This window comes from Lathyrus oleraceus, chromosome 7 (genome assembly GCF_024323335.1).
Source record: "Lathyrus oleraceus cultivar Zhongwan6 chromosome 7, CAAS_Psat_ZW6_1.0, whole genome shotgun sequence".
Taxonomy (NCBI): Eukaryota; Viridiplantae; Streptophyta; class Magnoliopsida; order Fabales; family Fabaceae; genus Lathyrus; species Lathyrus oleraceus.
The window spans coordinates 206,196,133-206,268,221 of NC_066585.1; the positions used below are offsets into that span (position 1 = coordinate 206,196,133).

At 36.4% G+C, this 72,089-nt stretch overlaps 1 protein-coding gene and 1 non-coding gene across 2 annotated transcripts; one reads left to right on the top strand and one right to left on the bottom strand.

Annotated features, from left to right (window-relative positions):
- Nucleotides 1–26,069: 26,069 nt before the first annotated feature.
- Nucleotides 26,070–26,176, top strand: LOC127109837 (small nucleolar RNA R71). The gene has a single exon (XR_007797087.1). It is a non-coding gene; the product is annotated as a small nucleolar RNA R71 (small nucleolar RNA).
- An 11,002-nt stretch (nucleotides 26,177–37,178) lies between these two features.
- Nucleotides 37,179–40,051, bottom strand: LOC127107102 (stearoyl-[acyl-carrier-protein] 9-desaturase, chloroplastic). Its single transcript, XM_051044378.1, has 3 exons — nucleotides 39,767–40,051; nucleotides 38,312–38,816; nucleotides 37,179–38,014 (listed from the first exon to the last, which is right to left on the bottom strand). The coding sequence occupies exons 1-3, from the start codon at nucleotides 39,883–39,885 to the stop codon at nucleotides 37,454–37,456; spliced, it is 1,185 nt and encodes a 394-aa protein (XP_050900335.1). The 5' UTR covers nucleotides 39,886–40,051; the 3' UTR covers nucleotides 37,179–37,453.
- Between the last annotated feature and the right edge of the window lie 32,038 nt (nucleotides 40,052–72,089).

Sequence of the window (72,089 nt, forward strand, 5' to 3'; positions counted from 1 at the left end):
ACATAAGTTAGGCTGAGATACAACATGCAATCAGAGATTTCTCAGGAAAAAACTTCACCCCTCAGCAGTCTCCCCTTCAACTAGGGCAAAGGCGATTGGAAAAATGTTGTTGTTCCCATCTTGTGCCACTGCCATCAGTAACGTTCCTTTGTATTTCTCGTACAACCATGTACCATCAATTTGTATAATTGGTCTACAGAAAGAAAAACCTATGGTGCATGGTTGATATGCCCATAAGAGACGGTGGGATATTTCATTTCCAACAGCACACGTCTCGTCTGTTGTATACGTGGGCAATGTTTCCAACTTGACAATAGTCCCGAGAGCATATTGTTTTAGAGCCAACAGATATTTTGGAAGTTGTTTGTAAGACTCCTCACAATTGCCAAACACTTTTTCAACAACCTTTGTCCTAGCTATCCATACATTCCTATATGATGGAGTGTACTCGTACTCTTCCCTAATCTGTGAGATTATTGTACTCACCTTTAACGACGGATTGTCGCCAATGACAGATAATATTTCATCGCATATTAGCTGATAGCTTAATTTTCGATGATCCTGCATTGGGTTTGTCAGCATGCATGTGTGATCTGGACCCATTGATCTAATCTCCCAAGACTCACTCCTCTTCCGGTACGAAGCTGACAACCTAAAAAGGCAGTGCTCATTCGGACAATAAATTTTATACCTCAATGCGTTAGTTCTGTCAACTTTGAAATCAGCTGATAGTTGCATGCATGATTTCTTAATGGCTTTTACACATTCCTTTTTTGTGCGAAATGTGTCTCCTTGTTTCAAAGATCCTTGCATTTGCACATAAGGATTGTACCATATATCTGATGAAGGTTCATCTGAATCCAAATTCAACCTTGTCATGTGTTAGGGTGGACAATATACATGACTAGTTGGTATTGGCTCCTCTTCCTCATCAACGTTCACCATTGAATCAACCACGATCTCGACTTCTTCTTCTTCATCATTTGGAACATTCACCTTAGCTTGTTCGTCATCAGTGTCACAAAACACTTGTGACTGATCAATGAACTGAGACACTTATTGTTGATGTGGTAATATATACAACTCTATATCATTGTAACCGGATTGTTCGTGACTGACAAACATATGTTGAACATCGTCATCATCTCGAATCTTCTTCTGATAAAACTTCACCTGGTTTTCTGCAAACCAAACCGGATTTTTATAGATGATTTGTCCCACATCACTGCACTACAATTTCTTTTCTATTCTTTGTTTCAGATGTGAAAATTTTGATCGTCGATTTATTGTAAACCGAGTTACCTCTGTATTTCGAAAACAAAAACCGAATAACTGATGATCAAATATTTCACCTTTGATATGAGCACTGATCATGTAATGTTGTGTGGAAGACATTTTTTAAAAATCTAACTTTCTTTTCTTTATTGAAATTGAATGTATTACTAAGTTGTTCACCTGCACGACCTAGATAGCATAAACATTGAACGCATTGGTCACTTGGTTCGTCTGTACAGACTTGACCATGCATACAGCGAAAAGAATCCACATGCAGTGACAAGAATGACAAGAACACACATGCGCCCAGGGAACCTCTAAAGCAAGGAATCTTTGTGCCCTAATATTCCAAACAGGCACCCATTCCCTAGGCGCTATAAAGCAACATGGGCGTTGTAGCGGGGTATTCGTTAGCTTATGATTTATTGACTAAATCAAAAGTAAGCATACAATTCGAGTCGCCACCGCACTTCTATTTATCCAAAGGAAAGGTTAGAAAGCGAACAAAAACCAAGTAAGAAGTTTTATCAAATAAAAAACTAATAAAAATGTCAGAGATCTGGGTAAGGGGGTTGTTGGTTATGCAATGGGAAGGTTTTAAGCACCCAAGACGTCCTTAGTACTCTAAGGGAGCCCTTTTTGCAAAGTGTATTTTAGGTTGCTATTTGTGAAAGTATTTGTGCAAACAAGATTGGGGAGATGAGGGAAGAATATACATATTATTTACAATTTTGTTGTTTGAATGGATAAACCCATTGCCTACGTACCATCACAAAGGTAGGATCAAAACCTCGTAGTTCAGGGTAAAAATCTCAAAATATTGGTGAATTGATTTGATCAAAAGCCTTAAGGTCTTTTGTTATCAAAGGGAGAAAACTCAACCTAAACCAACAATCCACCATGTGAGGAGAGCTTCAACATACTAGTGAGGGATCCACCCTATAATAAGTATGGAAGACTTATAGTCCAATCACTAAGGATAAGGTGAGGTTTACATCAACCACTATGATAACTCAAATCTATAGCTAATGTTTATGAAAAAGGGTTTTAACAAAGGTGGCCATTGGAACCACAAAAATCACTTGAAGTGAGTTGGATTTACAAATTAGAAGTATTCACAAAATGAGGTCAAAGTATGAATTAAGGTTCATTTACAATGAGTATTAGTGAAAAGAGTTTGAAAAATCAAAGGCATAAGGCTTAGGTTTCTAGTTTTGAAAGCAATGTCAATGTTTGCACAAAATGAGTTTGGCTTGGGTTAGAGTGGAGAGAAGAAGAGAAGGGCTAGTCCTAAACATGCAAAGATGAGAGAAGAGATAAAACCCTTGGAGTTCTTTTCTTGAGATCATAAAGATGATTCAAAATGCTCCTTTCCTTTGGACTTAGCAATTAACTCAAGCAATCAAAAAAATATTCAATGAAGCTCCTAGGATCTCCATTTGGCTTCTCTCTCTTAACTTGGCTATTCATGACAATGGTCCTTCTTACTATCTCAAATTTGGACGCCCTATTACACAAGAACAAACAATCAAAAAGTTAACAATGTAATAAGAGGAATGAACAAAGAGAGAGTGTAGATTAGGGGTCCTTTCAAGTCAACTTTCAAGATTTAGCATTCTAAAGGCATGAGGCCTAGTTGCTCTTCAACAAGTTTAGCATTCTAAAGGCATGAGGCCTAGTTGCTATTGAACTCCATTAAGCATAGGTAAGGTCCTAATTCTAAGTCCTTTCTCCTTTTTGCATTGGGTTCATGATGCGGTGTTTCGCAAGTATACGAACGCGTCAGAGTAATATAAAAGATTGTCGAATCCACAGAGACCAAATGTCAATCTATCGTTATCTATTGATATGGTGTTTATCAAAGGCAATCGAAATAGGTGTTTTTTGGAGTGTGCAATGAAAAGTAAAGTATTGAAATAAAATAAAATTAATAAAGACAGGGTCGAATGTAATTCACGTAATCAATTAATAATCCAAGTACTTGCTAATAGAGCTACTTATGGGCAGTGTTTCCTACTTTGAAAAGAACTAATTTAACAGGAACTGTCGCTTTCGCGTATTCAGAACCGAGTTGTACTCCCTAATCAAACCCTCTTATTGTCACTTATAAAAAGGCGCGCATTGCGTTAGAGTAGTAAACCTATTTTTAAGAAGTATAGTATCTTTACTAAGTTGAAAAGTATTATAACCTGGATTTCTTAACCAAAAGAGGTTCTTACGAACCAGACTTTAAACTTATAAACGCGCCCGAAAATAGTTTTAAAATCTCTTTTCTTCTTAATGTTAAAAACTCCTAATGAACTAGACAAAGCGCTTTCTCTGTTTTTGAAATAGTTAAAAACAATTAAGTTTAAAAAGACGTTGGACGACTTTCGATCTTACCCAACGGAATTGAAGTGCGGGAAAACTTAAGTTGAAAGTTAAAATAGTCCTTAAGTGTTTCTACGAACAATTGTATGGATTACTGGTTCAATTACGATCCTTACATTCTAACCTTATAAATTTAGCTAGACATGGTAAAGTAAAAGTGCATTAAAATAAATAAAAGTAGTGCGAGTGCGGAAAATAAATAAAAGTAGTGCGAGTGCGGAAAGTAAATAATTTAAAGCGAGTGCGAGGAAATAAATAATTTAAAGCGAGTGCGAGGAAATAAATAAAAGTAAAGCGAGTGCGAGGAAATAAATAAAGTAAAGCGAGTGCGAGGAAATAAATAAAGTAAAGCGAGTGCGGGAAAATAAATAAGATAAAGTCAAGTAATAAAAACCTGCTCCAATCGGAGGGTTGAATAAATTGCAAAGCGAAAATGAAAATGGCGGCAGGATTAACTTCCTTCCAAAGTACTCCAAACTCGATTACAGACTTGATTACACAATTGTGGTAACACTCCAATGCGAAGCGATTACCACTTTAAAATACTGAATATATGCCTAAGTGAAACAAAGTTGCTTCTGAGTTTGCCTCTGTTCTAAGTTTGGATGATTGTAAAAGTGAATTCGAGTTTCTATTTATAAGCAAGTAAAAAGATGGAAATGACAAGGACGCCCTTCAACTTGAAAGTGGGAGGGAAAAACTTTCCTCTTGTGGCGCCCGCCACAAGGCCATGGCGCCCGCCACAAGCATAAAAGGAGGCGCCTTAGTGGAAGTAGTGGGGAACGTGGAAGTTGAGGGAAGTTGAGCTTAGACACGTCATGGCATGGTCTATGGCGCCAGCCATGGGGTAGGCCATAAGAACAAAATGCTGAATTTTAGGGTTTTTGGCTCTTTTTCGCTCCTTTTCTCGATCGGGGCTCCGATTAAAGTAAAAACCTGAAAACAAAGAAAAACATAGCAATAACACAACAAAATGATAATAAAACAACTAGAATGCATGTGAAATCGGAGTCGAAAATACGGTAAATTTTAGTTTTATTAAACTCTCCCACACTTAAACCTTTGCTTGTCCTCAAGCAAAACATTAAAAAGCTCATAAAAGAAAATTTGTGTAAACGAGTGTTTTAGGTAAAAATTCTAAGTTCAAGTCGGGATGTAGTGATAGGTACTAACTGAGTGAACTAAGGGTATCATGATGACACTAATCCACAAATACGGACATAAACTTCATTCCTATATTAACCAACCCATATTATCCCACAATACCTAGGCCTGCCTCTTCATCTCTTTTGTGTCCTATTCATTCAAGCGCAATCACATTAAGCCCGTTATCCGTACATGCTTCATAGTAGAGTGGCTTGTTAGTGATTATGATCTGAGCATGGGGTCTCTGGCACATAAATATGTGTAAACCCTTTTATTGGACCCAACTGTAGTTGTGGGGGATCGGATCGTAATCCTCCCTACCGAGTTCAGTGCCAGATACCTTTGAACCAACTAACAGTGGGTAAGTTTTTCTTTTTCTTTTTCTAGCAAATTTTTACAATTCTTTGGTTTAAATGACTTTGTGAGGGTCACCTATACCGGAGTTGCCTTTTTGCTTTCTTTTATTTATTTATTTATTTATTTATTTATTTTTTTGTTTTTCTGGATCATTCACTTATTTGCATCGGTCCTCTACGTAGAGGATGCGTAGGCCGGAGCTGACTGCTGAGATAAACTACTAAGGACTTATACGGAAATGATGATTAAGGCCGTGGTATATGGGGTTTCGGGAGTGGTTCCTATATTTACGAAGTCTATGGTGCTAAAACAGATACTAATGTTTCGCAAAGTTCTCCCAAGTCACCGCATCCTTACTCAAAACATGTCTTTAAAACCTGAAAACTTTCGGAATAACACTATTTTCTTTTGCAAAAAAAAATTTATGTGGGGCTAAAGGTATGGGGAGGTAGGATTGTACTAAAGATATACTATATTTGGTGACTCGTCAGACTCATGCATTATACTAAAAAGCAAAATAAACAACTAAAAGGAAATAACAATAAATAAACTATCTAAAAACAGTAAAGAAAGAGTGATAAAGGAAAAACGAGAAAGGTAATAAAGAAAAGACGATAGAGTCTCCTCCACACTTAAATCGAACATTGTCCCTAATGTTTCGAAATAAGATAAGGGAAGAGTTACCTGACAACCTATTGCTGACCACTAGTGCCCTCGCCATCCTGAGGTGGACGACGGGATCGGGTACGACGACGGTCTCTCTGATCCATCCTCGCCTGCAGGGCATCCTGAGCGGTCCTCACTTCTCGAAGGTGACCTAAAATGGTACCCTGAGTGTTTTCTATGAGAGCAATATGCTGACGGTGGTGGTGTTGCTGACGGGCTTGTGAATCTGTGATCGTTTGCAGGGACTGTAGAACAGTGTCGTAGGACCTGTCTGTCCTCCGCTGTGACTCTTGCATGAAGCGCATGTTATCCGCCATTTGTTGCTGGATGGTAGAGAGTAGGTCGTCACGCCTTTGCTCTCTAGCCATGTGGTCACGCCACATCTCCTCTGTAATATAGAAGCCAGGAGTGGTACCTGCAGAAGAAGAAGATGGTGCGGTGTGTGGTGGTGAATGATGATGGGGGGACACATGGGGTACGGGAGATCTCTCTCTCCGATCATATTCATCATCAGTGTCATGTCCCGCCTCATCAGGAATGTTAGGAGGAAGAGGATCCAAAACAGGTGGGGCATCTAAAGTGTAGGTCCAATTCCTTTCATCTCGTACATCTGTACGTCTAGTGCACGGTAAAACAACAGACGGGATGGCTACACCATGAACCATAAGCATATAGCCTCCTTCTCTCCTCGAGCGACACAATTTCATGTCTCTTAGAAATTTTAGGTTAATTGTGCGAGGAGGTAAGGGTTCTAGGGTAGCCATCTCATCGTTCAGGTTAAGCGCCCGAGAAATAGATGTAATCAATCCACCAAAAGAAATCGGTCCCGTTTTATTCACAGTTGAAATCATATGAGCAAGCATGAACGGAACCGAATTAATATGTCTATTTGTGAGGCTTCCTTGTAAAAATAGAAGCTCTCTAGCATTAACCTTATTTGGATTCTCCCGGCCAAAAATAGTGCATGCCAACAGATATCTAAAAACTCTTATGGCTGGGTTATGGATAGTTGAGGCAAGAACTCCTTCAAAAGAGTTTATGGAAGTGTTTGATAAACGCTCCCAGAAGGAAAATACCTCAACAGACCATTCGGAATCCAAAGGGGCCTCACAAATAGCACCGTCCCCATGAGGGATTCCTAACAAGCTGGCTAGTTCGTCGGTACTGAATTGGTATTCAACAACAAACATTCTAAATTTGACAGTACCAACTGTGCTAGCAGTGTTAGGGTTGACAATATAAATTAAGGAACTCAAAAATTCAATTGTCAACCGCTCATAGGTAGGTTCTTTATTGGAAAAGAAATTATGCAAACCTAAATTATCTAATAAATGAAATATACTATGATAGATACCTAAAGTGTAGAGACAATTTTCGTCAACATACCTTGTCAGGAGGATTTCCCGATTTTGCAACCGTTCAATAATTTTTCTTTGTCGATCCCCCGATTTCCCTCCTCGAAGAATGAATCCGTTAAACTCCATTTGAAAGCTCTTGAGAAGTGATGAGGAAGATGAAGTGATTTGTGAAAAGGTTGGATTTTTACGAAATCCGACGGATGAAAATGAAAATGGAATTCGGAAAGATGATTTGTATGGTGTGGTGGTTAGAAAAGTATGAACTTTTTGTGGGTTCAAGGATGTTTTTCCAAGGTGAAAAAATGGGTTTGGAAGGTTGTAAGTTGCAAAAATGGTGAAGAAAGGGTTCTGCCCCGACCTTTTACAGACGCTGTGGCGGGCGCCACAGGGTCTATGGCGGGCGCCACAAGGCAAAATCTGGCTGGGCCGGATGTTGGTCCTTTGGCTTGGGCTTCTCTTGTCTTTTGGCTTTGAGGGGTCCGGATAGCATTTGTCTTGTTATTTTCCTAGTATATTTGACTTGCATAATTTTATAAAGGTAAAAACAACAAAAAAATAAAAATGAAACTGAAACAAAAACAAAAACAAAAATTAAATATAAATAAATAAATAACTGAAAAATTAAAATGCAAATAAAATAAACATAAAACATATATAGATAAAAATAGAAATACTAATGTATAAATGTAGTTTATATAATATTCCAAATGCGATAATATAAGATGAGTTATGTAAATACGAGAAATATAAAAAAGAGATAAAATAAGATGAAATGGTGAGATCATATAGTGGGGATGTCATCTTCCTGAGAGGAACCACGGAGCCTGGCTACCTCCTGCTTGAGTTCTGCGATCTCCTGATATAGACAGTCGGCTTCAGTAGCATGGGTGAGATCAGACACTCCCATCTGTAAAGTGAGGTCATCCACCTCCTGTCTAAGCGTTGCGATCTCTCTACGACACTCAGCAATCTGAGTGCGGATGTCGGGTGTCTGCAATGAAAGATTATTAGAGAAACCAGTGATTCTGGGAGATGGTGGTGTAGGTGTGTATTCAACAATGGGTGGTGATCTTGGTTCCTCAACGGTCTCTCCCTGACCCTCCAGAGCATAACTCCAATTCGCTGGATCATGCACACTGGTCATCATAGGATCTGGCAATGTGAAATAATGGATGGCCTCGCTGTCGACTAGCAGTCGGAACTGACATGGGTGGAAAGAGGCTCTCCTCATCAATCCTCTGGTCAAGCAGAAGTTGATGTCCATGGTAGTGTACCTACAGTAGATATGGAGATGTGACAGCTTGCGAGACAGACCTAAAGCGACATCAATCTGCGTGATGATTCCGCCCACATGGATGACTCCTTCGGTAGATCTGGAGATACCGCTGAGACTGTATAATAAAAAGTTCCCACATGCTACTGGGTGAGACTGGGATGCACAAAATAATAGGAAGATCTCCTCTTCACTCAGTAGTGTCTCTGCATCCGACCTTCCCAGGAAGGAATGTGCTAATATCATCTGAAAGTATATGAAGGCTGGGTTATGTATGACATGAGACAGCTGCATAGATGGATCCTGGCTTCCGCCACCCGAGATATCACTCCAAAACTTCTCAACCTCCTTACCCAGGAAATATCCCATAGGTGTCTCCGGGATAGCATCAGGAGTAGTCTGGAAGCCCAATAAGTCGCCGAACTCTTTCTGGATGAAGGAGTACTCAACTCCGAAAAGCCTGAAAGCAGCATACCCATCTGGTCCAGAATATGGGTCATAGTCGAATGAACTCAGAAACTCCAAAGTCAGGTTCCTATATATGTTACTCAAGTCATCAGCAAACTCATCCCAGTAAAGTTGGTGGCTAAGGAATCGGATACTCGGCTCGATACCCAGTGCTTCCATACAGTGCTAATCAGGATAACGTGTGGGTGCCATAGGACGCTGATACAAAGCAATGTAGCGCTCCCTCTGAGCATTATCTCTATAGGCCACGTGCATGTCATCGAAATCCTGCATCCTGTAAAAGTTAAGAAAGTGATCCTGAAAATACAAACCATTCAAATCTTAGTCTCAATGCAAAATATGATAAAATAAAAATAAATAAATGCGAAAAAGTAAAATGAAAGAAAAACCATGGGTTTCCTCCTACGCAGCGCTTGTTTAACGTCAATAGCTTGACGATTAGAATTTATACACCTGTAGTAGTAGGAATCGGTGGATCAATCAGGGTGTGGCTCGAGTAGTATGTTGGAATTATCCTCCTTCGTAGAGCTTCAGTCTTTGTCCATTTACAATGAATGGACTACAAGTTTCGTTCTTGATTTCTACGGCTCCAGATCTCAGAATCTTGGATACTTTGAAAGGACCAGTCCATCTTGAACGTAGCTTTCCAGGGAAGAGTCGTAACCTAGAGTTGAAAAGGAGAACAGGATCGCCCATATTGAATTTTTTCTTTACTTCTCTTTTGTCGTGATAGGCTATTGTCCTCTCTTTATATATTTTTGCATTCTCGTAGGCAGATTGCCTAAGTTCTTCTAGTTTATGAATGTCTAGGGTACGCTTTTCTCCAGCGGCTAGGTAGTCTAACTTCAAAGTTTTAATGGCCCAATAGGCCTTATGCTCTAATTCGAATGGTAAGTGATATGATTTTCTATAAACTAGTTGATAAGGAGTAGTTCCTATAGGGGTTTTGAAAGCGGTTCTATAGGCCCATAATGCTTCTTGAAGCTTCTAAGACCAGTCTCTCCTAGAAATAGAAACAGTTTTCTCTAGGATTTGTTTTATCTCCCTATTAGATACTTCTACTTGGCCACTAGTCTGTGGGTGGTATGGTGTTGCTACTCTATGCCTAACTCCATATTTTCTTAAAATTTTGTCAAATATTCTCGATATAAAGTGTGATCCTCCATCGCTTATGACTAAACATGGTGTTCCAAATCTAGGGAATATATAGTTTTTAAATAGTTTGATTACTACCCTAGTGTCGTTTATGGATGCAACTATAGCTTCAATCCACTTAGACACATAGTCTACAGCTACTAAGATATACCTATTTCCTAAGGATGGTGGAAAAGGTCCCATGAAATCTATACCCCATACGTCAAAGAGTTCTACTTCCTGAATGTTTCTTAGAGGCATTTCATCACGCCTTGAAATGTTTTCAGTGCGTTGGCATCTATCACACTTGACAATGCAAGCATAGACATCACGCCACATGGTAGGCCAAAATAGGCCAGCTTGAAGAATCTTGGTGTATGTCTTAGAGGTGCTCGCATGTCCACCATAAGGTGCAAAATGACAATGCTCGATAATACTATTTACCTCTTCTTCTGGAACGCAACGGCGAAAAATGCCATCTTTACCCCTTTTGAAAAGGAGCGGTTCGTCCCAATAGAAGTTTCTCACATCGTGGAAGAATTTCTTCTTGCGGTGGTAGTCAAGATCAGGGGGTACTATATCAGCTGCTAGGTAATTAACGAAGTCTGCATACCAGGGTACGTTACTTATTGCTAAGGAATTTTGGGAATGCTCATAAGGATCTAGGTTATTATCTTCAATGGTTTCTACTCTAGCGATCAGTCTATCATAGACGAAATCATCATTTATGGATACTAGTTCTGGTTTTAGATGTTCTAGCCTAGAAAGGTGATCGGCTACTACATTTTCAGTGCCTTTTTTATCTCTTATGTCTAAATCAAACTCTTGTAGTAATAGAATCCATCAGAGTAACCTGGGCTTGGCATCATTTTTACTTAATAGGTAACGAATGGCAGCATGATCGGTGTAAACTATAATTTTTGCTCCTACTAGATAGGATCTAAATTTGTCTATAGCGAAAACTACATCGAGTAATTCTTTTTCAGTTGTTGCGTAGTTAAGTTGGGCAGCATCTAGGGTTCTACTGGCATAATAGATGGCATGTAATTTTTTATCTTTCCTTTGTCCTAGAACGGCTCCAACTGCATAATCACTAGCATCGCACATTACCTCAAAAGGTTCTGACCAATCAGGTGGTTTCATAATGGGTGCTGAGATCAATGCTTGCTTTAAAAGATTAAATGCGTCATTACATTTTTCATCGAAAATGAATTCAGCATCTTTCATTAAAAGTCCAGTTAAAGGTTTGGTTATTTTGGAGAAGTCCTTAATAAAACGCCGGTAGAATCCAGCGTGTCCAAGAAAGCTTCAGACTTCTCTGATGGTTTTTGGCGGTTTTAGGTTTTCTATAACTTCTATTTTAGCTTTATCTACCTCTATACCTTTTTCGGAAACTATATGTCCTAAAACTATTCCTTCGGTCACCATGAAATGACACTTTTCCCAGTTTAGCACGAGGTTCACCTCCACGCATCTCTCCAGGATTTTCTCAAGGTTAGCAAGACAATTGTGGAAATCAAATTCGCAAACCGAGAAATCATCCATAAGCACTTCCATAATACCATCTAGGTAATCTGCAAAGATTGACATCATGCAGCATTGGAAAGTAGCTGGGGCATTACAGAGGCCGAACGACATTCGTTTGTAGGCAAAAGTTCCATAAGGGCATGTAAAGGTAGTTTTTTCTTGATCTTCGGGGTGAATAGGTATTTGGAAGAATCCAGAGTATCCATCTAGATAGCAGAAGTAAGAGTGTTTGGCTAGACGCTTCAACATCTGGTCTATAAATGGTAAAGGGAAATGATCCTTCCTAGTTGCTTTATTTAATTTTCTATAATCTATACACATCCGCCATCCTCCTTCTAAATGTTTTGCTACATGTTCGCCTTTATCATTTTGCACGACTGTGATGCCTCCTTTTTTAGGTACTACATGCACAGGGCTCACCCACTTACTATCCGAGATCTGGTAGATTATACCTGTCTCAAGTAACTTAAGAACTTCCTTTTTAACAACATCACTCATTATAGGGTTTATTCTTCTCTGATGTTCCCTGGAGGGTTTTGAATCTTCTTCTAGTGAAATCTGATGCATGCATACGAATGGGCTTATATCTTTCAGGTCAGAGATATTATATCCTAAGGCTGAGGGATATCTTCGTAAAACGTCTAAAAGTTGGTTCGTTTCCTTTTGGCTCAAGGTAGCACTAACTATAACTGGACGGTTCATCTTTTCATCGAGGAACTCATATCTCAGGTTCTTAGGCAGTTCCTTAAGTTCTAAGGTTGGTTTCTTAGGGCATGGCACAGGATCTGGGGTAAGGGATAAACATTCGTAAAGGTTATCATCGATGTAGGGTTTCTTAAAGTCATCATCTTCCCTTATGAGAGTTGATGGTAACTTAATTGTTTTTATAATTTCTTTTTGTTCTAATTCTCTAACACATTCATCAATGATATCTAAGGCATAACACGAGTCTCCCATCACAGGTGCCATAAGAAATTTCGAAAGTATAAATTCTAGTTTCTTGTCACCTACCTCAAATGTCAACTTTCCTTTCTTGACATCTATTATGGCTCCTGCAGTCGATAAGAATGGTCTACCTAGAAGGATTGGTATATCATTGTCCCCTTTGATGTCCATGACAACAAAATCAGTAGGGATAAATAACTGACCTATCCTAACAGGAACATCTTCTAAAATGCCTATCGGATACTTAACAGATCTATCGGCTAACTGAAGTGACATCTTAGTGGGCTGTAATTCTCCTAAGTTTAACCTCTCACAAACTGCTAAAGGCATTAGGCTCACACTAGCTCCTAAGTCTAGAAAAGCTTTTTCGATGACATGATTACCCAAAAGGCAAGTGATCGTAAAAATAACAAGTGTACTATTTTTACCGATGTAGTAATAAGGAGTTTTATTTCCAAGTATCGATCTCAAGGATTGCGTAGGAAATACTTATTTTAATTTGATTCTATCAGAACAAAAAGATAATGGTTTGGTTGTTTTGGAATTTATAATAGTAAACACACAAAGAGTAAAAATAATTGATTAAGATAAAAGATGCTAGGGTGAGTGGTTGAGTTAACCGGTTATGAATTCAGTCAAGATTTCCTTAATACATATGAAACATTCAATCACCTAACCTCTGAATGTTCTTACTTAAGTCCTTAAGGAAGAAACTATTAAACTACCAATTCTTACTCAAATGTCCATTCAATTAATCATTGGTTTTAATCATACAAAATATCAAGGTTTACGGTGATTTACGAAAGTTACTAGTCCTAGATGATGCATTCATAAACCCAATTGTGTGAAAACCCTAACAATCACAATCCTGTTATTGAAAGTCATAGATCAATTTGTATTTGTCCGATACAAAAGCATAATAACATCACACAATTGAATTGAAATACGTAACATAGTAATCAAGAAATCATTTGTTCAAATTCATAACATGCGATAACATCAGGACCACCCCCCTAGCATCAGGGGGTTTAGCCTCTCATAGTACTTAAAGAACTCATAATGTAAAGATTAGACATTACAAAGAATTAGGAGAGTTTGATCTTCAATGGTTGATGCCCTTGAATCTCGCCGTCTTCAAATCCTTCGTATTCGCTATCTTCTCCAATGCAATGTTTTCTTTCGTCTGTCAAAAAAGTGCCTTCTTCTTTCTCTTCCAAGCCTTCTTATAGCTTCAAATGAATCTCTCCCAAGCAAAAGGTCCAAACTACCCTTAATGAGCAGAATAGGTTCACACAACAAAAAGTAGGGTTTCCAAGCTGCGTCCAATCAACACGGCCGTGTGTCACCACACGGGTGGCCGTGTTGTTCTCCATAATTAATTATTTTAAACACAAGCTACAGAGGCAACAACACGGGCCGTGTTCCTCCACACGGGCGCCCGTGTTGATGCACTGTTTTAAACAACACGGCCGTGTGTCACCACACGGGTGCCCGTGTTGATCTCTGTTTTTCTTCTCCCATTTTGCTCTGCCTGATCAACAACACAGGCAATGTTGTGGCACACGGGTGCCCGTGTTGACCTGCTGTTTCTTTATATTTTTGCCTTTCTGAGTATCCATAGCTTCACCATTATTGCTTTTAAACCTGTGCAATGGCCTGTAACAATGACACTACCAAACGAAGCATAAACGAGATCTTTTTGACATAAACTTGTAATCGAATGCAATGCGATACCAAACCAACAAAACATGATAAATGACTCTGAAGCAACTAAAAACAAACATAAATCTTACCAAAGTGATTAAAATACGTCAGATTAACGGTGGGAATTCAATGGAAATGGTGACCGATCACAACCCCAAACTTGTCTCATTGCTTGTCCTCAAGTGATGTATTGAGTCCAAACAAAGGTCACCCCCGAATGCATTTTCCACAATGCAACCTAGTCTTTCACCATTTGTGTTCTTCCTTTCCAATCGAGTTTCAGGTCTCTCCAATTCAGGCAGTTTACCACATTTCCACATCAGAAACCATAGCTTCACCTGCAAGCTTTTCACACACTCACAATATCTCTCAGGGTTAGGTGTGTACACTCACAGCACAGTATGCAATACCAACTCTTAACTTTGAATACATTCTAATGTCACTACCACAACAGATTCCACACACTTTTAGAGGTCTTTTTGGGTTGTAACGGGGCTTGGGTACGGTGGGATAAACAAAAAAATTGGATAACAAAGGGTTTTGAACTCGGTAGTCATGTTGTGTGATTTTTCTTTCTCTTTTTCTCGTGCATCATGTATACTCTGGGGGTTAATTTCACTCTTTTGACTCTTTTTCTACTCACATTTTTCGAGCATTTTATATGTGTTAGAGTCTTAAGTCTCGGCAAGTGCATTTTTCTCTTTTGTTTTTCTTTTCTCTTTTTTTTTTCTTTTTTTTTCTTTTACAGCACATACATACTTTTTATCTTTTTGTATGATCTCTTATTATGCACTTGCCTTTTCTTTCAAGATTTCCATCCAAACTTAGTTTTATTGCACATCTTGCAATTCACACAATCATACCGAGTTATGAAACAGAAGGAAATGAATGATTAAAAGTTAACAGGGGGTTTATGATGAATAAAATGGCTAAGGCTCAACGGGGTTTACGAAGGGAAACATACAGATAGGGATGGTTAGAAAGGCCCTGGCTAAACAAATAACTTGCCTCAGTGTGTTTTGTCATGCTGTGACGTGTCAACAGGACATACGCAAAATCAGAGTGATAAAATCATACCTGGCTGAACTCTCATGTTGATATTTCGTGTTTGGCTTTTTGTGATCTCACCATGTTGGTTAGCTTGCAAGCTCTGAAGTCTCCTCGTGTTATGTGGTTCTTTTCTGACTTGGTCTTTCCATACCGCTCTCTTGGTCCGGTGTCCCCAAATTGTGTCCGACTTCTTTTCTCAAGGTTGCATTAACTTCTGGGGTGCCTTATCAGCCTAAGTTTAAGGGGTGTCATTCATCCACTACCATTGATCTCGGGCTCGTCCAACCGTTTCTCATCACTCTATACACACAGTAGGTCCAAAAGAACAGCAAACAAACAAAACAAACAAACATACTAATATAATGATAACATAACAAAAACAAAACAAATCGCAAGAAACTAAAAACATGAAAGGAAAGGAGAACCCCCCCCCCCCCCACTTGAACTAAACATTGACCTCAATGTTTAAATTCAAACACGAAGGGGACTTACAGTGATCACTGTTGTGGAGGAGACGGGGGATCGCGCGGGAAATGCAACATCAGACGTTGCATCATAGCCTGCATGTCATCCATGATTGTCCCTTGCCGGAACAGTTCCACACTCTGTCTATCTAATTCCGCACCTTATCTGGTCTGCTCGGTGCGGAGAGTTCCCATATCCGTCTGGATCCAACCCCACTGGTCCTGAGACATAAAAGAGGAGCCTTCACCATGTAGGCTCGAATCATGTGGGGGTGGCATACCGTGGGTAGCTGGCCTCTCATCTTCTTCCATGTCCTCACCTGAAAGGTCATGGTCAAACTGCGCATCTTCCCCTACAGCTTGGGTTGAACCTGTGTACAACCAGTTAGTAGCATTGGCAATGCTAATGGACTCAGGTGCAGGTAGTGCGAGCACTTCCACATTGTGAATCATCAGAGCGTAATGAGTCGGTCTGATGGCAATCATTTGTTGATTGACTAGCGTGTGCATGTCAATCTTAGTCTTGCCCATTACTGCAGTCTCTTCCATCAAGAGTTGATCATACCCGAAGTGGCCCGCAATCTGCGTGATCATACCACCTACAGAAACATCCTCAGTAGTTGCATGGCCAACCTGTTTCAAATGATTGGCGGCGAAAGCCGCTGCATTGATTCGCTCATTCTGGGCCATGCAATACAGAAAAAATAACTCCCTCTTAGCAGCGACCCCTGTACTATCACCCCGTCCGAACAAGGTGTATGCTAACCCTTTTTGTGCATACCTGAAGCACAGGTTATGAATTCCAGAAGCTTTTCCCGAGCTAGGGTTATATCCAGTTTTACCTGTAATAACTTGCCAGAAATCAATAGCAGAAAAAGTGTCCGGAGGGGTTCCGGGTCCAGATACCGGGAGTCTCAGAATACTCCCAAGTTCCTCAACAGATAATTCATGATCTTCATCAAACAAGCGGAAAGTAATTTGCCCATAAAATTCCATCTCCGAACTTGTCCACCTTCTCCTCATCTTGAACTCAACCGTACTCAAGAATTCAAGGGTGATCCGAGTGAAGGTCGGTGCTTCGAATTGCATGTATTCCAACATACCGATGTTGTGGAACATGCGGTGCACCTCTTCTTTCAAACCTAACTCATCCAGGGTAGCATCACACATATACCGGGTTGGAATAAGCTTACGTTTAGCTAGAATCACATACCTCTCTTGATGATTCGGTTGGTCAAACAAAATGCCATGAGGATTTGTAGAGCGTCTAACCCGTTGCTTTGGTCGAGAAGATGTGGCTACCTCCTTCTCCTTGCTTGTACGCTTAGGGGGCATAATGGTACCTGAATTTTTTTTCTCAAAATCCAACGAATAGGTTAGTGAAAACTGCAACCGTCACTGTGTAGAGGACGACGAGAGGAACAATTTTTGTGAAGGTGAGATGAGGTTAAAGTGAGTGGAGCTATAAGAAAAGTGAAGCTTAATTTGATGGAGGCTAGGTTAACAATGGAGGAAGAGGAAGAGAGAGGTTTCCAAAATCAGAAAAAGTGAGAATAAATGGTGGGGAAGAGATGTAATAGCAAGTGGGGCCCAACATTGAAAATACCCAAAATCACAAAATTTGAAAAATTTACCTGTTACAAACAACACGGCCGTGTTCCTGCACACGGGCGCCCGTGTTAATCCACTGTTTTAATTAACACGGCCGTGTGTCACCACACGGGTGCCCATGTTAATCCACTGTTTTAATTAACACGGCCGTGTGTCACCACACGGGCGCCCGTGTTAATCCACTGTTTTGATTAACATGGCCGTGTGTCAGCACACGGGTGGCCGTGTGGATGCCCTGTTTTCCTCAATTTCTGAATTCGGCAATGCTTCTTGGGTCTGGCATCCTTTCGCTGAGAAGTGATTATGACTATCCTCTCCAAGTTCCACTCCTTACCTGCAACAACGTTTCATACCCATACAGAAAAGAAAAGAAAAAAACAAAATAAGTTAACAATCGAACACGTGGGTTGCCTCCCACGAAGCGCTTCGTTTAACGTCGCATGGCTCGACGGTTGTCTACCTCATTAGGCGAGGCGCATATAGTCAATCAATCCAGGTTGTTGGCCTCTGTAATAGGGCTTCAGCCTCTGGCCATTCACCTTGAATATATCTCCATTCTTTTGGTTCTTAATCTCTATTGCTCCGTGGGGAAAAACTTGATGCACGACAAATGGCCCGGACCATCTTGACTTTAATTTCCCAGGAAACAACTTGAGCCTCGAATTGAACAACAATACCAGTTGTCCTTCCCAGAAATCTTTCCTGATGATTCTCTGATCATGCCACTTCCGTGTTTGCTCCTTGTACATCTTTGCATTCTCATATGCCTGATTACGAAATTCTTCTAACTCGTGAAGTTGAAGAATTCGGGATTCACCGGCTTTCGCAAGATCACAATTTAATAACGTGGATGCTCAAAAGGCTTTGTGCTCTAATTCCAGAGGAAGATAACAAGCCTTACCATAAATCAGCTGATACGGAGACATGCCAATTGGTGTTTTGAAAGCGGTTCGGTATGCCCATAACGCGTCATCTAATTTGATTGCCCAATCTTTTCGTGAAGCACTCACTGTCTTTTCCAAAATCTTTTTAATTTGCCGATTAGACACTTCAACTTGCCCACTCGTTTGGGGATGATATGGTGTGGCAATCTTGTGCTTCACATTATATTTCTTCAATAAGTTCTCCATGAGCTTATTCAAGAAATGTGTTCCTTCATCACTGATAAGTGCTTTAGGCACACCAAACCTGGAGAAGATGTTTTGTTTAAGGAAGTTTACCACTGCTCTCGCGTCATTAGAAGGGAGGGCTACGGCTTCCACCCATTTGGAGACATAGTCCACAACCACCAGAATATAATTTTTTCCAAATGAGGGTGGAAATGGCCCCATAAAGTCTATCCCCCAAACATCAAATAATTCCACTTCAAGCATGACCTTTTGAGGCATCTGATTCTTCCTAGAAATATTTCCTGTCCGTTGGCATCTGTCACATTCCTTCACAACCACTTGGGCATCCTTAAACAACGTGGGCCAGTACAACCCTGATTGGAGGACTTTTGCGGCTATCCTGTCTCCACTAAAGTGTCCCCCATAATCTGAGTCATGACATGCCTTTAAGACTTCATTTTGTTCTTCCTCAGGGACACATCGACGAATTAGTCCGTTTACCCCTTTCTTATACAAGAATGGTTCGTCCCACAAATAAAACCTGCAATCATGAAGAAACTTTTTCTTTTTGTTATAATCAAAGTCATCAGGAATTATACCACCCACCAGGTAGTTTGTGTAGTCAGCAAACCAAGGAACACCCACCACCGCGAGGATTCTTTCATCTATAAACTCATCCTTTGTGGGATGTTTCTCTTCCGTCTCTTCAATCGGAGACATTCAAGATAGGTGGTCAGCAACGGTGTTTTCACACCCCTTTTTGTCTCGAATTTCAAGGTCAAATTCTTGCAACAGCAAGATCCATCTGAGCAGCCTTGGCTTCGAGTCCTGTTTAGAAAAAAGATATTTCAATGCAGCATGGTCAGTATAAACAATTACCTTTGTTCCCAACAAGTATTGCCGAAATTTGTCAAAGGCATAAACCACAGCCAGTAACTCCTTCTCTGTAGTTGCATAATTCATCTGGGCTGGATTCAACACATGGCTAGCATAGTAGATAACGTGGAGGCGTTTGTCTTTTCTTTGCCCCAAGACTGCCCCTACTGCTATATCGCTCGCATCGCACATTATCTCAAAGGGTAGAGACCAGTCAGGCGAGATCACTATAGGAGCAGACACCAATTTACTTTTCAGAGTCTCGAAGGCTTCGTTGCACTTTTTGTCAAACAGAAACGAAGTATCCTTCACAAGCAGGCTAGTCAAAGGTTTTGCGATTTTGGAGAAATCTTTTATGAACCTACGATAGAATCCTGCATGTCCCAAGAAACTCCGTATACCTTTCTCATTCACAGGATGAGGGAGATTGGCAATTACTTCCACTTTTGCCTTGTCAACTTCTATCCCTTGATGGGAAATTTTATGACCTAGTACTATCCCTTCTCTCACCATGAAGTGACACTTTTCCCAATTCAGAATTAGATTAGTTTGTTGACATCTTTCCAGCACAAGTGAAAGATTATACAAACAATTTTTGAAAGAAGATCCAAAAACCGAAAAATCATCCATAAAGACCTCCATATGCTTCTCAAGCATGTCGGAAAATATGGATGTCATGCACCTCTGAAATGTCGCAAGTGCGTTGCATAAACCAAACAACATTCTTCTATAAGCAAAGATTCCATACGGGCATGTGAATGCTGTTTTTTCTTGATCCTCAGGTGCCACAGCAATTTGGTTGTACCCTGAGTACCCATCCAGAAAACAATAGAAATCATGACCTGCCAATCTTTCCAACATTTGATCGATAAAAGGTAAAGGAAAATGATCCTTCCTTGTAGCAGTGTTTAGTCTTCTATAGTCTATGCAAACTCTCCAACCTGTAACCGTACGGGTGGGGATCAACTCATTTTTCTCATTTTTTATCACAGTTGTCCCTCCCTTCTTTGGCACCACATGAACTGGGCTCACCCACGAACTGTCAGATATTGGGTAAATTAACCCCGCATCTAAAAGTTTCACAACCTCCTTGCGAACAACTTCTTTCATAGCTGGATTCAGTCTTTTTTGAGGTTGGACGACCGGTTTCTGATTATCCTCCATCAAAATCTTGTGCATACACATCGTCGGGCTGATTCCTTTCAAATCGTCCATCGCCCACCCAATAACACCCTTGTATTTCTTTAGGACTTTGATTAGCTCTCCTTCTTGGGTCTCTCTCAAACCTGAATTGATGATTGCTGGACATTTTTCCTCATTGTCAAGAAAGACATATTTGAGATGTTCTGGTAATTGTTTCAACTCTATCCCCTTTTTTATATCCTATTTTGATTCTGAAGATGTTTTAGGTCGAAGCTCCTCCCACCGTTGCGGTCGGGAACGAACCCAAGGCGGTTGTTCCTTTAACATCGCTACCACTTCGGATTCTTTCTCATCAATTCCTTCAGTATCCTCAACAATAGATAAACTCAAAACTCTCTCCAAAGGAAGCTTGGGTGTTGTAATCTGCATATATTGAGCAAAAACTGTATCTAACACTTCAATACTTTTACTCGCCCCTTCGTCATCCTTGAATTTCATAGTATCCCTCACATCAATTTTGAGCTTTTCATCATAAACTTTGAGGGTCATGGTTCCTTCCTCAATATCTATCATGCATCTTCCAGTTTCCAGGAAAGGTCTTCCCAATATGAGAGGAATCTCCTCATCTTCCGGCATCTCGAGTATCACAAAATCCACCGGGAATACAAATTTATCAATCTTCACCAGAACATCTGTTGCTATACCATAGGGTCTCTTCATAGAATGATCCGCAAACTGCAGTGTCATGCGAGTATCCTGCACCTCCCCTAACTCAAGTTTTTTGTAAATCGAGAGGGGCATTAGACTCACACTTGCTCCTAAATCGATCAGTGCCTTTTTGAATGATCTATCTCCAATCGTACAAGGAATAGTGACTGCACCTCTATCTTTTCTCTTCATCGGAATTTTTAGGCCCTGCAAAATAGCACTACAAGTTTCAGTTAGCATGACTGGTTCGTTGTCGATCGACCTTTTCTTTGATATGATGTCTTTCATGAATTTGGCGTAGATCGGCATCTGTTCCAGAGTTTCAGCAAAAGGTATGTTGATCTCGAGCTTCTTGAATAATTCTAAGAATTTCTCAAAAAAAATAATTCATGGAGATCTTTCTTCTTTGTTCTTGTCGGAAAAGGAAGAATGATCTTTGGTTTTTGTTTCTCTTGCTGGCTTGTCGGCTTGACCACTACTTCTTCAGTTTGTTTTGGCTCTTCTCTAATCTCCAAGTCAACTTCCAACAATCCATCTTCTTCAACCTGTTCGTCAACTTGTGGTTCCTTAGCTTTTCCTTTTCTGGTGACCACAACTTTAATGTGACTTTGATCACGGGGATTAACAACTGTCCCACTAGGAAGCGTGCCAGGTGCATGGGAGTTTGAGGCTAACTGTTGGGCGATTTGACCCATCTGAATTTCAAGATTTTTTATGGATGTTGTAGTGTTCTTCTGATAATTTCGAGTCTCCTCTTGGAATTGGATGTTGTGAGCTGCCATCTTTTCAATTGCGATCTCCCAATCTGCCTTCTTAGGTACCTGTTGTTGTTGCAGCTGATATTGATTTTGATATTGACCCTGTGCCTACTGTTGCACGTTCCCTCTTTGATCTTTCCATGCAAAGTTGGGATGATTTTTCCACCCCGAATTGTATGTGTTGGAGTAGGGATTATTCTGCTTTAAAAATTTTATATCTTCGATCTGTTGCGGTGTTGCAAAGCAATGAACAGTATTGTGTGGCCCATTGCAAATGTCACATACTTCACTCGGTGCCTGTTGCACTTGAGCCACTTTCTGAGCACCTATGTTTAGTGCTCTCAACCTCTTCTCTACCTCTGCAGCAACAGCTTCTTCAATTTTCACCTGTTTATTTGTTTCAAGCTTCAAGTCAATAACTGCAGATTTGCTTGATACCCTGTCATATAACTCTAAATGCTCGTTCAAGGCAATAGCTTCAATTATCTTCTTCATACCGGTGGCTGTTGCAAAGTTGGCTGAGCCACCAGCTGCTGAATCAAGGATTTGTTTCGTTTGAATTCGAAGACCATTGACAAACATTTGTATTTATTCAGTTTCATCCATGTTGTGAGTAGGACAAGCCACTAGGATTCTCTTGAATCGTTTGTAGGCATCTCCTAATGACTAACCCTCCTTCTGTTTGAAGTTTAGGATCTCATATCTTTTCCGCAATGACACGGATGCGGGAAAATACTCCTGCAAGAATGTTGTTTCCATGTGCTCCCATGTAGTGATACTACCAGCAGGTAAGGAATAGAACCACTCTTCAGCCTCATCTGCTAAAGTGAATGGGAACATCCGAAGTCGGACTGCTTCTTCGCTATGTCCAGGCATTTTCAGTGTTGTGCTCATGGTTAAAAATCTTTGCAGATGCTTGTTGGCATCTTCATTCACTCTTCCAGAGAAGGACCGTCTTTCGAGTTGATTAATGGTGCTGGGATGCAGCTGAAATTGTTCCACATTAACCGGTTGGTTGACAATTGTCATTCGACCACCCGGGGTGTTGGTTCCACCATAGTCACCAAGGAGTCTCTCTGGTGGTGGTGGATTAGCAGCCATGATTTCAGGAACTGTTTCCGCGTCTGAATCGGAATTCTCTGAGTGCACTGAAACAACTTCTCCCTCCGCTTTCTCTGCTAATTCTAGTTTCTTTCTCTTAGCTTGTCTTAGTCTAGCGCGAAGAGTTCTTTCTGGATCTGCGTCAAAAGGAAAATCCGCTGAGGCCTTACCTCGCATAAACAAGTTAGACAAAGATTAGAATTGAATAACAAAATTTGTCACAGATAAAATTTTGGTTGACGAGCAACAAAATTTCAATAGAATAAAAATTAAAATATGTATTTTGGCAATCCCCGGCAACGGCGCCAAAAACTTGATCGTAAAAATAGCAAGTGTACTATTTTTACCGATGTAGTAATAAGGAGTTTTATTTCCAAGTATCGATCTCAAGGATTGCGTAGGAAATACTTATTTTAATTTGATTCTATCAGAACAAAAAGATAATGGTTTGGATGTTTTGGAATTTATAATAGTAAACACACAAAGAGTAAAAATAATTGATTAAGATAAAAGATGCTAGGGTGAGTGGTTGAGTTAACCGGTTATGAATTCAGTCAAGATTTCCTTAATACATATGAAACATTCAATCACCTAACCTCTGAATGTTCTTACTTAAGTCCTTAAGGAAGAAACTATTAAACTACCATTTCTTACTCAAATGTCCATTCAATTAATCATTGGTTTTAATCATACAAAATATCAAGGTTTACGGTGATTTACGAAAGTTACTAGTCCTAGATGATGCATTCATAAACCCAATTGTGTGAAAACCCTAACAATCGCAATCCTGTTATTGAAAGTCATAGATCAATTTGTATTTGTCCGATACAAAAGCATAATAACATCACACAATTGAATTGAAATACGTAACATAGTAATAAAGAAAGCATTTGTTCAAATTCATAACATGCGATAACATCAGGACCACCCCCCTAGCATCAGGGGGTTTAGCCTCTCATAGTACTTAAAGAACTCATAATGTAAAGATTAGACATTACAAAGAATTAGGAGAGTTTGATCTTCAATGGTTGATGCCCTTGAATCTCGCCGTCTTCAAATCCTTCGTATTCGCTATCTTCTCCAATGCAATGTTTTCTTTCGTCTGTCAAAAAAGTGCCTTCTTCTTTCTCTTCCAAGCCTTCTTATAGCTTCAGATGAATCTCTCCCAAGAAAAAGGTCCAAACTACCCTTAATGAGCAGAATAGGTTCACACAGCAAAAAGTAGGGTTTCCAAGCTGCGTCCAATCAACACGGCCGTGTGTCACCACATGGGTGGCCGTGTTGTTCTCCATAATTAATTATTTTAAACACAAGCTACAGAGGCAACAACACGGGCCGTGTTCCTCCACACGGGCGCCCGTGTTGATGCACTGTTTTAAACAACACGGCCGTGTGTCACCACACGGGTGCCCGTGTTGATCTCTGTTTTTCTTCTCCCATTTTGCTCTGCCTGATCAACAACACAGGCAATGTTGTGGCACATGGGTGCCCGTGTTGACCTGTTGTTTCTTCATATTTTTGCCTTTCTGAGTATCCATAGCTTCACCATTATTGCTTTTAAACTTGTGCAATGGCCTGTAACAATGACACTACCAAACGAAGCATAAACGAGATCTTTTTGACATAAACTTGTAATCGAATGCAATGCGATACCAAACCAACAAAACATGATAAATGACTCCGAAGCAACTAAAAACAAACAAAAATCTTACCAAAGTGATGAAAATACGTCGGATTAACGGTGGGAATTCAATGGAAATGGTGATCGATCAGCTAGGAATGGAGAAATTTCCAGGATCTTTATCTTTATTTGCTAATTTGTCCTCGGAAATAGCATTACATTCCAAAGGCTTCGGATCGTCAAGTCTATGTTTGTTGGTAAGGATGTCTTTGAGAAACTTTGCATAAGAAGGTATCTGGGTGATGGCTTCTGTGAAAGGGATTTCTACATGAAGTTTTTCTATAACTTTAATAAATTTTTGATACTGTTTATTGATCTGGGTTTGTTTGAGTCTTTGCGGATATGGTATAGGTGGTTTATATGGCGGGGGTGGTACGTAAGTTTTATCTTTAGGTTCTTTTCCTTTTTCTCGACCTTCCTGGTTTTCAGGTTCCTCTGGTTCCTTTACTTCGTCCGCGGGTTTGGTACATTCCTTAGAAGTTTCGGGTTCACTTAATCTAGGGTTTGGTGGCTCATCATAAGCGTTCCCACTTCGTAGGGTAATGGCATTGACTTGTCCTCTCGGATTTTGTTGAGGTTGTCCAGGGAATTGTCCTCCAGGTGTAGTCTGAGGGGCTTGGTTTAAAGCTACTTGAGAGATCTGGGTTTCAAGCATCTTGGTATGAGTAAATATTTGGTCAACCTTGGTTCCTAACTGAGTAATCAATTCGTTAACATGAATGTTTTGGTTCATGAACTCCTTGTTTTGTTGGGTTTGAGCGGTGATAAAATTTTCCATAATTTTCTCAAGGCTCGGTTTTGGTGGTACAGGTTGCATAGGTTGATTAGATCTAGGGGCTTGATAATTAGGTCTCGGGGTGCATTATTTTGAATAGGGTTATTGTTTTTATAGGAGAAGTTCGGGTGATTCCTCTATCCAAGGTTATAGGTATTCGAATATGGGTTCCCTTGGGTGTAGTTTACTTGCTCATAGTGGGTTTCGTTTAATAGACTGCATTCTACAGATTGGTGTCCTTTGGTTCCACATATCTCACAATCCGACGAAACTGCGACTACAGTATTCAGGTTTATGCACATATGCTCGACTTTGAGGGCTAATGCGTCCATTTTAGCTTGCATCATGTCTATAGAGCTTAGTTCATGCACTCCTCCTTGGGCTTCCTTCTTCTCAACTGTCGCTCGTTCGACTCCCCATGATTGATGGTTTTGAGCCATGTCTTCGATGAGGGCACTAGCTTCAGGATAAGGTTTGTTCATCAGAGCACCGCCTGCGGCAGCGTCGATGGTCATCTTTGTGTTGTAATGAAGTCCATTATAGAAGGTTTAAATGATTAACCAATTTTCTAAACCATGATGTGGGCATGCTCGTAACAACTCTTTATATCTCTCCCAAGCTTCGAACAACGATTCTCCTTGGTTTTGGGTAAATCTAGTTATATGGTTTCGAAGAATGACGGTCTTACTCGGGGGAAAATATCTAGCAAGAAAAACTCTTCTAAGGTTATCCCAAGTCGTAATGGAATTGGGTGGAAGGGAATCTAACCATGATAGGGCTTTATCTCTGAGGGAAAAAGGAAATAATCTTAAACGTATTGCCTCAGGAGAAGCTCCATTGGTTTTAAAAGTGTCTGCTAATTGAAGAAATATTTTTAAATGTTGGTTTGGGTTCTCAGTAGCGAGACCTGCGAATTGTCTCTGTTGCACTAGTTGCAACAGAGATGGTTTAAGTTCAAAATTATTAGCTGGGATGGTTGGGTTTACTATACTAGAACTAGGTTCTTCATTAGATGGTTGAGCGAAATCTTTAAGAGGTCTTTGGTTTTGATCTTCGGCCATAGCTCTCTTAATTCTATGAAAGAATAAACGTGCGCGAGCGTAACTTTTAGGTTCCACCAGAGGGTATACTAAGCTTAAACTTCCGGTGCTGCGAGTTCTTCGCATTGACCGGCGGGAAATAGCCTAAGTCTAAACGATATAACAACAGGAAAATGAAATTTGACGAAATTGGTCCCCGGCAACGGCGCCAAAAACTTGATGCGGTGTTTCGCAAGTATACGAACGCATCAGAGTAATATAAAAGATTGTCGAATCCACAGAGACCAAGTGTCAATCTATCGTTATCTATTGTTATGGTGTTTATCAAAGGCAATCGAAATAGGTGTTTTTTGGAGTGTGCAATGAAAAGTAAAGTATTGAAATAAAATATAATTAATAAAGACATGGTCGAATGTAATTCACGTAATCAATTAATAATCCAAGTACTTTCTAATAGAGCTACTTATGGGCAATGCTTTCTACTTTGAAAAGAACTAATTTAACAGGAACTGTCGCTTTCGCGTATTCAGAACCGAGTTGTACTCCCTAATCAAACCCTCTTATTGTCACTTATTAAAAGGCGCGCATTGCGTTAGAGTAGTAAACCTATTTTTAAGAAATATAGTATCTTTACTAAGTTGAAAAGTATTATAACCTGGATTTCTTAACCAAAAGAGGTTCTTACGAACCAGACTCGAAACTTATAAACGCGTCCGAAAATAGTTTTAAAATCTCTTTTCTTCTTAATGTTAAAAACTCCTAATGAACTAGACAAAGCGCTTTCGCTGTTTTTGAAATAGTTAAAAACAATTAAGTTTAAAAAGACGTTGGACGGCTTTCGATCTTACCCAACGAAATTGAAGTGCGGGAAAACTTAAGTTGAAAGTTAAAATAGCCCTTAAGTGTTTCTACGAACAATTGTACGGATTACTGGTTCAATTACGATCCTTACATTCTAACCTTATAAATTTAGCTAGACATGGTAAAGTAAAAGTGCATTAAAATAAATAAAAGTAATGCGGGTGCGGAAAATAAATAAAAGTAGTGCGAGTGCGGAAAGTAAATAATTTAAAGTGAGTGCGAGGAAATAAATAATTTAAAGCGAGTGCGAGGAAATAAATAAAAGTAAAGCGAGTGCGAGGAAATAAATAAAATTAAAGCGAGTGCGAGGAAATAAATAAAGTAAAGCGAGTGCGAGGAAATAAATAAAGTAAAGCGAGTGCGAGGAAATACATAAAGTAAAGCGAGTGCGAGAAAATAAATAAGATAAAGATAAGTAATAAAAACCTGCTCCAATCAGAGGGTTGAATAAATTGCAAAGCGGAAATGAAAATGGCGGCAGGATTAACTTCCTTCCAAAGTGCTCCAAACTCGATTACAGACTCTATCACAGACTTGATTACACAATTGTGGTAACACTCCAATGCGAAGCGATTATCACTTTAAAATACTGAATATATGCCTAAGTGAAACAAAGTTGCTTCTGAGTTTGCCTTTGTTCTAAGTTTGGATGATTGTAAAAGTGAATTCGAGTTTCTATTTATAAGCAAGTAAAAAGATGGAAATGACAAGGACGCCCTTCAACTTGAAAATGGGAGGGAAAAAATTTCCTCTTGTGGCGCCCGCCACAAGGCCATGGCGCCCGCCACAAGCACAAAATGAGGCGCCTTAATGGAAGTAGTGGGGAACGTGGAAGTTGAGGGAAGTTGAGCTTGGACACGTCATGGCAGGGTCTATGGCGCCAGCCATGGGGTAGGCCATAAGAACAAAATGCTGAATTTTAGGGTTTTTGGCTCTTTTTCGCTCATTTTCTCGATCGGGGCTCCGATTAAAGTAAAAACCTGAAAACAAAGAAAAACATAGCAATAACACAACAAAATGATAATAAAACAACTAGAATGCATGTGAAATCGGAGTCGAAAATATGGTAAATTTTAGTGTTATCGGTTCACACAAACAAAGACAAAACAATCACAAAGCAACAATATATTTATTCACAATAACGAGCTCAAGTGAGTAAAAGGAAAATGGCATAAACATAAAATATGAGCTCAAGTGAGCAAAGGGAAAAGGCAATATGAATAAATGAGCAAGAAATTAAATGGCATTAAAATAAATTGCAAGAATTAAATGCTTGAATTAAAGTTAGTAGTTAATGGTTAATGTTAATGTGTCATAAGACAATTTAGCGCTATGTTAAGCAATCGTAAGTGGACTAATGTAGTAGTCACACCTATCTGAGACCGGCCAATAAAACTATAGGCAAACAAACACAAGTTAGAGATCATGACTAGTAAGCCAAGCTCCTACAACTTGCCATGCCAAAAGAAAAGAAGGAAAGCCTTGTATGGATTTTAGGTTTTTTGCTTGACCAAGAAGCAACCTATCTTGGACACAAAGCAATTCACTTGATCTTTGATCAAGTTGAATTTAATTTGGATCAAAGAAGGTTAAGCCTCTCATATGTCAAGACTAACCACAAATCATTAACTCATTGACCAAAATAAAAAAGAAGAAGATGAAGATGAAATGAAAAAGAACCAAATAAGAATTCAAATGACATAACCAAAATACTATGGTCAAATGTGAATGGAATCAACATCAACCAATGGTAAACAGAAGTGAAATGAAGATTAGAAGTCAATAAAGGTCCAACATATTTTTGGTATTTTTGAAATTAAAATAAATGCATAAAATAAAATGAACAAAGTAAGGTCACACTTCAAATTCAATTCAAATCAACTTGGATAAGTCCAATTGAATCATCACAAGTCCAACATGGTCAAACAAGGGTTGACAAATTTTCTCAACATTTTTTGAAAACAGAAACTATTTTAAAACAATTAAAAATCAAGAAAAATAACACAAATGAATTAAAATCTCAAATAAATCTCAAACCAATTAAGAAATTGATGAGAATATTTTTCATAGACTTATCATCATCCATATGTGTTAAGAAAATATTTTTGGGATTTTTGAACATCAAAAAGTATTTAAAATGAATTAAAAAATATTAAAAACAAAATAATTCACAAAAAAATATTAAATGGAATCACATAAATAATTAAAAATCAGATTATGAAACTAGATTTTAAAAGAAAGTTTTTGCAATTGGTCTCATATTTTTGTGATTCCAAATAAAAGAGTTATGAATTTTTGAAAATAAATGGAATAAAAGAAAAATAAAACAGAAATTAGAAAATATGAAAAATCAGCGCCCCTTGGATCAATTCATTAATTGACGTGGCAACATCCAAAGGTCCAGAGGCGCGCGCGCGCATGGTGGTCATCAGTCAAACGCGTTGCAAAGTGGATTTAAAAAGGTCAAATAAACAAAAGGTCAAGATTAGATCCTAGGGGCCAGATCTGAAGGCTATCCACGTGGGGACGATGGTGGAAACCACCGTCTTCTCCGGTGAGCCAACTGTTTCCTGCCACCAGTTGCAGGTTTTTCAACCTCAACTAAAATGCACGATCCTTATACCAAAATGAAGCTGGGGTGATGTACATCACCCCTGTAACCTTGGATTATGCTCAAAGTTTCCATGGAATGAGAAATCTGAGCTTGAATTTCCAGGTGTTCAAACTGAAATGTTCTAAAACACAAAATCAAAGCCACCACTGGCTTGCCTCTCACACGAGGACTTCAGAAAACCATTTGTACACAAGCAAATCACATTATATGAAGAGATATAAATCAAAACAGTTTGAGCATAAACCTTTGAAGTGCAGCTTTAAACAACATGATCTTCTCCAATTCTTGCTTCCAACTTGATCAGGAGATGATGATGATGATAGGCTTAGGAATTAGAAACTGAAGATCAACCAAGGAAGTTGAAATTCAAGTTTGAATTTGAGAAAATAAAATCAGAATTCCTCTAGTGTGGTTGGTTTTAAATTTCTATAGAGCTTCAGGTTGAATCCAGGGTGACGTTTGAATGAAGCAAGCATGGTATTTATAGCTGAGCTGCAAGGCAATGAGGTGTAGAATCCGTGTGCATGATCATTGGGTCCTTCATGCATGGGCCTGTACAGGCGCATGTGAGGCCCAAAATCAATTGGAAATGCAAGCTGAGCTGATTCTGAAGTGAAATGGACGTGTGATTTGAATTGCAATTTCTTGTGCATGGAAATTCAATGTGAAATGCATAATTGGGCATAAATGTTCCCCTCTTCGAAAGTCACTCATGGAAAATACAAACATAGGCATGTGAGTAATAGTTGGAAAGATCTTGACATAAGGAACAAAATCTATGTTGGGCAAAAATCCATTTGGAGTTTGGAAAATTGTGAAAACTGGTCATGAAGTTTGATGTACAAAACATGCCTTTGACAATTTTGCCAAAAGTGGCCAACTTCAAGCTCTTCTGTTTCAATGATGAAAGCCTAAAATGGAAAAACCTTCAACATAAAAGTTGTATATATTTTCAAGATGATCAATTTGGAATTAAATTTTGCATCATTTGGATTTTTGATGAGAAAGTTATAGGCACTTGAAGTTGGACTTTTTCAAGATTCAATGGCTTTGGTCCAAAGTGACCTATAATGTTTTGTATTATCACATGTGTTTATTTTAGGATTATGAAATTTTGTCCAACATAAAATTTGAATTAGACATCTCAAGCTTTCCAATGCAATTCGTATCACCTCAAAATCATAAAAAATGAAGAAGTTAGGTCCTTGGGAAGTTGACCCAAAATTAGGGTTTCAGTCAAAATGACCTATAATGTTTTGATATGAATTATGACCTTACAAGTTTCAAATTAATTTTTGATGAACATTAAAGTTGTTCATATGGTTCTTAATAACATTTTTTCTCTTGGGGTCATCTTCATTTGACAAACACATCAAAAGTTAGGTCTTAGTGGATTTCAATTTGGTCAGATGACTTGACTGGTCAACTTCTCAAGTCCAAACTTCAAATCTTGATGAATGAATGATTGAGGATACTCACATAGGCCCATATATTCATAAAATAATGAATGAAATAACTTCCCTTGATTGAATTTGATCATAGGTTGAGGTTGCTTCATGGGCAAGGCACAGTCAATGCACAGTTGAATTAGGGTTTCCTTGGAAAACAATCCTCAAGCCCTTTGGTTTATCTTGATCAAATTGGAAAATTGAGATACTTGGAAGGCATATATGATGATTGAGATCTTTGGTAACCATTGTCATGCTTGCTTTCATCTTCATCTGGTCACTTCATTGAGCATAGGAGCCTCCTAGGAGCATTGGAGCACATGATTGCTTGAGCTTCAAAACAAAACAAGTTAGTGACATATTTTTGTGCTTTTGGTTAGTAAACAAATAAGAAAAGCAATAATATACAATTCAAGCATGCTTGGTAGTCTCAAACCAACTCACACAAGTCCTAACCCAAGGGTTAATGAGCCACACATGTTATGATCCTTGAGGCAATGCAATGAGCAATGGTATGATGCCATGAGGGATCTTAGGGTCAAAGTTAGGGTCTTACAGGTGTCAAGAGGAAGGGCGCCCCTTCCATTCATTTACATCAAGGCGCCAAGAGGAAGGACGCATATTCCTTGCATGTGATTCTTCACATGCATGCGCCTAAGACAAAGGCTAGTCTACTTTTGTCTTTTGTCATTGCATGCAACCAATCTCATGCTTTGTAGGTTGCAAACCTACTAACTCATTCATCTATAAATAGCCTTCAAATAACAATATCAAATCATCTCCAACACTACTCATCTATACTCTTTATTTGTCACATTATTTCTCTGTCACACTCAAGCTATGCAACATCAAATTATGTCTCTGTTAACTATGGGTGATGAACACAGAGGAACGCTCGAGAATATCTCGACATTTTTATGTTATCACTCTCTTTTTACTTATTCCGTTTTTAATTCGTATACCTTTGTTATCTATGTTTGTATTATGTATTTCTTCTTCTTATTGCATTTCTTACTTATTTGTTATTAGGACCCAAAGCGTTTTAGAGGTCGTGTACATGAATATGTACCCCACGATCCTTTGATAGAACCATATATTAGAGGATGTGGATTTGGAAATCTCCTCAACATTATTTCGTACTCGGTGGACTACAAGTTCATTCTTGCTTTGTTTGAGCAGTGGAGACACGAGACCCACACATTTCACCTTCCGATCGGTGAGTGTACCGTCACATTTGAGGACGTATACATGTTGTTGGGTCTCCGTATAGATGGAAAGGTCGTGAATGGTAGAGTTAACCAAGACAACTCTATCTACAATGAATTATTGAGTGCCCCTTTGTTAGACGACGAAACTGAGGGAGAGTCATCCGGTCAAGTAAGGGGGCAAGGTATAAATTTAAAATACCTTGAAAAATATTATGCCAGTATAGTATTGTCCGAAGATTCAACCGAGTACGAGAAAATAATTAAAGTTCGGTGTTATATTATGATTTTATTTGGTAATTTTTTGTTTCCAGAAAGTACAGATAATTCAGTAAATATTATGTATTACCCTTGTTACGCAACATTAATAAGGTAAGCACATATAGTTGGGGTTCAGTTGTGTTGGCCCATCTATATAGTGCAATGTGTAAAACTGCAAAAAAGAATACTTGTACTTTTTTTCATGTGCGTATTTGCATCAAGCTTGGGGTTGGTCAAGAATGTCGTCGCTCGCCCCGATAAACGAGAACCTATTCATGTTCCCGTTTGCAACTAAGTAAGTCTAACACTTTACCATTTAGTTAATTATATTTTATATTACAATTAACAGTAAATAATATTTTTCACGTTTTTTTTATCTAAGGTGGTCAGTAAGGGGGATGAACTATAATAGGTGTCTGAAACACGTTATTGTAGTCTATCGCAATCTATTGGACCACATTGGACATGACGATGTAATACTCCTACACAACTATATTTTAATTTAAAAATAATTATCAAATTATTTTTCATCTAATCATTTCGTATTGTTTTATCGTTTATCTGGAGACCACATTGGATCATGATGTGAACCATGACGATTTGCAGTTTGGACAGCGAAGACACAGATTATCCGATTCACTATGATGGAAATGCATCAGAGTGATCGGGTCAAACTACAGTTCGGCATGCAACAACAGATTCCAGAACCTCCCACGTGTTTGGGGAATTAACATAAAAAAAGGGTTAATGCACAATGGGATTATTCTGACTAGAGAAACTTTGCAAAAGAGATGTGTCGTCAATGGAGGAATCGACGACAACACATCTTAAACGAACCAGTCATCCATGGTGCAAGACCAACTCAACAATATATGGCATGGTTTAGGTCGGTAACAACTCAACAATTTGTATCTGAGCCGCGGTATTTGATGGATCCACACCAACTAGCTTCGTCATTGTACGCCCCACAACAATTCCCCACCCAACACCAATGTCAAACCACCCAAACCGAACAACCAACCTCACAACATCAACCTACCACATACACACAACAACCCAACACCCAACCTCGCAACCCGTTCATGCCATCCACCCAACAACCAACCATCCAACGTCAATGCCCCTCACCAATGACCACTCAAACATCCTATCACCAAAACACACAACCATTGTTTAACTATAGTACGCCCTAGGAACCATTGCTTCGTTTCCAAAATGATTCAATGGCCCAATTTGGGCAACTATACTGTCTTCAATCCAACCAACCCCAACGACCTAACTACGATGACATGGGCACCGAACTCCATTACCGAAGCACTGTTGGTCAGAGCCCCTCCGGATATTGGGAACAAATGATGACACATCTGTCAAATACCGCTGGAACTTCTGTCAGACCTTCCCACCAACCATCCTTCGATCAGGTCAGCACACAAAGACCTCAAACACCTCAAGCAAATCGTGGGAGACTTTGGAGACAAACTAACGCACCTAAATGTGGAACATGGGGATGTTTTAATCGGGTCGGTCATTAGTTTATTGTCAGTCCAATGTAACCAATTATTACCACATGAATCATTTTTTTACATTATTTTTTTTATTTAATAAATAAACAAAATTAAAAATTAAAAAATTAAAAGAATAAATAATACAAGGGGTGTATGCGTCAGATGAATTGGCACATACACCACATGCACCACTAAGGCGTCAGGGGCATTGGCGTCTCCTCATGAGGGTCAATGCATGCACCAATGCTATTGACACCTCCTTATGAGGAGCCCAATGCATACGCCAATGCCTTGGACACCTCATTTATTAACTTAGGGGATGCGCCAATTCATCTGGTACATCCTCTTCTAAAAGTGATTATTTTGGTATTTTTTTTAAAATATTTGTTATTTTTTGATTTTTTTTAAAATGATTATTTAAAAAAATCAATAATGTCACTATCACTCTGAGCATATAAACGACAAGTTTCTCTCTAATTAGTGGCGGAGCCATATTTGACTACCCTAAAATTAAAAAACATGTGCATAATATCATTGGATTAAAACTTTAACAAACTTATTAAATAAATAAAATACTATTTGAATCTCAGGATTGCATTAAAATCATCTCTGTGATATTGCATCGGCAAAAACTATACACAGATTCATACAGTAAAATGCATGGAAAAAAAGTATTTTTTTACTATAAATAAAATGTTTTTGTTTTTCTTCTTTATAACACACGTGAGTAAATATAATTTCAATATAAATTCTTTATTTTTTCAATAAACAAAAAATTATGATTTTAATTTTGGGTGCCATATATATATATATATATATATATATATATATATATATATATATATATATATATATATATATATATATATATATATATATATATATATATATATATATATATATATATATATATATATATATATATATATATATATATATATATATATATATATATATATATATATATATATATATATATATATTTACTTTAATAAAATTTATATAATACAAGATATTATTTGTAATTCTTGAACGAAAGAATTATGATTTTTTATATAATCATAAATTTAATTTAATATTATTGGTATAAATATATTTTCATACATACATCAATTATAATAGTTTACAATATCATATATCATTCTCTTATAGTATTAATCAAAGTTAAATATTATAAAATTTAAGTTGGATTTAACACTAATTCTATAAAGATTGATTTGTAAAATGAAAATCATTTTTATATAAATTTGGGTAACATTTGATTTTTAACAAAATATTTTTTTTACGTCAAAAAATTTAAAAATTTCTTGCAATCCTTAAAGTTATATTTTAAGGGAGTTTCTGAAAGAAATTTCATGAATAAATTGATGAATTTATTTATTGAGGCAAAACTAATATAATCCATTAAACATTCATCTCATATAACTATTTAACAGAACAATAAAGAGATCTAAAATATACAACCATATATCTAAAAACAATTGCATAGTAAAAATTCAACCATTCAAAAAATCATGCTAGACTTGGCAAAGCTAAGACACTACTCCCTCCGTTCCTTTATAATTGTCACTTTCTTACAAAAAAATTTGTTTCTTTTTAATTGTCACTTGCAAAGTTCAAGGTAGTATTAATTGCAATTTTGTCAAAATTACCCCTAGATAATGATTGCAGAGAGAGAAAAAATAAAGTGAATGTAATAAATAATTAAGGGTATTATAGGTAAAAGAAGAATTATTATTTGAAAAGTAACAATAATGATTAGCTTCCTTGGTATGGGTAAAAAGTAAAAAAATGACACTTAAAAAGGAACGGAGGGAGTATGTTGTAAGAGTCAATTGTGTTGTTAAAATTTTGAGATCTTCTTATTCATCATAGAATTGATGTCTTCTTATTCACACACACACAAAAAAGAGAGATGAATGTTTATCTATAAGGTGTTTTTGCATGTAGTAAAAGTGTCAATATGACTGCAAAATAATAAATAATGTCACTGTTAAAATACAGTGAAGAATTCTATCCAAAATTTTCAGAATAATAATAAGACTGCAAAATGCAGTGAAGAACTCTATCCAAAGTTTTCTTCTCTACGGTACGTAGTGTTTTGTAATAAATATGATATTTAATGAGAAAAAATTAATTTATTAAGTTATTAAATTTAAATAGATTATAATTATATATCATAATGATTAGGTATCATTTCAAATGATAAAAGTATGTATCAAATTTTTTGAAGTAGGTTTTATTCAAGCTATCATTTGTATTTTTTTATATAAATTGTCATCAATAATAAAATGGAACTTAGGAAATATGGATAACCACTTAGTTTAATTTAAAGTTAACAGCTCTTGAGGTGTGATTTGCCTATGTAAAAAATATTATTTTAATTTACCTATGAGAATGATGGCGTATGATCAAAATACATGAAGATAAACTAAAATCAAACACGATGTAGGACTACAAATTTATAAATGGTCAAAATAAAACTTATCACATTTCTATCATTAAAAAGATTGCTGAACTTTTTTTGGTTTGTTATGTGTATATTTTAGCTACCAAACATTAAAACATAAAAGCATTTAAATATATGTAAAATACTTTTTTTTAACATAAAAGAAGAAAAACACAATTAGACAGGTAATTTCAAACCAAAAACTAGCCTTAAACCATCTCTCACCTGTAGATGATGAAGAAGGATTTTATGACAATTAAAATTTGCCTAGAAAGGACTTTTCTCACACATGCACAGACCATTGAACTAAATTTTCTTTATCATCAAAATTGCAACATAAAAAAGTCAACTTATACTTAAAAAAGATCACTACCACAAAGTAAAGAAGAAAAAATAGCATTTCTATTACTACAGCTGCCCCCTGATTGCTTATGCTTAACAGACCACGCAAGAGAACAATTGTTTCACCTTACAGTGACATATAACATTGGACCTCAAACAAAAATGAAAAACTGAATCTTCAACTATTTAACACTGCTCCAAGTAGGGTTGCTGAATCTTATTATTATGCTTAGAGTAGTACTTCCCTGTCGTGAATCCAACTGAATCGATGTTTTGATGATTCCTTTGCTCTTGCTAGAGCTCTCTCCTCCAGCCTTCTGATTCTTGGTGGCAACCCACAAACATACTCCTGTGCCTTTCGCCCCTCACCTGAAAGTCCGGTTATGTCCGCCACCTTCCACCTCCCAACCAGAAACTCAAGTATATCAGCATAGTCCTTGGCAGTGTAGACCCCAATGCGCTGGGCAACGGCAGAGTAGTTATCAAACAGGTTGTCGTCTCGCCCGTCATACATCAGATGTGCTGGCATAGCAATTTTCTTCCTCATCATGTCAGCAAAGGCCATAACTGTTCCGTCAGGATCAATCTCAAACAGCTTTTCCACTATCTTTGTGTAAGCAGTCTCGTGGCGTTTTTCATCCGAGGCAATCAGACCACAGATCTGAGCCAATTTCAAATCACCGCGTTCTTTAGCAAGCCTGGCTGTGTTTCCGTGCGATATAAAGGTTGCCCTCTCTTGAAATGAAGTGTAAATGAAACCAAGGTAGGGGCTATTCTCAGTCCGAGGATCCTATCCATTAATTTCAATCATTCCAAAATTAGATAAAAAAGAATTATAAATATGACATGAATCAATTAGTGTGATGATTTCTGAGGAAGTTGGATCTTATTCTAGTAATTCATACATACCATTAATGCATTTGGATGCATTAGTTAACAAAGTGTACATGTTTAGCAGATTCTCTGTACTATAATGACTAATATTAAAGGATGCAAGAGTTCTTTTGAAATTTGTGTGATTATGTAATTTATTATCAAACTAACTACAAAGAAGACTAAGATCGGCAATAAAAGTATAAGATCTTACCATTCCAGAGCCAATCAAGTACTGAATTGTCTTCTCAATTTGTCTCATATCAACACGGCCAGACAAGTAAAGATACTTGTTAAGAAGATCACCGTGTCTATTTTCTTCAGCTGTCCATGCCCTTGTCCAAACAGCCCAAGGAGTAGGGCTGGCACCTGTTTCATCACGAACTCCGTCCAAAGTATTAAGCATTGTTTGGTAAGTAGGAAGGGCTTCTTCTGTGACCATATCACCAACCAGAACAACAAAGTAATCATCTGGAAGCTCTTTAGCTCTCTCTCTCAGCTCCTTCACTTGCTCTTCGAATCCATCTGACGAAGGATCCGGCAGAAAATCCTGTGGTTGCCAACACTTTTCTACTGGCTTAAGGTGAGTCAATAAGGTTGTCTCAGCCCAACCCTCTAAAGATTTGAAAATTTCAATCTTCTGGGGAGGCATAGAGTGGGTTACTTGAACATGCACTTCTCTGGGAGGCGTGAAAGCCTTCTTAATATTTTCAACCTCTCTGCATAGTAATTTTAAATGACTTTTAGAGCTAAAGTACAGCACAATTCGAACAATCTTGCTTTTTCCTAATTGATCTATAAAACGCGTATGTAAAGTTAATCAAACGGACAATTATACAGAACATGCATAGATTATTCAAACAAAATCACCAGAAGTGTTACCAATAATACTCTGTATTCAGCTCCAACAAGATGATCATAATACACAAGTAGCAAACATTCACGAAATTCACATAAGCATGAATTAACGACTACGAAGCACAGACAGTATATCAAAATTCAAATCAAATCAAGTAGAAGTTAATATAGACCCAACAAGTTCCCATATTGATAACTGATTACACACAAAGATTCTAGCTGACTAAGAATCAAAGAAATAAATCCAAAACTGAATATAGAGTGAAGCCACCAAGGGAATATGCGTTGATACCATTGAATAGAGTACAATCAACAAAACAAAATTAAGGTTAATATTAGAAGACAATAAGAAAAAAAAAAATAGTGCAAAATCATTAAATATGTCACTGATAGAAACATGCATTATTTTTTATTTTTAGAAGAAAAAAAAACAGAAAATTGAAAAGAACGTTGTGAATATGAATATAAGTTGTTGAGATTGATATAATTCTTCTGGTAAGAAAAATTAAATTCCTCAACCAAACAAGGCTCCGGAAAATCCTCACCAACCACAAGGCAATACATGCAAAAATCAAAAAGGAAAGGTTGAATGCAATCGAACCACCCTAACCATCATTTTACCAAATTAAAAAAAATGAATATAATAAAAAATCAGCATTCACGATGAGAAATTAATTGATGAAAATCAAGATAACAAAAGATAGAATTAAAAAAAAAAACATAAAGAAGAAATTGAAAATCTAGATGCGGTAGCGATGAAAACGAGAATGGATAGGTTAAAAAAAAGGAAGTGATTAGGGATCTGACTGACTTGGAACCGGAGCGGAGGGTGGAAGCCATGACGAATTTGGGAGATCTGAGACTGGCCATTTGAGGGAGGGAGAAGGAGGAAGTTTGAGTAGGGAAAGGGGTTGTTACTCGGAGAGCCATTGTTGGATTCGATTGAAGAATTTTGTGTTTTTAGGGAATAACGCGGATTGAGAAAGAGAAAGAGAAAGAGAGAGAGAGTGTGTATGTGTATTCGTGTATTTGTGTATTGTGATGTGAGGCAGGAGGAATGGGAAGTGATAGCCACTTAATACATGTCTTGTGTTTATTGTCAATTTATTTACTATACTTTTCCACCTCTATTCCCCATACTCCTAATTTCCCCTATTTTGTTGTTAGGACTCTTTTGCCCTGCCTTAAAACACTTCACTCATTTCTTTTCTTTTTTTTAATTTTTAAATAAATTTCACTCTTTAATTTCAACATTTTTCACCGACCAAATGTATTCCTGTATTACTATTGTGCAAAATGTAAAATGTTATTTGAACCGTATAATACGGTTTTGTATAGTACAATTATAAATGACTTATTTATATAAGATATTTTAATATTTTATTGTTTAAATGAATAACTGATATTTGCATCCAGATGGCTCGCGCATTATTACTTGTTATTGGTAGTTGAATATTTAAATTTATTTTGATAGTAATTTAGTAAAAATATTAAGAAAATAAACGTAAACATATAAGAGTAAATATAGAAACGATGGTAAATGAAAATAACATGAAAAACAAAAATATAATTAAAGATACTTTGTAGAATCTTGATAGAAAATTATATATATATATATATATATATATATATATATATATATATATATAATCAAGATTTTTTAAAATATAATTTTGACGGTGTTTTCAGCCAATTTATAAATTTATAAAGTGTGACATCTATTTGATAGAAATCATATTATGATTTAGACATTATCAACTTGAATCTTTCTTATGCATCGAATAATGACTCATACTCGTCTTGATTAAAGTTAAAAATTGTAGTTTTTCTTTCCATAAGTTGAGCATTTGAGTAATACATCTATAAAAATTTATCTTTCATTTCTTTCCAAGTCTAAATAATATCATTTTGGATGTATTGCAGTCAATCCTTTGCGCGACATATCAAAGAAAAATCAAACGTAATTTTATCTGATCGTCCGTTTGTTTACACGTGGAATGGGTCTTATAAAATTTAGAAAGATGCTCCCACAAATCTCTGATTGTTTTTCCATCAAACGTGTCATCTCTCAAACCTTAAAGCATGAAATTTTTAATAACAAAAGTCAATGGGTTAGTCGGTTGAAATCCTAAGGAGATATGTCCAACGTCAGTCCTCTTACAATAATCCCTCGACGTCTATCGTGGTGGATTAGCTATCTCCTCTTTTTCTTCTTTTGTTCTACATTAGCTAACAGTGTTTCTCGCTTCCCTTTTCGAATTGCACACGTTGTTCTTTCGATTTCTGAATCCAAGGTGTAAGTGTCAAATTTGATCCTCGCATAAACAAACAAACAATACCTTAGTAGCATTGTACCAGACATAACAGAATAAGAGTAGAATTTATCAAAACTTTAAAATCAAAATGAAAGAATAAAACAAAACAAAAATTAAATTCAAAACGTCACTAAATATTGTCTTGTTGAAATTATCAACAATCCCCGATAACGGGAAAATGATGGACTAAACTAGCAAGTGTACTAGTCTTGTCGAAGTAATAAAATAATTTGTCTCCAAAGGATTACAAATTTAAACAAGATAATAAGAATGCGATTTAAATTAAATAATGGTGGGGTTTCAATTATGATTTGGGTATGAAAACAAAATGAGAAAAAGTTTCAGAGTAAAGTTTGATAAGGAAAAGTGATTATATCTTTTTATCGAATTCCCTAATTAAAGTTGTTGATGATTATGTATCAGACGAATAACAATTACACAATAATATTACGGAGAAGTAAAAAGTCCATTGTACCCAATTCATTGGTGTACAACTCACTAATTTACACAATAATCCCCTAATTCCTTAGACAAATTCAGAGTTAAATCAAGTGTTTCTAAGTTTGTTAATTCAAAAGCCATAACTTATAATTATTTATTCCTAGTTAATTACTAAGTTGAATAATTGTTCTAGTTCAGATCGGTAGACTTACGGTCAATAATCCCTACTCATCTAAGATGAATTTGCACGTTCGTCAGTACAAAAAAAAAGAACCAAAGAGTAATTAAATAATGATTATAGCATAAAAATATTCAAATAATTTCAAACACTCGTATGATCCAACCGAGTATAATTAAGTTCATCTTAAAAGATCTCATCTAAAATAACTTAGCTACTCATAGTTAAGTTAACAATTACCATGAGTTCATAAGAAGTATTCATCAAAATCAATAGAAATTAGGCTCTCCAATGGATTCAATGCTCTCTATACTTGTTCTCAAAACCTCATCTCCGTCATTTTCTCTCTAAAATTCGTCCCCCTCAAAAAAGTAGTAAAAGTCCCATTAAAAAGTTGAAAACATGTGTCAAGGAAACGTGTCATTGTGATCGTGTTAGCATCCATCGCAATCACAGTATGACGTCATCGTGCCTACGATGTCAGAATCACGACCGCGAAAAAATCATTTGCAAATTCTTGCTTTTTGATTCCTTTTTCTTCTAATTTTTACTAAGCCCCCACTTTCTTCTCATTTGGAATTTTTGCTCACTTCTTCAACCTTTTGGCCTTGCTTTTACTCATAATTTCACCGATTTGTCTGAAATAGCTCGCAAGTATTACGTAATGACCGAGTGTCATTAGTGTAGTGGGAAATCCATGATCATTAAGCTATTGACAAGCTAAAGATCAATTAACAAGAGTCGCCACCACGATTTTATTGTTTCCAAGGGAAAAGGGAAAAAATGCGAACAAAACCCAATTAGTAAGAAGTTTTCAAATAAAAACTAATAAAAATCAGAGATCACAGGTAAGGGGGTTGGTTACACAGAGGGAAGGTGTTAGCACCCAAAGTGTCTTAGGTACTCTTAGGGAGCCCTTTTTGTGTGCATATGCATTTTGTACAAAGTGATATTTACAAACAAATAGAATGGGGGGATGAGAAAAGAATTGGTTAATTATATTTTTGTGTTTGACAAGACTTTCGGTCTTGTGCCTACGTACCAACATATAAATGAGGGATCAAAACCTCGTAGTTCGTGTTATAAATTTCAAAGTGAGTATGTTGGTTTTAACAAAAATTAAACTTGAAAGGCACAAAGGCCTAAAATGGTTTGAATGAGTTAGTTCTTTTTTTTTTACTTTTTGAAAGTTTAAGTCAAGTATAGTTAAGTTTATTTACAAGTTTTATTTAAGAAAATTAGTTTAAAAATGCAATGGCATAAGGCCAAAGTTTCTACCTTTTTTGTAAAAGTGGTCAAAGTTTAGAACAAAATAGTTCACACAAAGAAGGTTTTTGAAAATGGAGGGAGAGATTTTGAAATTAAAGAAATGGGGAGAAGATGGAGAGACTATCCTAGATACAAGAAATTTAAAAGTTTAAAGTTGAAAAGATCTGACCAAGTGGGAGCAATCCAATAGACAAGTATGTTAATAGAAACCCAGAATTCCCTTGGACTTTTTAGAATCAAGCAACATACAAATGCACAATTATATCAATCTTGAAGAGCAAAGACATCAAATAAAGATGGCCCCATCCAAGTTTATCCACTTCAATGATCTTCTTCAAAATAGTCTATGTAGCAGATGAATTCCACAAGTCACAGGTTCAACATAACAGCTTAACAATGATCAATGTTGCAGATGAATCTGGAGAGATCTAGAATGATGTATCAGATGAATTCAAACTTACAAGCTCTTGGTTCTTCAACAAATTGGCATTGGTCAAGTCCATTAGCAAAGGAATGTTGCCTAAGTTCTAAGTCCAATTGGTGAGATCAAAACAACAGTGCACTCAAAAGTCTTTTAGGGTTTTTGTTATTATTATGTGCATTAATGGTCAAAGACCAATCAAACAAGCAAAGTAACAAAGTATATCACACAATATGGTCCAAGATGACAAAGGGAAAATTGCATAAACATAAACAATTAGAATGATATTTACAATGACAAATGATAATATAACAATAAAAGTAAATTACATTAAAAGTAAAAGCTTGAAAGTAAAAGTTAATGGTTAGTAAGTTAATAGTTAGTTTTGTTTTGCTTTTTTAATTTCAAGACATTCTTTGGAGAACACTCAACCCACTTGCCACAAGTGTGGATCATTGAACCAAAACATCTTCCAAAGGAAGGAAAGAAGGCCAAGTTTCCACACAATACCATGGAAGAGGGGAGACTTACAATCTCACTAACTAGAACGTTTATGCCTTTTATGTCACAAATTTAGCGTTATGTTAAGCAATCGTAATTGGACTTATGTAGAAGTCACAACTATTTGAGGCCGGACAATAAACTTTTGGTGTTAATGCATGTTGGAGACATAGTATTAAGAACTATGCTCATTAAACATACCACACACAAAAAATATGCAAAGGTGTGGCCTAATCTCATCCATACTCATGTTAATCTTTCAATCAACTAGCATTAGGATTTTGAGATGTCGTTGGCCAATTGAAAATGGATGGATGAAGAACGGGAATTAGATGAAGAGGGAAAGGGATGAATGAGATCACAAATTGGTCAAATGAGGACTTTTACCAAATTAATATTATTCATTCATTTTGTGAGATGGAATGTACATTCCATCAATCCCCTAAATCCAATAATATTAACTTGACAAAGTCAAATCAACCTTGACCAAGGCCCAACAACAAATGAGAAACTCAAATAAGTCAATCCAAATGGTCAACACAATTAAAATGATATTTATTCAATTAAAAATATTAAAATAATGCATTAAATTCAAATATGTTTTGTCCAAATCCTAAAATCACATCAAAACACCAAATAAATGGCCATGTGATTTATCATAGGTCAAACAAGGTCAAAGGACCCGAGAAATCTAAGGTAAGAGGGAGAATAACCTCCAATAAGGGCTTATGCATGAGGGGGCAGGGTGGAGGAGTCTTTAATATACAATAGGGATGTTGATTGTGATGAATTTTGTGGTTGTTGTTGAGGAGTTTATATTCTCCTGGTTTTAAGATATAAAATTCGTATGAATTAGTGTCTCGAAATTTTGTATATTGTATATGTGTGTTTACACCATTGTTGAATGTTAAAGGTTTTAGAGATATGAGTATTTGGTGAATTAGTGGTCAGTTGGTGTGTTGATTAATAGAATCAGGGCTTAATGAGAGTGGGGTTTGATTATGAGAATTTGAAATAAGTTATTTTTGTGTTAAGAAGTGTTTGAATGGTTTTATAACAGTAAAATATTTTTCATGTGCGTTAAAACTAGTTTTTAGGAAAAAACAATAGTAGGAGTCGACCCATATGTGCTGGGAGTTGACCCCAAACCAACAAAAAAGATATTTTAAAAACTGCACAGCAGGAGTCGACCCATAGAGGTTGGGAGTCGACCCCTGACTGCCAGAATGTTTATTTTGTCTCTTGTTGCATTATCCGAGGATTTTGGCCGTGGCTTTTATTCTGTAAGTCCAAATGAGATGTCGTTTGAAGCATTAGGGGAAGCTAACATGTAGAGCTACCTCATGAACTACTTGATGAATGATATACATATGCAAACATGAGGAGAGTGTAGTGTTAATTTTTGGTGAGTTATTTTGATGATAATGATGTTATCGTGTGAAATAAGAATATGACGATGTCATTATGTTTTGAGGTGATACTTATTACTATTATGTTGTTACATGTATGAGTAATAATATAACTAAGGAGATTGATTATATACCTGAGTTGCACTGAATTATATGATGTTGTGCATATGTGAATTATTATGGTGTGGTAATCCAGATAGGGGATCACTTGAGTTGTCAGTGCATTATGTTAAGACCAGAGAGGGGTCTTAATGCATTTATTTAATATGTATGAGCATGCATCATTGAATTGTATCAAGAGGCATGTCTGCTAGTTCAAAGAGGGGACTAGTGGCTTATCCCAAGCTCAGAAGGTGGGGCTTGAAGCTCAAAAGAGGGAGCTCATTGGTTCAGAAGAGGAGACTCGGTTCTAGAGAGAATCAAATATTGAGTTGGTACCATATGCATATGCATAGAGTTTCATTAGTCGAGTTGCATTGCATAATGAGTTATATGCATTTTTGTTGAGTTATGATTGGTTAATGAGTCTGAGTGTGAGAATGTATTGTGATATACTATGAATGATATTGTGTAGAACATGTTGTGTTTGATATCCTACCTTGCAGTATATTCATGTTATTATTGTTTGTGATTTCTCAACCCATTATTGTTGATGTGGTACATGCTCCTCTTTGAAGTACAGATAAGCATGTATCTAAGTAGCAACTTAGAGTTGGAGGATGGCGAGAGGCAATTGTAAAAAGTTTTATTTAGAGAGTGCAGAGTCATACATTGGAGATGTTATCAGTGTCAGGAGTTGGGCCACTTGGTGAAAGATTATTATAAGCAAAAAACTCAAGGGAAGAGTACCAGGTGGAGCGGGGAGAGTTTACACCTTGGACGCCAAGAAATCCAAGGGTAACAATGACTTGGTCGTTGATACGTGTTATACGGTCAACCTCTATTTGTTCTTTTTAATTGTGTAGCATCACACTACTTTATTTAAACAATATGTGTGAAATGGCCTGGGTTAGAAGTAATCTCACTACCATCCTCGATGGTAGTCAATATCGTAAAGGGTAGTAATGTAGATATTCAATGGGCGTGTAAGAGTTTTCCAATCTCAATTAATGATTGTATCTTCTTGATCGACTTAATATGCTCGCCTTTCAAAATAATAGATGTGGTGTTAAGAATGGTTTGGATTACTGCTAGTTTAGTGTATATTAGTTGTAAGGAGAATGCCATCTTTATACCTGTTGAAGCAGCCACCCCAAATGATGTGTTGTCCACCCTTTTGGAATGTACGAATAACATGATTAATTGTCTTTATGAGAAAGATAAGACTTTTCCTTTGATTCTTACTATGGATTTTGAAGATAAAAAAATACATAATTAATCTTAGTAGTGTGCAAATTTCCCAATGTGTTTCCTGAGGATGTCAGCTCTTTATCTCCAGAGAGAGAAGTTGAATTCTCCATAGACTTACTTCTAGGAACTTCCCCATATTCGATTGCACCATACTGAATGTATCTAGTGGAATTAAGGGAATTGAAAGTGCATTTAGAAGATTTATTGCAGAAACATTTTATTCGACCAGATGTATCTCCATGGGGTGCCACAGTCTTGTTAGTGAAGAAAATGGATGGTGGTATGCGGTTGTGTACTAACTACCGCCAACTTAACAAAGTGACAATCAAGAATAAATATCCATTACTGCGGATTGATGTTATCCCAGATCAATTGAAAGGATCTAGCGTGTTCTCGAAGATTTATCTACGGTCAGGGTATCATCAAATCCAAGTGACGAGTTATGACACACCAAAGATTGCATCCAGAACTCGATATGGGTATTAGAGTTTCTTGTAATGCCTTTTGGAGCAACTAATGCTCCAACCGTTATTATGGATTACATGAACTGAGTGTTCCAACTGTACCTAGACAAGTTTATTGTAATCTTCATAAATGATATCTAATTTACTCTCGTACCCCATAAGAGCCCAAAGAGCACTTGAGGGTTGTATTTTCCGTTTTGTGAGAAAAAATATTCGCAATATTTAGTAAGTGTGGGTTTTGGATGTTGGAAGTGAAGTTCCTTGGGAATGTGATTTCTCAAGAAGGTGTGACAGTAGACCATTCAAAAGTGGAAGTTGTGATAAATTGGGAAATACCCAAGAATGCCTTAGAAGTTATAAGTTTCAGGGGATTAGATGGTTAGTATTGAAGATTCATCATGGGATTTTCTCAATTGGAATTACCTTGACTAGGCTCACTCGCAAAGAAGTTCCATTCAATTGTAATTTAGAGTATGAGCGAAGTTTTAGGAAGTTAAAGGAAAAGCTTACCATCTCTCTAATTCTAATCATTCCTAATCCTACCCAAAAGTATGAATTTTTCTATAACCCATCAAAAAAGGGTTTAGGATGTGTGACAATGTAGAATGGACAAGTAGTAGCTTATGCATATCACCATATGAAGAATCATGAAGAGAATTACCCAACCCATGATCTTGAATTAGTTGTGATGATCTTTGCGCTCAAGGTATGGAGACACTACCTGTACGGTGTACACTTTGGAATGTTTAGTGATCACAAGAGTTTGAAATATCTATTTGATCATAAAGATATTAATATGCATCAACAAAGATGGATGGAATTTATGAAGGATTATGACTTCAAGTTGAAATATCATCCTGATAAAGGCAACAAGGTAGCAGATGCACTAAACAGAAAAAACATGAATATAGCAGAGTCAATGATGCTAGAGCATAACCTATTGGAGAGATTTCGAGATCTTGACCTTCAATTCACATGGAATCGAGTGGGAGTTCTAATCATTCAAATGAGTATAATATGTGAAATGAGGGAAAAGATAAGTCAAGCTCAGTTATCGAATGCAAATTTGCAATCTAGGCTTAATCAGTTGGGTTTCACCCGATCCATGGATGAAATTATTTTATTTAACCATAGGATATATGTACTAGATGGTTCAGGGTTAAAGAGACTAATCCAAGAATAGACTTACAAGGGTGATTTCACCGTTCACCCTTGTTCCTCTAAGATGTATTAGGTTTTGAAGAAGAGTTTATGGTGGCCCGGGATGAAGAAAGATATTGCAGAATTTGTGGCTAGATGCGTAGTGTGTAAACAAGTGAAAAGTGAACATCAAAGGTCGGGTGGTATGTCACAACCTTTGGAAATTCCCGAGTGGAAGTGGGAGAGTATCTCTATGGATTTCAAAATAGGGTTACCTCGTACGTTTAGTGGTCATGATTTAATTTAGGTAAGAGTGGATAGATTAACCAAACCAACACATTTTTTTCCCGTCAATATTACATATAAGGGTATTCACCTAGCCAGTCTCTTCTTTGCCAAGATAATTTGATTGCATGGTGTACCGACCAGTATCATATCTAAACGAGATCCAAATTTCACTTCTGGATTTTGGAAGGCTTTTTACCATGCAATGTGGACTAATTAAAATATCATTACCTTTAATCATCTTCGATCTAATGGGCAAGCAAAGAGAACCATTCAGACCGTCGAGGACTTGTTGTAGACATCTATATTGGAAAGTGGAGGAAGTTAGAATAATAACTTACTCTTGATCGAATTCACCTATAACAATAGTTATCACTCGAGTATCAACATGGCACCATATGAAGCATTGTATTGGAAGAAAGTGTGGGATGCCTTTATGTTAGGCATAAGTCAGAGACATGGGAATTCTAGGACCAAAGATAATCCAAGATACCATAAAAAGATAAGGATTATCAAGGAAAAGATGAAGAAAGCTCAAGATCGACAAAAGAGTCATAAAGATCGACACATAAGGCCTTTGGAGTTTGATGATGGAGATCATGTCTTCTTGAAGGTTACCTCTAATCTAGGGCTATATGGAGAGTTCAAGGAGAACAAATTGAGTTCGAGATACATTGGTCCATGTTAGATCATGGTGTTACTGCCTTCCATATCCAGACTTCATGACGTGTTCCATGTATCTCATCTCAGAAAATTTGTACCAGATCCTTTTCAACCTGTCCTTCCAAATACGATTGAAGTTGCAGCAGATCACACCTTTCAACCTCAACCTAGTCAAATTACAGATTGTGAAATCAAATGACTAAGGAATAAGGAGATACCTTTAGTAAAGGTGTTGTGGGAAGAGTCACATTCCGGTGAGGCTACATGGGAGCTCGATTTGGAAATTCCTATAAACTACCCTCATATCTTCAGGTAATTTTAAATTTCGAGGGAGAAATTTTAATTAAGGGGGAAGTGCAATATCTCTCAGTCTCCTTAATTTTGATTGGTAGAGATCAATAAGAATTAGAGGGAAATTGGTAACTAACTAATCTAAGTTTCCTAAATCTAACAATGGTGGCATGATTAGTAATTAAGTCAATAATGCAAAGGATAATTGGTAATTTTTCTTAGTAAGTATAAAAGCCTAAACTTAAAGGAAAACCACATTTTTTCCTTTTCATTTTTTCCCTTGTCCAAATCTGAAAGTGAGAGAAAAAGAGCTTCTAGAGTGAGAATGGGGCGAATAGAGAGTGAAATAGAAGAGGAAGAAAATTTCTTGATCAAGTGGAGAAAATATTTGCATATTAAGGTTTTTGATCCTTGAAGAGGAATCAAGTTAAGGAAGTTGAATCTTCAAAGAGACCATCACCCTTATCATCTCAACTTCTTCAATTCAGTTTTATCTTAGAAAATGTAGGGTTCTTAGAGTTTAAATCGGGGTTAGATCACCTTAGATTTATTATGTGATGAGATTAAGGTTATAATTTATGATTGATTGCATATCTTACTTGATTTTATGCCTTGACTGCTTGATGATTATGAACACATGCATATGAATTGTTCTATGCCTTGCTTGATATGTTTTCTAACTTTTCTCATTTTAGAACATGATTATATTGGGTTGTGGCTGGAATAGATTAATCAAATGCAGGTGAAAGCAACAAATTTGAAAAAAGAGAAATTTTGGAAACAATTACAGGTTGTAGTGCCCACTACGGGCTGGTCGTAATCGTCCCTATATTTTGTATGGATGGAATTCCTTGTTGAGAAAAAGTGAAAATGCAGGAACATGTGATTCGTGGAGTCATTACGAGCTGCAATGACCCTTACAGGATGGTCGTAATGGTCCCAAATGTTTTGTATGGGGAGGGTTCCTAGGAGTGATTACGGATCGTAATGCCCATTACAGCCATACCATAATCACCCATAATCCTTTATTTTCTCCATTCTTCTAAATTATAGTTGGTTAATGTGATGTATCTCTTATTTCTTGGCTTGAGTATTCTATTTTTCTATTACCAATTTGTGAATACATATACAATTTGCTTAGGTTAAGCTATTATAGTAATTAGAAAAAGAAACTTGTGAGTTGTGTGTTGTTTGTTGATAATCAATGGAAACAATTGGAATATGTGAGCAATCATATATTGATATAAGAATGAATCAGTAATAAGTTTTAGAGTACTTAGTTGTACTTTGAGATCATGATTAACGATAACATTGATTCCGAGAGGAATCAATTGTTATACAATTAAAGTATGTTAAGACTCATTCTGCGTGCTTGAAATTTTGCTAGGTAATCAGAGAGGTTAATTCGGAAAATACAGTAGGTCGCAACGTAAAACAAGACTTGATGTAAAGGATTAATTTAGAGGTCATAAAAACCTTAAAACTAGGCTTGATGTGAGAAGTGCTAATATGTAGTTGGCGTTTTGCGAAGCTAACCGTCTCATGAGGTGGACATGGTATGTTAAAGCGAGTGCACCGAGATTCCTATTTTCTATGAGGTTGATTATACCTCGAACCCCATTTATTTTATTTCTCTACGCGGGAGTATTAAGGATTGATAATTGTGAGTAGTCTTAGAAACCTTTTGACCGAGAGGACTTATGGTTTAGTAGGACTCCACTGAGATATAAATATTTTATCCCATTATTGTTGAATATTTATATATGTGCAGGTTTCAAACAAAGGAAAGGGAAAGATGACTTAAGGAGCTTGAAGACCTTTCTTATTTTATGTTGTTCCGTTATGTCTTTTCATCATATATTTATGTCATCTATTTTATGTGTTTCAGGACCAATAATAACATTATGAATATGGTAATTTTAGACATACCGTATTCGGGTTATTATTGTTTTATTTTTATTAGTTATTATTATTATTATTATTATTATTATTTTACTATTATTATTATTATTATTATATTATTATTATTATTATTTTCAGTTTCATCAAAAAAAAGTTTTTTAAAGAAGTGATTTTATTATTATTATATTATTATCCATTATATTAACCCAATAAAACATCCTTCTATAATTATAGCAACTATTATTATTATTATTATTATTACTATTATTATTATTATTATTATTATTTCTTTTTTTTAGTTTTACTAAAATTAAGCGATTTTTTTTACTTTTTTATTAAATTTTCTTATATCATTATTATTTTTAGTTTCTCTAAAAACAAGTGTTTTGTTTGAAGTGATTTTATTATTATTATTATTATTATTATTATTATTATTATTTTCCTTTTTTTAGTTTCACTAAAAATAAGTGATTTTTTTTTTTACTTTTTTATTAATTGTTCTTATATTTTAATTATTTTTAGTTTATCTTAAAAGAAGTAATTTGTTAAAAGTGATTTTATTGTTATTATTATTATTATTATTATTATTATTATTATTATTATTATTATTATTATTATTATCTTATATGTAAATATTTTAAAGTAATTGTATTAATATTTGGCGCTGAAATCGAGATAAATTCAATTATTTTTTAAGTATTTAGTAAAAATAACTTTTTACCCATTAATTTACTAATTTCTCATATTTGTTTAATTAAATATTTTTAATTATTAAGTAGTTCATCATTATATATAAATTATTTTTATAAAAGAAAATCTTTTTTACTCTTTCTTTTTTCTTAACAATATATTATGATATTTAATTATCATATTTTTATTAAACAAAAATTATATAATACTTTTTAATAAATTGAATCCATATTTACTAAAGTAATATTATATAATATTTTTTAACAATATTTCTTTTTTCTTACATAAATGAAATTATCATGTTTGTAAAGCAACGTTCTCATGTTCAATTTAATAAAACAATGTATGGAGATACTTTTTTAGACCCATCAAATTTTCCAAGTTCAGTCAAATAAGGGATTTTAATTTTTTCTAATCAATTTTTAAAAAAATAGCGATTTTGAATTCGTTGATCGTTGGAGTGAGTTAACTTTTGGGAACAAAGTTTTTAAGATGCAATGTTACACTTTCACCATTCAGATCATCAAAATAAAGTATGAGGAAGGAGATATGGTAGTTTCACGGAACCAAGTTTTTTGGGATGCTTTGCTAGGGTTTGAAAGAAAATATAATAGGCATGGGCTCCTCCGAGCAGCCCACCGGAATGGAGACCTTCCAGGGTCGACTCTTATTCCTATAATGACTTCTATGTCTCCATGCCAACCCAAAACACAAAAGAAATCCTTTGCACAAACTCTTCAAAATGTGTGTCACATAGTAATATCTAATTTTTCAAGTCTTGCCTAAAAGGTAATTGTGTCTCCATCAAGATACTCGAAGAGGCTTATAAAGTAGAACTCAAACACTGCATGAATAATTTACATGGGAGATTGATTACTAGTAAAGGTAAAATGTCAATGAAGGCATCATATTTACGTGAAAAACTCATGAAACTATGGAGTCCAATAAATAATTGGCATTTAACTCCTTTGGGACGTGAATATTTTGAATTTTCATTCAAATCAAGGGAGGATGTCAACAAAACTTGGAGTATAGAGACATGGAATATTAATCCCTCACTCATGCATTTGTCTGATGGACATTATATTTTAGATTTAAAAATTTGAAGATTAAACATGTTCAAGTGTGGCTGACAATCCATGGTTTGCCATTAAAGTATTGGAAACCAACTAATGTATTTTTAATTGCTTCTGGTATTGGAACTCCTTTATAAATTAATGAGCTTACAAGGAAAAAAAAGCTTTGGAGCATTTTATGTGTGAACAAATGGACATTAACATGCTAGATATTCTCTGTTCTGTTCTAGAACCATAAACGAATGTAGTTGGCAAATTGAATCTCTTGAAATGGTGGTGCTGATCTCTGATATGACAATATGGGGTGGACCTACATGGTTAGAACTTCAACACCTAAGTCAGTTCAAGATTTAATATGAATATGGTGAAAAGTGGAGATCATAGAGTGTACCTTACTTGTTGCATGAACTGGTTTTACACCTTGGGTCAAGTGGAGTAGATTTCAAATGAGTTCGGCCTCAACCATTTGGGTCTTTAGTCGGCCTAGAACAGTTTCCTCCTAAGGATTTGTCAGACACTGAACGAGTCGGGGAAATCCTTAAGTGATATTGGTCGGCCTCCAAAATGTTGTATGATTTGAACTAGAATTGAAATGCTTGGAATCAGTTGAAAATATAATGGGGAACAAGCACATTAAATGCAGTCCCATCATGAAAACTGTTCATGGTCTTCTTCTGACATGTATGTTGACGGGATAGGCTAAGGCATGACACAGTTTATAATACACTCGAGTGCACTCGAGTTTGCATGTATCCACAAGGGGAAATATAGTCTTTAATCTTGTGACTTCTCTAGTTAGCCTGAATCTTTCAACTACAATTGCCTATAAATATGAGGAGTTGAGCATTTGGAAAAAATTTCAACCCTTAACATTCAAACTTACGATCATTTTTCCATAAATTATTTTCATTTCATCTTCCCTTAGAGTATTAATCGAAGCGATCTACAATGCCTTGCTCAAAGTCTTTGCCTTTCTTCCTCTAATACTTTATCAATCTCACATAACCATGTACCATCATAAACTCGAGCTTTTATCTACAAAATTTCCTATTTTGTGGTCAATATGAGTGATAGTAAGATAAACCTAGTGAGTGATTCTATGGGTGAAACTTCATCCGCCTCGAGAATGGCGACATCCTCTGATTCTTGCATCCCTCATTTTAATCATAATCTTTAAGAACCAAAATTCATATCTTTGTATGACGGTTCTGACTCAGAAAGAGTATATGGGGATTCCTTGGAAGAAGGAACTTCTTCATTTAGCTCATTAGAGGGTCTTTTATAAAGTGTCATCGGATAGGCGAATCACACTGAGGTCCTGTTGTGTCCTCCCATTTTAACCTAGAAGGAAATATAAGCTAACAAGCAAAGGAGAGAACATGCAAAAAGATTTATCCAGCTTTTCCTGAAGACCAATAATTATGAACCTAATGACATTAAGGTGTAGGCCCACTTGCATCTTCGAAGTCGCCCATACACAGTGAATCTCAACTGGGTGGATGTATGAGTATTGGGTATTCTTTCTGTTATGAGTAATGGAGAAGCAATAAAGGCTGCAGGTTCAAATAAGAGGATATGTTGTTCTTTAGATGACTGCGTGATCCTTTTCTATGAATACATGTTCACACAGGTATGACTATAACTACTTTTCTCTGATTTTGAAGTGGCCATCCTGAAGCACTTAAGAGTTGATCCTTCCCAATTTCATCTAGGGTCCTGGGCCTTCAGGAGGGTATTCTGGTATGTCGAGCATAAGTCCTTGAAGCTTTCCCTTGATTATTCATTAATCTGTTCCACTTTAGGCACACCTCTTAGGACAACTTCTATGATAAGGGGCTCATTATCTTCCATCAGGTCAATCCTTGGTGTAGCGGGGTATTCGTTACCTTTAGATTTATTTACTAAATTAAAAGTAAATCATACAATTCGAGTCGCCACCGCACTTCTATTTATCCAAAGGAAAGGTTAGAAAGCAAATAAAAACCGAGAAGTTTTATCAAATCAAAAACTAATAAAAATGTCAGAGATCTGGGTAAGGGGGTTGGTTATGCAATGGGAAGGTTTTAAGCACCCAAAACATCCTAGGTACTCCTAGGGAGCCCTTTTCACAATTGTTGTAAGGTAGGTTGGTATTTGTGAAAATTAATTGTGCAAACATGATTGGGGAGATGAGAGAAGAATGTACAAATTATTTACAATTTTGTGTTTGAATGGATAAACCCATTACCTACATACCATCTTAAAAAGGTAGGATCAAAACCTCGTAGTTCGGGGTAAAAATCTCAAAAGAAGTTGGTGAATTGATTGGTCAAAAGCCTTAAGGTCTTTTGTTATCAAAGGGAGAAAACTCAACCTAAAACCACAAATCCACCATGTGAGGAGAGCTTCAACATGCTAGTGAGGGGTTAACCCTATAATAAGCATGGAAGACTTATAGTCCACCACTAAGGATACAGGTGAGTATTATATCACCCACTAAGATAACTCAAGCCTAATAGCTAATGTTTATGAAAAGCTTTGGCAAGAAGTGGCCATTGAAACCACAAAAACAATTGAGTGAGTTGTATTTATCAATGAAAAGTATTTACAAGGTAAGGTCAAAGTTGACTTAGAATTCAATTCAAAATAAGTGTTATGAAAAGAGTTGGAGAAAATCAAAAGCATAGTGCTTAGGTTTCTAATTTTTGAAAACAATGTTAATGTTTGCACAAAAGTTTTGGCTTGGGTTAGAGTGGAGGGAAGAAGAAGAATGGCTAAGGTCCTAAACATGCAAAGATGAAGGATGAGAAATAAAACCACATTGGAGTTCCCTTCTTGATATCATCATGATGATCCAAGTTGTTCCCTTTCCTTTGGAATTAGCAAGCAATATGCAAATAACTCAAGCAATCAAGCACACAATCCAACAAGCTCATAGGATTCTTCCAATGGCTTTTGTATCTCTCACTTTAGATGCTCATGACAATGGTTCTTCTACTTGGGAAGTTTGGGACCCCTAGCACAAGAACACACACATCAAAAAGTTCCACAATGCAATAGAAAAAATGGACAAGAATGAGTTTAGAGATTAGGCCCTTTCAATACATCTTCAACATTAAATATTTTAAAGGCATGAGGCCTAGTTGCTATTTGACATTTATAGCATTCTAAAGGCATGAGGCCTAGTTGCTCTTCAAACTCCATTAGCATAGGGAATGTCCTAAAGTCTAAGTCCTTTTGTCCATTTGCATTGGGTTCACACAATCAAAACAAAACAAGCACAATAGTATATACACAATAATGTGCTCAAGGGAGCAAAAGGCAAATTGCATTAACATAAACATGGGCTCAAGTGAGCAAAGGGCAAAAGCAAATGAAATAATGTACAAGAATATTAAATTGCATTAAATTAAATTACAAGAATTAAATGACTTGAATTAAAAGTTAATGATTAGTAGTTAGTGTTAGTGTGCCATAAGGCAATTTAGCGCTATGTTAAGCAATCGTAAGTGGACTAATGTAGTAGTCACATCTATCTGAGGTCGGTCAATAAAAATATAGGCAATAAACACAAGTTAGAGACCATGACTAGTAAGCCAAGCTCCTACAACTTGCCATGCCAAAAGAAAAGAAGAATGATCTTGTATTGATTTAGGTTTTTTGCTTGACCAAGAAGCAACCTATCCTTAATGCAAAACCATTCACTTGATCTTTGATCAAGATGAATTAGATTTGAATCAAGGAAGGTTAAGCCTCTCATATGTCAAGTCTAACCACCAATCTTTAACTCATTGATCAAAAAGAAAAAGGAGAAGAAGAAGAATGAGAATGTACATGAATTGAAATTCAAATGAGATATCCAACACACATTGATAAAAAATGAATAGAATCAAAGTCAATCAATGGTAAACAGAAGCAAAATGAAACTTAGAAGTCAAGAAAAAAATAAAATATTTTTGGTATTTTTGAGAATTAAAATAATACTTGAATTAAAATAAACAATTAAAGGTCAAACTTCAAATCCATTTCAAATCAACTTGGAAAAGTCCAAATGGATCATCCTAAGTTCAACAAGGTCAAACCAAGTTTGACAAAAATTTCCAGCATTTTTAGAAACCAGAAACTAATTTTAAACAATTAAAAAATGAATAAAAATAACCTAATTGAACTAAAATCTCAACTAAATCTCAAATCAATTAATAAATTGATTAGAATATTTTTCATAGATTCATCATCATTCAAAGAGGTTAAGAAAATATTTTTGCATTTTTTGAATATTGGAAACTATTTAAAATAAATTAAAAATAACCAGAAAATGGAAGAGATATGAATTTTTGAAATAAACTGAAATAAAGAAAATAAAAATAGAAAATCAGAAATTGGCAAAAATCCTGGCGCGTTGGATCAACCTCATTAAATGAGGTGGCACATCCAAGGATCCTCATGCGCGCGCTCATGGTAGGCAATAGTCAAATGAGAAACATAAAGAATTAAAAATAGTCATAACATTGCATGGCCCTGATTCAATCTGGAAAACACAATGGACGGTCCAGATGTGATCTGGCATGGTGGACGGTGGTGTACACCACCGTCTTCTCTGACGAGCATGCTAGCTCCGACCAGAGTTGCAGGTCATGAAATCTCAACCAAAATGGACGATCCTCACATCATTGGAAAGCTGGGGTGAAGTACATCACCCCTGTGCCATTGGTTTTCACTCTAGACTCTCATAGAAGGAGAAATCAGAGATGGAAAATTATGGAGTTCAAACTGAACTTGTTGGATTTATGAAATTAAGTACATCAATCAATTGCCTCTTATGAGAGGACTTCAGAGGAACCAACAAACACAAGAAATAAGCAAGAATCAGTGGATTTCGAATTGAAAAAGTTTGAACAACAACCTTTGAAGTGCAGATCTATGAGACACGATCCTTCCCAATTCTTGATAGCAGTGTGTTCTTGAGATGGAAATAGAGCTAGGCTAAGGAATTATAGTCCAATAATCAACCAAGGAAGTTGAAAATTGGAACTGAAAAATTGAAGAGAAATTGCAAAATTCTTTAATGGAGGGCGAGGATTCAGTTCTGCAGCATGTAAGGCGCCTTAAGGTTGGTTTAGAATGAGGTTGAGCACATGTATTTATAGTGAAGCATGATGCAAGCAAGGTGAATTTCATGTGTGCATGAAGTGAGGGCCTCCATGCATGGGCCTGTACAGGCGCATGGGAGGCCTAAATGCAATTGATTTGGCATGCTGAAATCATAATTATTAGGTTTGGACGTGCAAATGTAATTGAATTCGAGTGTGCATGAAGTTTCAACATTGTTTCCATAAATGCACCCAAACTTTCACCTCTTCGAAAATGCACCTTACCAAATTGAAACATGGCCTTGTAGGTAATGGTTGGAAAGGTATTGACATGAGGAACAATTGTTAAGTTGAACAAAAATCCATTTGAAATTGGGAAATTATTGAAAACAGGCCTTGAAGTTCAATGTACAAAACATGTGTATGTGAATTTAGCCAAAATGGACCAACTTCAAGCCCTTCTGTTTCAATGATGAAAGCCTCAAATGACAAAACCTTCAACATTAAAAAGTTGTATATATTTTCAACACAATCAATTTGGACTCAAATTTCGCATCATTTGGATTTTTTATAAGAAAGTTATGGGCACTTGAAGTTGGACTTTTTCACTTTTCAATGGCTTTGGTCCAAAGTGACCTATAATGTTTTGTATTATCACCTGTACTTATTTTAGGAATATGAAAATTTGTTAAACATAACAAATGAAGTAGACATCTTAAAAATTCCAATTAATTTGATCCCACCTCAAAATCATGAAAAATGAGTGAGTTAGGTCCTTGGGAAGTTGACCCAAAATTAGGGTTTCAGTCAAAATGACCTATAATGTTTTGAAATGGATGATGACCTTCCAAGCTTAAAATCAATTTTTGATTAACATTAAAGTCGTTCATATGGTTCTTAAGAATATTTGTGCTCTTGGGGTCATCTTCATTTGACAAACACATCAAAAGTTAGGTCTCAGTGGATTCCAAAATAGTCAGATGAATTGACTGATCAACTTCTCAAGTCCAAACTTCAAACCTTGATGAATGAATTATTTAGGACACTCAAATAAGCTCAAATATGCATGAAATGATGAATGAAAGCACTTCCCTTGATTGTATTTGATCATGGGTTGAGGTTGCTTCATGAGCAAGGCACAATTGAATTAGGGTTTCCTTGGGAAACAATCCTCAAGCCCTTTGATTTGCTTTGATCAAATTGACAAATTGAGATACTTTGGAGGCATATATGATGAATGAGAGATTTTGGAACCATTGTCATGCTTGCTTTCAACTTCATCTGGCCACATCAATGATTATAGGGCCCTCATAGGAGCCTTGAACTACATGATTGCTCAAGCTACAAAACAAAGATGTTAGTGACATATTTTTGTGCTTTTGGTTAGTAAACAAAATAGTAAAAGCAACAATATACAATTCAAGCATGCTTGGTGGTCTCAAACCAACTCACATAAGTCCCAACCTAAAGGTTAAGGAGCCAAGATGCTATGATCCTTGAGGCAATGCAATGTGCAATGAAATGATGCCATGAGGGATCTTGGGGTCAAAATTAGGGTCTTACACTTGGTTCTATACCTTCACCAGGAATCAGGGTGATTTTATGGAGTGTTTTTTGCTGGTGGGTACCCTTTCATTAGAGGTTAATATCACTTGGTATTACCTTTCTGTTGAGTCTTCTCGCTTTTGTATGAGTTAATTCTCAAAGTACAAGTTTAATATTCATTTTAACTAGGGCCCATTCCTATTGTACCAAGTTGGGCTTTCTTTCTCGAGACGAGGTGGAAATGAAGGAGGAAATATGGTCTTGGATTCACATACTTGGTTACAAGGAAGGGGTTGGCCCCAACAAGCTATCACCCATTGATGTGACAAAAAGGAAAATTGAAACTTGCGCCATCGTGAGTGCAGTTAACATGGAGGAGAATAAAGAGATATTTGGTTGGATGAAGTCATAGAGTGTTTTTTAACATCTGCTATGACTGTAGATTAAAGATAACATGGAAAAGGAGGACAAACTGAATATGTTGTTCGATGTTGCCAATGCTCAAGGCATAAAGGTTGGCTCTTCAGGCTGGGATGTGACACATCCTCCTCACATTACAATCGACTCCACGCCTGTTTCTCTTGTCTCAACCACATAGGCTAATACCACTACCTCTAGGGTCGACCATCTGGTCACCACCGCGGTTACCTTTAACATGGGGGATGCGTCCCCGCTTCTAATTTAAATGAAGAAGGCATGGGCTGAAGATCAACATTCCCCCAGGAAGAGGGTTCTCCAAAACATATTCGTCTTGATGGGGATAATACTTCATAGGAGGTGATTGTCTTCCTACGAATTTCATACATTTTATCTTCCTGACTTGCTCACACTCCTAAGGAGACCGTTGCTACTGTCTGGACATCGAATTTATCCTTCATCTAGAATATCTTTGAGGAGGAGAAATTGGCCCTCCTATTTGAGATCACTTGAAAAGTTTACCAGGCATTTTCTCTATTTTCTCTTGTCGATGCTGGAATGAGGGATGCCTTAGTTCCTATAAATAATTCAAAGGAAAAAGGCCACGTGGAAAGGGACATGTGAAAAGGAACATAAGATGTCTTGACATGTTGTATGACATCATGACCCATGCGATGTTCATACTTCTCAGTCTGGGTTTTACTGTTCCAAGTAATTGGCTAATTTTTTTAGGAAACTTGTCGAGCAAAATGTTAAACACATTCCTTCAAAAGATACATTAGATTGCTTTTGGAAGAAACTTGTTAATTCAAATCAATTTTGAAAAGATTTTATTCAAATAAGAAGATTGGATTTGATTGGATTTGCTTTGAAGAAAATATTTATTTGAATATACCTTGAAGGAAGATTTGTTTCAGATTTAGTTTATTCAAGATTGTGCTAAAATTGGATAGGCAAAGATATTGATTGAAGATTCAGTCCATAAAGAGATTTAATTATATATGTTTTAATTACAAGATTTGGATTTCCATTTTAACGATAATATCTCCAATATATATTAAATATGATTTAAAGTATGATTCAATTTCTGCAAGAGATTTATTATGAATCCTTTACTTAGAATTATGATTTATACCAAGTAAGGATTTTATTCGATTTGTTCAAGATTCCGAATTTTGTTACGTGGACAAATGTCAGGCCAAATGTTCCACGGATCTGTGTGACATCTATCTCAAACTGTTACTTGGTGAGCAAGATAAATTGAAGTATATCTTGTCTTTTATGATTTGTTTCCTTTTTTGTTATATCAGAGATATAAGTATACTAGCTTGAGTTTGGATTTAGAAAATATCTTATTTTAGTAAGATTGCATGTGGAATGTTTAATTTGTATCAATCAAGGATCTCAGTCTTTCTAGTGAAAATTTGATTGATCATGTGTGTTTTTGAAGTGTTAAATTTGGTGTGTAGTGATTGGTTGCATTTTGGAAAAACATGTATTCAAGCAAGATATTGGACAAGATGTCTTGACATGTTGGTTCAACATCGAAGTGTGCCCTATTTCAGTTTCTTGAAAGATTTGTTTATGTTATGAGATATCTGAAGATCCTCTGAAGATTTATTTCACAATGTGTTTTAAAAGCGAAGAAGTGTTTTGTGCTTTGCCTTGTTTACGAAGTAAAGATGTCAAAACATTTTAGGAAACATCTGATATGATTGGAATCAAATCTGCAGAAGATTGTGCAGAGTCCTTGGGTCTGTTGTTATTCAAGCCCGAAGCCCATTCCTTTCTAAGGCTATTTAAAGATCTATTCTAAATATAAGAAGGTAATGAAGCAACACTAAATATTATCTTTGTTAGGGTTTAGTTATCTTTGTGATTTGTGAGCCATTCGAGTATGTCTTCGATACTTAAATTTGACTTATTTTATTGAGTTGTAATTATTAATCCCTCATGAGATTTTAAGTAAGAGGGGATTTTATTTTCTGATAGAAGTCGTTGTCACTGTTGTGTGATTGAAGGAAAGTGAAAGGGGTCCCATATCTAGAAGAGTCTTAGATAGAAACTTCCACAGGTAGAGATTGGGTGACATTGCATCTAACTAGGTTAACAACTATTTGTTTTATTTACTTAAGCACTACTTACTTAAATCCTGATATTGTTTGTGGTGTGACAATGTGTTGACCCTGTTTGTAAGACCCTAATTTTGACCCTAAGATCCCTCATGGCATCATAACATTGCATTTGCATTGCCTCAAGAATCATAAGCATCTTGGCTCTTTGCCTTTGGGTGGGATCTCTTGAGATTTGGTTTGAGATCACCAAGCATGCTTGAATTGTATATTATTTCTTTTCTCATTTTATTTACTAACCAAAAGTACAAAAATATGTCACTAACATCTCTTGTTTGTAGCTTGAGCAGTCACAAAGTCTAAAGCTTCTAAGAGATCCTTAGTGCAATGATATGGTCAAGAGAAGATGAAAGCAAACATGGAAATGGTTCCCAAAGATCTCATCCATCAAATATGCCTCCCAAGTATCTAAATTCATCATTTTGATCAAAGTAAATCAAAGGGCTTAAGGCTTGTTTCCCAAGGAAACCCTAATTCATTTATTCATCAACTGTGCCTTGCTCATGAAGCAACCTCAACCCATGGTCAAATACAATCAAGGGAAGTTCTTTAATTCATCATTTCATGCATATTTGAACTTATTTGAGTGCCCTCAATCATCAATTCATCAAGATATGAGGTGTGGACTTGAGAAGTTGATCAGTCAATTCATCTGACTATTTTGAAATACACTGAGACCTAACGTTTTATGTGTTTGTCAAATGGAGATGACCCCAAGAGAAAAAAGATTCTTAAGGACCATATGAACAACTTTAATGTTCATTAAAAATTGATTTGAAACTTGGAAGGTCATCATCCATTCCAAGACATTATAGGTCATTTTGACTAAAACCCTAATTTTAAGTCAACTTCTCAAGAACATAACTCCTTCATTTTTTATGGTTAGGAGGTGGGATTAAATGCATTGGAAAGCGTAGGATGTCTACTTCAAATGTTATGTTGAGAAAAATTGCAAAACCTCAAAAGAAATACATGTGATAATGCAAAACATTATAGGTCACTTTGGACCAAATGCATTGAAATGTGAAAAAGTCCAACTTCAAGTGCCCATAACTTCTTCATAAAAAATCCAAATGATGCAACATTTAAGTTCAAATTGATTGGCTTGAAAATATCTACAACTTTCATGTTGAATAGTTTGTCATTTGGAGCTTGCATCATTGAAACAGAAGGGCTTGAACTTTGGTCAATTTTGAAAATTTCACATATGCATGTTTTGCACCCTACACTTCAAGTTCAATTTTAATTAATTTCCAAGGCCCAAATGGAGTTTTGATCAATATAACATTTGTTCCTTATGCAATAGGCTTTCCAACCCTTACCCATAAGGCTATGTTTCAATTTTGGAAGTATTATTTTCGAAGAGGGGAACTTTTTAGTGCATTTTTGGAAACTTGATTCAATTGCCATGCATGAGCTGATTACATCCATTTTGTACGACCATTTCATCCAATTATGATCTCAGCTTGCCAAACCAAGTGGAATTGGGCCCTCCATGCGCCTGTACAGGCCCATGCATGGAGGCCCTTTTCATCCATGCACACGATTTTGCTCATGCATTCAGCCTTGCTCAACTATAAATACAATGCCTTGGCCTCTCATTTCTTCAACCTTAATGCGCCCCAATTGGTGCCCAACTGAAAACTCAACCCTCACCAAAGGAACTTTCTCTTTCTTTCAAAAAAATTCAGATCTGAATTTCAATTGCGTTGATTGATTTTCTAGATCCATGGTTCCTAAACCTTCTCTACTTAATCCATAATGTTAACTGTTTGCAAAAGAATCCAAAGATCTTGACTCAAATCCTTGCAATTCAAAGGTTTTCTTCAACTGTATTTTGCTTCAAACCAACTTGAATATTGATCTATTTGCTTTGTTCTTGTGTGATCTGAAGTCCTCTACATAGAGGCAACATTATTGAGCTTTCCATTTTTGAAATTAAGCAAGTTCAGTTGAACACCATTAAAATTCCATCTCTAATTTCTCTTAATGTAGAAACCTAGAGTGGATTTGGTTGGTATAGGGGTGATGTACATCACCCCAGCTCTCGATTGATACCTGGATCATGCATTTTGGTTGATGTTTTAATTTCTGCAAATTTTGGTTTGGCCGGAAGTTGGCCGGAGAAGACGGTGGCGCTGGCCACCGTCTGGTCTCCAGATCAGATCATGACCGTCCATTGCTTTTCCCAGATTCAATCTGATCCACTCAATGTTATGACCTAATTAATGGCTAGGTGTGATTACATTGACTCACGTGTTTGATGGGCGCGCGCTCATGAGCCATTTGATGTGTCAGCTCAATTAATGAGCTATCATCCAACGCTCTGTGTTTTTTTCTCATTTTCTAATTTCTGATTTTATTTTCTTTTATTTCTTTTAATTCCCTTTTATTTCTAAAATCCATATCCCTCTCATTATTGGTCCAAAAATTATGGGACCAATTGCATTATTTCTCTTTTAATTTCTACTTTCTAAAAATGATTTTTAATATTTTTTATTTTATCATTTGATATTTTTTAGTAATTTTCTCTTTTATGGTTACTTTTAATTCATTTAAAATAGTTTTTAATATCCAAAAAAATACAAAAATATTTTTCCAACCTCTTTGAATGATGATAGATCTATGAAAAGTATTCTCATCAATTTATTAATTGATTTGAGATTTATTTGAGATTTTAGTTCAATTAGGTTATTTTTATGCATTTTTAATTGATTTAAAATAGTTTCTGACTTTAAGAAATGCTGAAATTTTTTGCCAAACTTTGTTTGACCTTGTTGAACTTGGGATAATTCACTTGGACTTTTCAAAGTTGATTTGAAGTGAGTTTGAAGTTTGACCTTTCTTTATTATTTTAATTCAAGCTTTATTTTAAATATTAAAAAATGCCAAAAATATTTTATTTGTTTCTTGACTTCTAATTCTTACTTTGCTTTTGTTTTCTATTATTTGACCTTGATCTTCTCTATCTTTGGTCATAGCTTGTTGATTATCTCATTCCATTTCATTTAATGCACTTTAATTCTTCATTCTTCTTTTTCTTTTTCTTTTTCTTTTTTTGATCAATGAGTTAAAGATTGGTGGTTAGCATTGATACATGGAGGTTTAATCTTCCTTGATTCAAATCTAATTCATCTTGATCACGGATCAAGTGAATGGCTTTGCATTAAGGATAGGTTGCTTCCTAAATCATGCAAAGGACCTAAATCAATACAAGATCATTTCTCTTCTTCTTTTTGGCATGGCAAGTTATTGGAGTTTGATTCTCAAATCAAGACCTCTAACTTATGTTATTGCCTACATTATTATTGACCGGCCTCAGATAGTTGTGACTTTTACATAAGTCCAATTACGATTGCTTAAATAGCGCTAAATTTGCCTTATGGCACACTAACTACTAACACTAACCATTAACCATTAACATTTACTTCTTGCTCTTTACATTTATGCAATTTACTATTCTTGTACATATTATTCATTTGCTTTTCCCCCTTTTGCTCATTTGAGCACATGTTTATGTTAATGCAATTTGCCTTTTGCTCACTTGAGCACATAATTGTGTATATATCATTGTGCTTGTGTTTTATTTTGATTGTTGTAGACCAAATGCAAAGAAATGGACAAATGGACTTAGTTTCTAGGATATTCCCTATGAAAATTGGAGTAAAAGGACCTTAATGTTGAAGATGGATTAGAAGGACCAAACCTCTAAACTCACTCTTGTCCATTCTTGATTTGCATCATAAAACTCTTTGACGTGTGTGCTTTTGTGCTAGGGGATCCTATGAGAGCTCAAATTGAAGAACCATTGCCATGTTCATCCAAAGTGAAAGATACAAGAACCATTGGGGAATCTTATAAGAGCTTGTTGATTATGTTGATTGCTTGAGCCTACAATTATTTTGCTTGCATATTCTAAAGGATGGGAGCTACTTGGATCATCAATATGATCTCAAGAGAGAAACTCCATTTGTGGTCTTGTTTCTTATCCCTCATCTCTTGTATGATTAGGACTTAGCCATTCTTCTTCCCCCCTCCACTCTAACCCAAGCCAAAACTTTTATGCAAACATTTAACATTTGTTTTCAAACATTAGAAACATAAGCCTTATGCTTTTGATTTTCAAACTTCCTTTTCATAACACTTATTTTGAATTGAACTTTTAACTCAACTTTGACCATATTTTGTGAATACTTTTCATTGGTAAATATCACTCATTCAAATACCTTTTTGTGGTTTCAATGGCCACTTTCTTAATCAACACTTTTCATAACCTTTAGCTATTAGGTTTGAGTTATCCTTGAGGTAGATTTAATACTGACCTATATCCTTAGTGATGGACAATGAGTCTTCCATGCTTATTATAGGGTTAACCCCTCACTACCATGTTGAAGCTATCCTCACATGGTGGATTTGTGGTTTTAGGTTGAGTTTTCTCCCTTGGATAACAAAAGACCTTAAGGCTTTTGGACCAATCAATTCACCAACTCACTTTGAGATTTTTACCCCGAACTACGAGGTTTTGATCCTAATCTTTTTCAAGATGGTACGTAGGCAATGGGTTTATCCATCCAAACACAAAATGTAAATAACTTGTATATTCTTTTCTCATCTCTTCAATCATGTTTGCACAAACAATTTTTCACAAAATACCAACCTTACAACAAATGTGAAAAGGGCTCCCTAGGAGTACCTAGGATGTTTTGGGTACTTAAGACCTTCCCATTGCATAACCAACCTCCTTACCCTGATCTCTGACATTTTTACTAGTTTTTGATTCGATAAAACTTTTAGGTTTTTGTTCGCTTTCTAACCATTCCTTTGGATAAATAGAAGTGCGGTGGCGACTCGACTTGTATGGTTTACCTTGGATTTAGTCAATATGTCTAATGGTAACGAATACCCCGCTACACTAGTGTCGTGATATCATGTACGACATATGGGATCTACATAGAAAAATTTCAATTGGTATTAGAGCAGACATCCTGCTATGTTTCTGGTAAGATTCGAGGAAGATACTTTATGGTATCATGGACAATGAAGTAGGATTTATTAATAGACCACCCATCTTAGATGTCACCAACTATGACTACTGGAAGACACAAAATGTGGGATTCCTAAAATCTATGGATAACAAGACCTGGAAAGCTGTCATAAAGGGTTAGGAACATCATGTTGTAAATAACAAAGATGAGAATGCTACTACTGACCTGAAGCCTGAAGAGGATTGGTCTAAGGAAGAAGATGAATTGGCTCTTGGAAACTCCAAAGATTTGAATGATATATTCAATGGAGTCGACAAAAACATATCCAGGTTAATAAACACCTGTACTATGGCCAAAGATGCATGAGAAATTCTCAGAACCACTCATGAAGTCACATCTAAAGTGAAGATGTCTAGACTTCAGCTCCTCACTACCAGATTTAAGAATCTAAAGATGAAAGATGATGAGAGTATTCATGATTTTAACATGAATATTTTTGAAATATAAAATTCATCTAGTGCCTTGGTGTAACACCTCAAAATTTGCCCTCCTCTTCTTGGGACTAGTTTGACATATTGCATTTCATTTTTTAGGGCATTAGGCATTGCATTTTTGCATATCATCTAAAAATAAGAAAGTCATCCTCCAAAGTCTTTTTAGAAGATGGAGAGGCTGCATGATTCATGCCTGAGGGTCTTTATGAAATGGTGGTCAACCATCTGAGGGTTTGCAGTGCATTAGGGTTTCTTGGTTCTTCAAGGAGATTGAGCATTATCTTGGTTGCAAGGGTATATCACTATCATCATGGTTCTATCATCATCCAGGGCTTCATGATTCATTATCAATTTCCTTTGGATTAGGGTTTTGATCTCTGGTCAACCCTAATCAATGGCAGTTTTCCAGCTAGGGTTTCTCAAGGAGGTGGTAGAGGCTCAAGCTGATCAGGGCATGTCTAGGTCATCTGTGGACCATAAAAAGTCAACTGTGCAAGAGCTAAGGGCTATGAGGTGAGGAAATGAGTTTCAACACTTCAATCATGTTCAAAAGAGGTCCATTTGTCATTTCAAACATCTATCTTGAAGATTTTGAAGTCAGGGAAAAAGTTTCCAAAAATGGAAAGTGACTTGTAATTGAAAGTTTCCAAAAATGGCAAGTTTTTGGTCCATATTCAACTTGACTTATCAACATCAAAGAAGCTTCAAATGGATTTTTGGTGAACATGAAAGTTGAAGATCTTTCTCTCCTTTTTTCAAAAAGTCCTATTTCATGATCATCTGATGAATGGTTGAGAAGTTATGGCCAAAGGATCACAAAGTGTACATGGAAGTTCAACATAGCATAACTTTTGATCCAAAACTCCAAATTTGACCACTCTTTTGGCAAAATACTCCTTGTGACCAAGAGATTCCAAATCAACCATTGCCTTGCATGAAAAAAGTTCACATGATCAAATGTCCATGCATGTACATTTTGGAGGGAAAATGCATAATTTGAATTTGGTTGATCACATGAGCAAAATACCACTTCCATTGTGTTTATTAGATGATTTTAAGAGATTTCAAGCCCTAACATGGCACTGTTCACGTGTGGATTAGCCATGCACCCTCATTTTGCAATTTTGCACTTCACTTCAATTTTCCCTAATCATGTTTAGCCAAGGCTTAAGTGGGATTAGCAAAGTCATTAACATACCATATATAAGCCTAATCCTAATAGAATTTGCCATAACAACAATTCTAGATCTCAAATTCATCTTTCCCTCCATTTTTTCTCTCACTTGGAATTTCAAATTTCTTCGCACAATTCATCAAAATTCTTGCATAAACATGTTTATCATGCATCATTGATGAGGAATCAAGGCTTGGATTGAAGAATTTGGTCAAGAATCGTGCATACACAAAGCTTGAAGATGAACATGGAAGCTTCAAATTAAGCTAGATCTGGTGGATTCCAATTGCTATTTCGTGCATAAAGCTTCAAATCAAGATTACTGGAGTAGATCTGGAAGTTCTGGAGCCTTGAACACGCATATTTGATCACTGCAAGTTCAAGTAAGTTGAAATTCGAATCTCTTGTTTTGCCTTTTCATGTATAGGATCTTGTAGAGCTTGCTTTGCTGATGATGCTGATATCTTTAGAATTTGATTTGGTTAAGTATTGCTCAAGATATGTGGAATTCAAGTTTTGTTGTTCATAATGTTTTTGATCGATCCATGCATGTTAGGACGAATTAGGCTAGATGAGTGTGAGATTCGTGATCTACATTGCGAGACGGTTCCAACGGTATATAGTTTGTCCAATTCTGGAAATTTTCGTGGCGGAGCTTCGCCTGTCTCGCCGGAGAAGACGGTTGCTCCGCCGTCTGCTACTGTAGCTAGGGTTTTGCCTGGCCTTTGGATCAAAACGCTGCGTTTGGTACTTAGGGACCGTCCACACGCGAGTTCAAGCCTTCGCTCGCGCATTGTGTTTGAAATTTATTTAAGCGCTCATCCTTGTCCTAGCTAGCGCGTGTTCGAGTCCAGGCTTTTGCATGTTTAGCTGATTTATTTTGTGAAGCGCTTTTGAACCTTAAGCGCATGAGTTCGAAACCCAACGCATGTTGCTTCTAAATTCCAATTTGTTTTTCTCTTCATCCTGAAGCACCTGGGTTCGATTCTGCTTGGTGATGTACATGATAATTTTCAATTCAATTTCATTTTCCACATGATTTTCATTATTTCATTTTATTTCCTTAACTTTCAAAAAATCATAAAAAATAGAAAACATATCCAAATTGATCCAAACTTTTTTCCACATGCTTGTGTTGATGTCTATTATTTTTTGATGTTTATCTCATGATTTTTGTGCTGCTGGATTTTCAATTGTGCTTGCTTATTTGAACATGATGCCAATTTGCTATGTTGCATTCATTTGATTGTAAAATGCTCATGGTTTATCTAATTGCCTTGAAATTTGACATGCCCGATCCTAACATGTGACATGATCTTTTGGATTTTATTTGGCATTTTTACCATTGGATACCACTGTTTTGGACACATGAACATATGTTGTAACATTTGGTGTCACAATTTGTATGTTGCATTTGTGCATTTTCATTTACATACTATTTGATCTCTTCTGGAGTTGACTTTTTGGCATGATGTTTGCGTATAACATGAAGTGCTTGGATAAAAAAATTCATGATCATTGGATACATTTCTGTTTTAATGTGGATTTTCTATTCTTGATGTCCAATTTTGATCACATTGCTTGCCTTTGCCTTATCTTGTTCATTTGATGGCTTTGCATTATGGATTGGCTTTGGTCCTTTTGAGGACTCTTTCTTGCTTGATTGAATATGCTTCATGTGAAATATTGATTTCTGTTTTGGTCATTTGACTTGCCTTTGACCCTAGTCTTTGTACTAGTGGTTTGTACTCACCAATTGTGTTTGTGTTTCAGGTATTTGGCACTAATGGTTAGTTTACTCATTATTTGAGATGCAAGTTGCTTTGATTACTAACTATTGTTGTGTTGTAGGTCCATTGATGTGATGAACTCACTTGAGTGCTTGCATTTGAGACTTGCATTGTGTATAATTGTTGGATGATTCCACTGTTGTCTGTTTGGTTTTCTGAATACAATACTGATTGTTTGGCTTTTTGTACAGGTACATTAGTCGCTTTTAGCTCTTGCTTGAGCTTTGCTTTGGAGTGTGGTTGATACACCACTGAGGTTGTTTAGCCTTCTCACGCCATGTAGTCTGGAAGCCCTGTCGCTTTTTTTGGCAGGCATTTGGCTGAAGTCCTCCTTAGAAGGCAATGTTTGTGATTGTTTATATTTGTGCCAAAGACCTCTAAATAAGGCATGTTACTTGTTAAGTCCTCCTAAGTGAAGAGGCAATTGACAGATAGAAGGGATTAGCAATCAATCCCCTGTTATTCAGTGAGTCGTCCATTATGCTCGCACTACGTGTTGATGCTCTTGGGCATGTACCTAAGATCCTGTATAGAGTCAGTCAAGTGGAATAGGATCCCTCTTTCTGGACCCCCAAGTTTTCTTTGATTTGAGCTCACCCAGGCCAGGGTTAAGAGCATGAGGTCTCATCCTCATTACCTTTCATCAGCTTCACCCTAACTCTCAATGTTAGTGGTTAAGAGCTTCAGAACACCCCTACAGTTTTGGCTTGTTTGTCGAGGTTGATATGACCCCTCTTGACTAAAGCCTAACCATTTGTCTGAGAATCTTGTTTGTATATAGAGTGTGATGATTGCTTTTGATATGTTTATCTGCTTTCCGCTTCTCATCTCCTTTTCTGTAGGAGTCGTATGATAAACTTTCGAGGAAGTTGAACGTACGTGGAGATAGACTTGAGTTGACTCACTTCCTGTGTGAGTCAAACTCTTGTTAGAGACCTCAACCTAGGGTTATTATTTGCATGACGACTATTAGGCTCGAGTCAGTCTCCCTTTTAGTTCGTTGTTTCCCCTGGTCTCTGGTTAGGAGAGTTTCTCCCCTGTTAAGGGGAACTACATCACCCTGATTCTCATACCAGATGAGATACGTAGGCAGGAGATCGTGCGAGATCTCTCCGGGCACCCTTTTTCTTTTT

Excerpts from the sequence above, each read along its gene's own strand:
- LOC127107102 (XM_051044378.1), bottom strand. The coding sequence starts at position 39,885 with ATGGCTCTCCGAGTAACAACCCCTTTCCCTACTCAAACTTCCTCCTTC. Across the intron at positions 38,817-39,766 it reads ACCCTCCGCTCCGGTTCCAA|AGAGGTTGAAAATATTAAGA; the intron begins GTCAGTCAGATC and ends ATTACTATGCAG. Across the intron at positions 38,015-38,311 it reads ACTTGATTGGCTCTGGAATG|GATCCTCGGACTGAGAATAG; the intron begins GTAAGATCTTAT and ends ATTAATGGATAG.